We start from the raw sequence: 72,089 nt of genomic DNA, 5'->3' as shown, positions 1-72,089 counted from the left end.
CTAATCTCGGACGTGGGGTAGCTCCTCTCAGCCACCACCACTGACCTTGGGTGAGGGGTAGCTCCTTTCAGCCACGCTTCTGCAATGTCCGTCACAGCCGGTGTGCTGATCACATGGACCACAGCCTTGTCTAACTCAATGAAACTAAGCCATACCGTGTGGGGCCACCCAAGATGGCTGGGTCATGGTGGAGAGGTCTGACAGAATGTGGTCCACTGGAGAAGGGAATGGCAAACCACTTCAGTATTCTTGCCTTGAGAACCCCATGAACAGTATGAAAAGGCAAAATGATAGGATACTGAAAGAGAAACTCCCCAGGTCAGTAGGTGCCCAATATGCTACTGGAAATCAGTGGAGAAATAACTCCAGAAAGAATGAACGGATGGAGCCAAAGCAAAAAGAATACCCAGTTGTGGATGTGACTGGTGATAGAAGCAAGGTCTGATGCTGTAAAGAGCAATATTGCATAGGAACCTGGAATGTCAGGTCCATGAATCAAGGCAAATTGGAAGTGGTCCAAAAGGAGACACAAGAGTGAACGTTGACATTCTAGGAATCAGCGAACTAAAATCGACTGGAATGGGTGAATTTAACCCAGATGACCATTATATCTACTACTGTGAACAGGAATCCCTTAGAAGAAATGGAGTAGCCATCATGATCAACAAAAGAGTCCGAAATGCAGTACTTGGATGCAATCTCAAAAACGACGGAATGATCTCTGTTCATTTCTAAGGCAAACCATTCAATATCATGATAATCCAAGCCTATGCCTCAACCAGTAATGCTGAAGAAGCTGAAGTTGAATGGTTCCATGAAGACCAACAAGACCTTTTCGAACTAAACCCAAAAAAGATGTCCTTTTCATTATAGGGGACTAGAATGCAAAAGTAGGAAGTCAAGAAATACCTGGGGTAACAGGCTAATTTGGCCTTGGAATACGGAATGAAGCAGGGCAAAGACTAATAGAGTTTTGCCAAGAGAATGCACTGGTCATCGCAAACATCGTCTTACAACAACACAAGACAAGACTCTATACATGGACATCACCAGATAGTCAACACCGAAATCAGATTAATTATATTCTTTGCAGCCAAAGATGAGGAAGTTCTATACAATCCACAAAAATAATTCCGGGCGCTTACTGGCTCAGATCATGAACTCCTTATGGCCAAATTCAGACTTAAATTGAAGAAAGTAGGGAAAACCATTAGACCATTCAGGTATGACCTAAATCAAATTCCTTATGATTATACAGTGGAAGTGAAAAATAGATTTAAGGGCCTAGATCTGATAGATAGAGTGCCTGATGAACTATGGATGGAGGTTCATGACACTGTACAGGAGAAAGGAATCAAGACTATCCCAATGGAAAAGAAATGCAAAAAAGCAAAATGGCTGTCTGGGGTGGCCTTACAAATAGCTGTGAAAAGAAGAGAAGTGAAAAGCAAAGGTGAAAAGGAAAGATATAAGCATCTGAATGCAGAGTTCCAAAGAATAGCAAGGAGAGATAAGAAAGCCTTTCTCAGTGATCAATGCAAAGAAATAGAGAACAACAGAATTGGTAAGACTAGAGATTTTTTAAAGAAAATTAGAGATACCAAGGGAACATTTCATGCAAAGATGGGCTCAATAAAGGACAGAAATGATATGGACCTAACAGATGCAGGATATATTAAGAAGAGGTGGAAAGAATACACAGGAAACTGTACAAAAAAGATCTTAATGATCCAGAGATCTTAGAGCCAGACATCCTGGAATGTGAAGTCAAGTGGGCCTTAGACAGCATCACTATGAACAAAGCTAGTGGAGGTGATGGAATTCCAGTGGAGCTGTTTCAAATCCTGAAAGATGATGCTGTGAAAGTGCTGCACTCAATATGCCAACAAATTTGGAAAACTCAGCAGTGGCCACAGGACAGGAAAAGGTCAGTTTGCATTCCAATCCCAAAGAAAGGCAATGCCAAAGAATGCTCAAACTACCACACAATTGCACTCATCTCACATGCTAGTAAAGTAATGCTCAAAATTCTCTAAGCCAGGCTTCACCAATACATGAACCACGAACCTGCAGATGTTCAAGCTGGTTTTAGAAAAGGCAGAGGAACCAGAGATCCAATTGCCAACATCCACTGGATCATGGAAAAATCAAGAGAGTTCCAGAAAATATCTATTTCTGCTTTATTGACCATGCCAAAGCCTTTGACTGAGTGGATCACAATAAACTGTGGCAAATTCTGAAAGAGATGGAATACCAGACCACTTGACCTGCCTCTTGAGAAACGTATATGCAGGTCAGGAAGCAACCGTTAGAACTGAACATGGAACAACAGACTGGTTCCAAATAGGAAAAGGATTACATCAAGGCTGTATATTGTCACCCTGCTTGTTTAACTTCTATGCGGAGTACTTCGTGAGAAACACTGGGCTGGAAGAAGCACAAGCTGGAAACAAGATTTCTGGGAGAAATAACAATAACCTCAGATATGCAGATGACACCCCCCCTTATGGCAGAAAATGAAGAGGAACTAAAAAGACTCCTGATGAACGTGAAAGAGGAGAGTGAAAAAGTTAGCTTAAAACTCAACATTCAGAAAACTAAGATCACAGCATCTCGTCCCATCACTTCATGGGAAATAGATGGGGAAACAGTGTCAGACTTCATTTTTTTTGGCTCCAAAATCACTGCAGATGGTGATTGCAGCCATGAAATTAAAAGACACTTACTCCTTGGAAGGAAAGTTATGACCAACTAAGATAGTATATTAAAAAGCAGATACATTACTTTGCCAACAATGGTCCATCTAATCAAGATTATGGTTTTTCCAGTGGTCATGTATGGATGTGAGAGTTGGACTGTGAAGAAAGCTGAGCACCGAAGAATTGATAGTTTTGAACTGTGATGCTGGGGAAGAGTCTTTAGAGTCCCTTGGACTGCAAGGAGATCCAACCAGTCCATTCTAAAGGAGACCAATCCTGGCTGTTAATTGGAAGGACTGAAGCTGAAGCTGAAACTCCAATACTTTGGCCAACTCATGTAAAGAGTTGACTCTTTGGAAAAGACCCTGATCCTGGGAGGGATTGGGGGCAGGAGGAGAAGGGGATGACAGAGGATGAGATGGCTGGATGGCATCACTGACTCGATGGACATGAGTTTGGATAAACTCTGGGTGTTGGTGATGGACAGAGAGGCCTGGCGTGCTGCGATTCATGGGATCGCAAAGAGTTGGACACGACTGAGCAACTGAACTGACTGACTGAAAACACTGCCAGGCCTGCTCACTGAACAAACGACTGAGCAGAGCTAGACAGCTGTGGACCGGCCCATCCCCCCGGAGACAGGCAGGTGAGGGCAGCCAGAGCCGGAAGGGTTCAATTGCAGCCCCAGAGAGGCATCATCTACCAAAGTGCAAGCAGGCTTTATTGCTAACCAAGACTCCTAGGAGTCTGGAAGGTCGACATCCACCGGGAGGGTTGCAGCCAGAGATAACTCTCCAGAGGAGACACATGGCACACCTGGAAGGTACGTCTGTTGTACACCCAGAAAACTGAGCGACTGGGATGGGTGCGGCAATGTTGTAGCTCACCAAGCACCTGGTCACCTGAGCTGCTTGGACTGGGGAAGGGCACAAAACGCAGGCCCAATCAAGTCTTTGCCTTTGTCGAGTACCCGAGAACCTGAACCTGAGTGGCTTTGACCTGAGTGGCTTTGAATGCACTAAACCCAGGACCAGCCTCAGCCAATTCCTGGTAGAGCAACCTAGAGTCTGAGCAGTGTAGACTGGGAAAGCACACACACCGTGAGCGGGGGCAAACCCAGTGTGGCTAAGACACTGAGAGCACTCCCCACAGATGCCAATGATATTTGTTTGCAGTACAAATATCACCTCCCTCCCCACAGCACGACTGAACAAGTGAGCCTCAAAAAAGTGACCACCACCGCCCCCTTGTGTCAGGGTGGAAATTAGACACTGAAGAGGCCAGCAAACAGAAGCTAAAAGAAACAGAGGGAACTGCTTTGGAAGTGACAGTTGCAGTAGATTAAAACCCTGCAGTTAGCACTGACTGCATAGGAATGGGCCTATAGATCTTGAGATGTGTAAGCCAGATCAAGGAACTATCTGAAAATAAACTGACCCCATACTGTCCACAACAACACCAGAGAAAGTCCTAGATAGATTTTTACTATCATTTTTTAAATTAAAAAAAAAATTAATTTTAAGTCCTCTATTACTCCTTTAATTTTCATTTTTATAACCTACTATTACTTTGCAAAAAAAAGACACTATTTTTAAAGCAAACTTCATATATATATATATATATATATATATATATTATAATTTTTGTGACTTTTTTTTCTCTAATATTGTATTTTTGAGACTCTAACCTCTACTCTAGATTTTTAATCTTTGCTTTTTGGTGTTTGTTATCAGTTTTGTACCTTTAAGAACCCAATCTTCAGTACCTATTTTTACTTGGATTGCTCTCTCCCCCTTTGGACTCTCTTTTTTCAGGTCACCTCATCTCCTCCCTCCCCCTTCTCTACCCAACTCTGTGAATCTCTTTGTGTGTTCTGGGCTGTGGAAAACACTTAGGGAACAGTACTGGCTGGATCTGTCTCTCTCCTTTTGATTCCCCCTCTTCTCCTCCTGGTCACCTCTATCTCCCTCCTTCTTCTTCTCTTCTCCATGTAACTCTGTGTACCTCTCCAGGTGTCCCTCACTGTGGAGAAACTTTACAAGATTAAGCTAGATGTATTATCATAGGTCTGTATAGATGAAGAAGTACTGAGGCTACTGTAAGACTATGACTGAAAACCAGAGGCAGGAGGCTTAAGTCCAAATCCTGAGAACACCAGAGAACTCCTGATTCCAGGGAACATTAATTGATAGGAGCTCATCAAACGCCTCCATACCTACACTGAAACCAAGCACCACCCAAGGGCCAACAAGTTCCAGAGAAAGACATACCATGACAATTCTCCAGCAACACAGGGACATAGCCCTGAGCTTCAATATACAGGCGGCCAAAGTCACACCAAACCCACTGACATCTAAAAACTCATTACTGGACACTTCAATGCACTCCAGAGAGAAGAAATCCAGCTCTATCCACCAGAACACCAACACATGCTTCCCTAACCAGGAAACCTTGAAAGCCACACGTCCAACCCCACCCACAGTGAATAACCTCCACAATAAAGAGGAATCACAAACTGACAGAATGAAGAAAGACCACCCCAAACACAGAAATATAAACAAGATGAAAATGCAGAGAAATACCCAGAAGGTAAAGGAACAGAATAAATGCCCAACAAATCAAACAGAAGAGGAAGAAATAGGGAATCTGCCTCATAAAGAATTCTGAATAATGGTAGTGAAAATGATCCAAAATCTTGAAAACAAAATGGAGTTACAGATAAATAGCCTGGAGACAAAGATGGAGAAGATGTAAGCAATGTTTAACAAGGACCTAGAAGAAATAAAAAAGAGTCAATATATAATGAATAATACAATAAATGAGATCAAAAACACTCTGGAGGGAACAAATAGTAGAATAACGGAGGCAGAAGATAGGATTAGTGAGGTAGAAGATAGAACTGTAGAAATAAATGAAACAGAGAGGAAAAAAGAAAAAAAAATTAAAAGAAATGAGGACAACCTCAGAGACCTCTAGGACAATGTTAAATGCCCCAACATTCGAATCATAGGAGTCTCAGAAGAAAAAGACAAAAAGAAAGGCCATGAGAAAATACTTGAGGAGATAATAGTTGAAAACTTCTCTAAAATGGGTGAAGAAATAGTCACCCAAGTCCAAGAAATCCAGAGAGTCCCAAACAGGATAATGCAATGTGAAACACCCCCAAGACACATATTAATCAAACTAACAAAGATCAAACACAAAGAACAAATATTAAAAGCAGCAAGGGAAAAACTACAAATAGCACACAAGGGGATTACCATAAGGATAACAGCTGACCTTTCAGTAGAAACTCTTCAGGCCAGAAGGGAATGGCAAGACATACTTAAAGTGATGAAAGAAAATAACCTACAGCCCAGATTACTGTACCCAGCAAGGATCTCATTCAAATATGAAGGAGAAATCAATCAAAAGCTTTACAGACAAGCAAAAGCTGAAAGAATTCAGCACCACCAAACCAGCTCTCCAACAAATGCCAAAGGATCTTCTCTAGACAGGAAACACAGAAAGGGTGTATAAACTCGAATCCAAAACAATAAAGTAAATAGAAATGGGATCATACTTATCAATAATTACCATAAATGTAAATGGGTTGAATGCCCCAACCAAAAGACAAAGACTGGCTGAATGGATAAAAAAAAAAGACCCCTATTTATGTTGTCTACAAGAGACCCACCCCCAAAACAAAGGACACATACAGACTGAAAGTGAAGGGGTGGAAAAATATTCCATGTAAATAGAGACGAAAAGAAAGCAGGAGTAGCAATACTCATATCAGATAAAATAGAGTTTAAAACAAAGACTGTGAAAAGAGACAAAGAAGGACACTACACAATGATCAAAGGATCAATCCAAGAAGACATAACAATTATAAATATATATGCACCCTACATAGGAGTACCGCAATATGTAAGACAAATGCTAATAAGTATGAAAGGGGAAATTAATAACACAATAATAGTGGGAGACTTTAATATCCCACTCACATCTATGGATAGATCAACTAAACAGAAAATTAACAAGGAAACACAAACTTTAAATGATACAATAGACCAGTTAGACCTAATTGATATCTATAGGACATTTCACCCCAAAACAATGAATTTCACCTTTTTCTCAAGCGCACATGGAAGCTTCTCCAGGATAGACCACATCCTGGGCCATAAAACTAGCCTTTGTAAATTAAAAAAAAAATGAAATCATTCCAAGCATCTTTTCTGACCACAATGCAGTAAGATTAGATGTCAATTACAAGAGAAAAACTATTAAAAATTCCAACATATGGAGGCTGAACAATACACTGCTGAATAACCAAGAAATCACAGAAAAAAAAAAAAAAAAGAAATCAAAATATGTAGAGAAACAAACAAAAATGAAAACACAACAACCAAAAACCTTTGGGACACTGTGAAAGCAGTGCTAAGGGGAAGGTTCATAGCAATACAGGCTTACCTCAAGAACCAAGAAAAAAGTCAAAGAAATAACCTAACTCTACACCTAAAGCAAGTAGAAGAGTAAGGAATAAAGAACCCCAGGGTAAGTAGAAGGAAAGAAATCTTAAAAATTAGGGCAGAAATAAATGCAAAAGAAACAAGAGACTATAGTAAAAATCAACAAAGCCAAAAGCTGGTTATTTGAGAAGTTAAATAAAATTTAAAAACCATTAGCCAGACTCATCAAGAAACAAAGGGAGAAATATCAAATCAATAAAATTAGAAATGAAAATGAAGAGATCATAACAGACAATACAGAAACACAAAGGATCATAAGATACTACTATCAGCAACTATATGCCAATAAAATGGACAACTTGGAAGAAATGGAAAAATTCTTAGAATAGTCCAACTTGCCAAAACTGAACCAGGAAGAAATAGAAAATCTCAACAGACACATCACAAGCATGGAAATTGAAACTGTAATCAGAAGTCTTCCAGCAAACAAAAGCCCAGGACCAGATGGCTTCAAGCTGAATTCTAACAAAAATTTAGAGAAGAGCTAACACCTATCCTACTCAAACTCTTCCAGAAAATTGAAGAAGAAGGTAAACTTCCAAACTTGTTCTATGAGGCCACCATCACCCTAATATCAAAACCTACAAAGATCCCACAAAAAAAGAAAACTACAGGCCAATATCACTGATGAACATAGATTAAAAAATCCTTAACAAAATTCTAGCAATCAGAATCCAACAACATATTTAAAAGATCATGCATCATGACCAAGTGGGCTTTATCCCAGGGATGCAAGGATTCTTCAATATCCACAAATCAATCAATGTAATACACCACATTAACAAATTAAAAAATAAAAACCATATGATTATCTCAATAGATGCAGAGAAAGCCTTTGACAAAATGCAACATCCATTTATGATAAAGACCCTCCAGAAAGCAGGAATAGAAGGAACATACCTCTACATAATAAAAGCTATATATGAGAAACCCACAGCAAACATTATCCTCAATGGTGAAAAATTGAAAGCATTTCCCCTAAAGTCAGGAACAAGACAAGGGTGCCCACTACATTCAACATAGTTTTGGAAATTTTGGCCACAGCAATCAGAGCAGAAAAAGAAATAAAAGGAATTCAGATTGGAAAAGAAGTAAAACTCTCACTGTTTGCAGATGACATGATCCTCTACGTAGAAAACCCTAAAGATTCCACCAAAAAATTACTAAAGCTAGTGAATGAATATAGTAAAGTTGCAGGATATAAAATCAACACACAGAAATCCCTTGCATTCAGATACACTAACAATGAGAAAACAGAAAGAGAAATTAAGGAAACAATTTAACTCACCATTGCAACTAAAAGAATAAAATACTTAGGAATATATCTATCTAAAAAAACAAAAGACCTATATATAGAAAACTATAAAACACTAGTGAAAGAAATCAAAGAGGACACAAATAGATGGAGAAATATACCGTGTTCATGGATCAGAAGAATCAATATAGTGAAAATAAATATACTACCTGGTCCCATCACTTCATGGCAAATAGATGGGCAAACAGTGGAAACAGTGTCAGACTTTATTTTTTGGGCTCCAAAATCACTGCAGATGGTGATTGCAGCCATGAAATTAAAAGACGCTTACTCCTTGGAAGGAAAGTTATGACCAACCTAGATAGTATATTCAAAAGCAGAGACATTACTCTGCCAACAAAGGTCTGTCTAGTCAAGGCTATGATTTTCCCAGTGGTCATGTATGGATGTAAGAGTTGGACTGTGAAGAAAGCTGAGCGCCAAAGAATTGATGCTTTTGAACTGTGGTGTTGGAGAAGACTCTTGAGTCCCTTGGACTGCAAGGAGATCCAACCAGTCTATTCTAAGGGAGATCAGTCATGGGTGTTCATTGCAAGGACTGATGCTAAAGCTGAAACTCCAATACTTTGGCCACCTCATGCGAAGAGTTGAATCATTTGAAAAGACCCTGATGGTGGGAGGGATTGGGGGCAGGAGGAGAAGGGGACAACAGAGGATAAAATGGCTGGATGGCATCACGGACTCTATGGACATGAGTTTGATTGAACTCCGGGAGTTGGTGATGGACAGGGAGGCCTGGCATACTGAAGTTCATGGGGTCACAAAGAGTCAGACACGACTGAGCGACTGAAGTGATCTGAACTGAACTGAACCCAAAGCATCCATAGATTCAATGCAATCCCTATCATGCTACCAGTGGTATTTTTCACAGAACTAGAACAAATAATTTCACAATTTGTATGGAAATAGGAAAAACCTCGAATAGGCAAAGCAATCTTGAGAAAGAAGAATGGAACTGGAAGAATCAACCTGCCTGACTTCAGGCTCTATTACAAAGCCACAGTCATAAAGACAGTATGATACTGGCATAAAGACAGAAATATAGATCAATGGAACACAATAGAAAGCCCAGAGATAAATCCACACACATATGGTCACCTTATCTTTGACAAAGGAGGCAAGAATATACAATGGAGAAAAGACAATCTCTTTAAAAAGTTGCTAGATGCAACTGGTCAACTACTTGTAAAAAAATGAAACTAGAACACTTTCTAACACCATACACAAAAATAAACTCAAAATGAATCAAAGATCTAAACGTAAGACCAAAAACTATAAAACTCCTAGAGGAAAACATAGGCAAAACACTCTACGACATAAATCACAGCAGGATCCTCTATGACCCACCTCCCAGAATATTGGAAATAAAAGCAAAGTAAAATAAATAAATAAATAAATGGGGCCTAATTAAACTTAAAAGCTTCTGCACAACAAAGGAAACTATAAGCAAGGTGAAAAGACAGCCTTAAGAATGGGAGAAAATAATAGCAAATGAAGCAACTGACAAAGTATTAATCTCAAAAATATACAAGCAACTCCTGCAGCTCAATTCCAGAAAAATAAATGACCCAATCAAAAAATAGGCCAAAGAACTAAACAGACATTTCTCCAAAGAAGACATACAGATGGCTAACAAATACATGAAAAGATGCTCAACGTCACTCATTATCAGAGAAATGCAAATCAAAACCACAATGAGGTACCATTTCACACCAGTCAGAATAACTGCTATCCAAAAGTCTACAAGCAATAAATGCTGGAGAGGGTTTGGAGAAAAGGGAACCCTCTTACACTGTTGGTGGGGATGTAAACTAGTACAGCCACTATGGAGAACGGTGTGGAGATTCCTTGAAAAACTGGAAATAAAACTGCCATATGACCCAGTAATCCCACCGCTGGGCATATATACTGAGAAAACCAGAATTGAAAGAGACATGTGTACCCCAATGTTCATTCCAACACTGTTTATAATAGCCAGGACATGGAAGCAACCTAGATGTCCATCTGCAGACGAATGGATAAGAAAGCAGTGGTACATATACACAGTGGAATATTACTCAGCCATTAAAAAGAATACATTTGAATCAGTTCTAATGAGGTGGATGAACCTGGAGACTATTTTACCGAATGAAGTAAGCCAGAAAGAAAAACACCAATACAGTATACTAACACATATATTTATGGAGTTTAGAAAGATGGTAACGATAATCCTGTATGCAAGACAGCAAAAGAGACACAGGTGTATATAACAGTCTTTTTGGACTCTGTGGAAGAGGGCTAGGGTGGGATGGTTTGTGAGAATGGCATTGAAACATGTATATTATATGTGAAACTAATCACCAGTCCAGGTTCGATGCATGATACAGGGTGCTCAGGGCTGGTGCATTGGGATGACCCAGAGGGATGGGATGGGGAGGGAGGTAGGAGGGGTATTCAGGATGGGGAACACATGTACACCCATGGTGGATTCATATCAATGTATGGCAAAACCAATACAATATTGTAAAGTAATTAGCCTTCAAAAAAAGTAGATTAATTTAAAAAAAAGACAGATAAACTAAAAAAAAAAGGAAAGAACATATAAATTATAAATGCATTAAAATATGAAATTCTATAGATGTTTTCATCATTGTTGTAAAAATAATATTTGTGAAGAATTCCCAAAAAGTGAATGAAAGTGGTGAAGACATAGTTATGAAAGTAGATGCCAGATATTCAAGTGAGAAATTTTAAATTTCTCAGTCTGTGAAGAATTTTATAAAAGACATCTATATCAAACAAAATAGAAGCAATCACAATATTTATAACAGAAAATAGTGTCTGTAAGTAAAAGTAATAATGCTTAATATGTACTATAAAGAGATTTTATACAAAACATGTAAACAACCCATACTTAAATACATCACATCAAAAAACAAACAAATAAACCAAAATAACATCTAGAGTTAGTAACCAGAGAGCAAAATGAATGGATAAAGGTGCATTTAAAAAACCAAAATGAGGATGGATTCAGATTTCTCTATTTAAACTACCTGAAGCATATGCTTTGGAAAAGCCCCTGATGCTGGGAAAGATTGAAGGCAGGAGAAGAGGACAACAGAGGATGAGATGGCTGGATGGCATCACCAACTCGATGGACATGAGTTTGAGCAAGCTTTGAGAGTTGGTGGACAGAGTTGGCGCTTTGGACAGGGAAGCCTGGCCTGCTGCAGTCCATGGGGTCGCAAAGAGTTGACACGACTGAGTGACTAAACTGAAGTGAGGAATATGCAGAAATTTTTGAGTTAAGGGATAACTAAAGAATTATCTACCAAGATATTAATAAAAATAATGATAACAGCAATAACTATGTTACTTTTATGGATAAAGTTGATAATAATACATCAGAAAAATAATTAGTGCAATCTATATTTGCTTATGTGTCTTCTTTATGAATGATATATAATTAAAGCTTCAAAACAATCCCATGAGTTGGATAGATGCTAGTTCGGTTGTTTGTAGATGAAACATTGATTTAAGACAGGTTAACTGACTGCCATTATACTAATAGTAGGATTCACTCTCAGTATTATTGTAATATTAAGTATATATTTAGATGGAAAAGCCATAGAACAATATTATCAAACATGCCTGTGTGAGTGTTCAGTTGCTTCAGCAGTGCCTGGCTATGCCACCCCTTGGACTGTAGCCTGCCAAGCTCCTCGCTGCATGGGTTTTCCTGGCCAGAATACTGGAGTGGGTTGCCATACCCTTCTATAAGGATCTTCCCAACCCAGAGGTCAAACTGCCTCTCCTGCATTGCAGAAAGATTCTTTAGGGCTGAGTCACCAGGGAAGCCATTATCAAATATAAAAGGGTTCACAAGATGTGTTGCCCATTTACCCTTCCTGGCACTATTACCTGAAAAAGTACTACTCTGGGAGGAGGTTAATAAAGTTTGAGAAACTCATGTAGGGGAACATATTTTTTAAAAAATGAATGGAGGATTCAGGGTTTTAAAAACTAGTAAGCTTAACACAGAGTGTTTAAGAGTTCATGGGTCACATTGAATTGATATAAATGTCTGGCTCTGTTAAATAATGGCTTTGGAGACTTGGATGAGTTCTTTAAACTCTGATTCACATAGAGTGGGGGTAATAAAAGCTCTTACTTTGTATCCTGAAAAAATAAAGGGAAAAAAATCATGTAACACTCTTAGAACAGGACCAGGTATGTCATAAGCATAAATTAATATAAACTTGTAGCATTATTACTAAGTCTTGGAAATGGTTAGACAAAGAGAGAAGTCCAGATGTGTTATGTAAACATTACTACAAAATTTAGATTGTTAATGTAAACTGAAAGTATTAAGAGGATATAACTCATAAAACAAATAAAATCATCATGCTAGGGTCATACTTGAAAAATTCCTTTTAAGGAATTTGTTTACAAAATATTGTGTAATTTTTCTCAGATTATTTTTTTCATGTAGCCATTTAGTAAATTGTAGTCATAATTGAATCATTTTATACTGAGGAATTAAATTTTGTAACAAAAAGAGTCAAAAATTTAAATAAAAAGCTCAATTGCTTATAAGATGAATTTTTTAGAGATGATGCAATAATCACTGCAATGCACTTGCTGTTTTAAATACTAGCAGAAAGAATTTAAATATTTAACTGTATGATTATGAGAAAGATGACTAATATGTAAAACTTATTGGCTAGTCACTCAGTGCTAGATGCAACAGTCAACTATATATATATATATGTAATGAATACCCATGAAGAAAAACAAAAACAAAGCAAGACACTTAGCCAAATCAAGAGAACCCCGAGAAACAGTAAAATGTTCTGTTTCTGAAAAATGTCCACTGGGAGCCACTCAGGGACTTTTGAGATAATTTTTTTTTAAATTAGTAATTTAAAAATTATCTGTTGAAATAAAAGCTAAGAGGATCAGGTAATTTCACTAAAATGTTACTAAAATGTAAATTTTACTAAATCTTATAAAAAGATACAGATACATACATAAACACATGCTTGCAAAGCACACATAGATACACATATGCTATAACATTTTGGAAAACTATGTATAACCAAGGGGCGGTATAACCTGTATAACCCAGGTTGCAGTAGTGGTAAGGAACCTGCCTACCAATGCAGGAAATGTAAGATACTTGGGTTTGAAACCTGGATTGGGAAGATCCCCTGGAGGAGGACATAGCAATCCACACTGGTATATATAACCAAAAATTCAGAGAAAGTTATGTACACATTTGGTATCTTGAATTAAGAGAAAGAAGGTAACATGTTATTTCTTAAGACAGAATGTATTAGGAAGTGTCAAAACTAAAATTGGAAATGTTGAACTAAACTAAAACATAAGAAATTTAAAGAACACATAAAAATATGAACAAAAGAATATAATTGTAATTAACCATTCCAAAGAACATTCTAATTAACTAACAATCAAAATATGAAAATTAAAACAATACAAGCTTTACATATTTTAAATATATAATTTAAAATAATATTCAGTTATGGATAAATTATGATGCGAGATCATAAAATATAATCCAAACTTTCATAAATTCAGCTTAAAGCCCAACAAAAATATAATAATAGTTAGAAAGGTATTTGTGTCTTTGCATGGGTCTGTTCTAAACTGAGTCTTCTGTGGCTCCTGCATTATGAAGAGGATTCTTTTACCACTGAGCCACCTGGGAAGACCATTTATCTCTCTGAAAGTGTTAGTTGCTCAGTGGTGTCCAACTCTTTGTGATCCCATGGACGTAGCCTGTGAGGCTCCTCTGTCCATGGAACTCTGCAGGCAAGAATATTGCAGTGCATTGCCATTTCCTTTTCCAGCGTATCTTCTTGACTCAGGGATCAAACTCGGGTCTACAGCATTACAGATAGATTCTTTACAATCTGAGCCATCAGGGAAGCAAATACACGCATACATACATACACACATACATATATGCATACATGTCTCAACCCATACATAAATCTTTCCTTCGAAATTTTTTAAGATTGAAATTAAGGGGTTCGGTTCAGTTCAGTTCAGTTCAGTCACTCAGTCATGTCTGAATCTTTGAAACCCCATGAATCACAGCATGCCAGGGCTCCCTGTCCATCACCAACTCCCGGAATTTACTCAAACTCATGTCCATTGAATCGGTCATGCCATCCAGCCATCTCATCCTCTGTCATCCCCTTCTCCTCCTGCCCCCAATCCCACCCAGCATCAGAGTCTTTTCCAATGAGTCAACTCTTCACCTGAGGTGGCCAAAATATTGGAGTTTCAGCTTCAGCATCAGTCCTTCCAATAAACACCCAGGACTGATCTCCTTTAGGATGGACTGGTTGGATCTCCTTGCAGTCCAAGGGACTCTTAAGAGTCTTCTCCAATACCACAGTTCAAAAGCATCAATTCTTCAGTGATCAGTTTTCTTTATACTCCAACTCTCACATCCATACACGACCACTGGAAAAACCATAGCCTTGACTAGACAGACCTTTGTTGGCAAAGTAACATCTCTGCTTTTTAATATGATATCTAGGTGGTGGCTCAGAGGTTAAAGTGTCTGCCTGCAATGAGAGAGACTCGGGTTTGATCCCAGGGCAGGGAAGATCCCATGGAAAAGAAAATGGCAACCCACTCCAGTATTCTTGCCTGGATAATCCCATGGAGAGAGGAGCCTGATAGGCTACAGTCTATGGGATCACAAAGAGTTGGACACGACTGATCGACTTCACTTTCACTTTCAGGTTGGTCATAACTTTACTTCCAAGGAGTAAGCGTCTTTTAATTTCATGGCTGCAATCACCATCTGCAGTGATTTTGGAGCCTAAAATAATAAAGTCTGACACTGTTTCCACTGTTTCCCCATCTATTTCCCATGAAGTGATGGGACCAGATGCCATGATCTTCGTTTTCTGAATGTTGAGCTTTAAGCTGACTTTTTCACTCTCCTCTTTCACTTTCATCAAGAGGCTTTTTAGTTCCTCTTCACTTTCTGCTGTAAGGGGGTTGTCATCTGCATATCTGAGGTTATTGATATTTCTCCTGGCAATCTTGATTCCAGCTTGTGCTTTTTCCAGCCCAGCATTTCTCATGATATACTCTGCATATAAGTTAAATAAGCAAGGTGACAACATACAGCCTTGACTTACTCCTTTTCCTATTTGAAAAAGGTCTTTTGTTCCATGTCCAGTTCTAACTGTTGCTTCCTGACCTGCATATAGGTTTCTCAAGAAGCAGGTCAGGTGGTCTGGTATTCCCATCTCTTTCAGAATTTTCCACAGTTTATTGTGATCCACACAGTCAAAGGCTTTGGCGTAGTCAATAAAGCAGAAATAGATGTTTTTCTGGAACTCTCTTGCTTTTTCCATGATCCAGCATATGTTGGCCATTTGATCTCTGGTTCCTCTGCCTTTTCTAAAACCAGCTTGAACATCTGGAAGTTGACGGTTCACGATTGCTGAAGCTTGGCTTGGAGAATTTTGAGCATTATTTTACTAGCATGTGAGATGAGGGCAATTGTGCAGTAGTTTGAGCATTCTTTGGCATTGCCTTTCTTTGGGATTGGACACTTTCAATTCAGTTCAGATCAGTTCATCACTCCATCGTGTCCGACTCTTTGCAACCCCATGAATCACAGCAGGCCAGGCCTCCCTGTCCATCACCAACTCCTGGAGTTCACTCAGACTCACGTCCATCAAGTCAGTGATGCCATCCAGCCATCTCATCCTCTGTTATCCCCTTCTCCTCCTGCCCCCAATCCCTCCCAGCATCAGAGTCTTTTCCAATGAGTCAGCTCTTCGCATGAGGTGGCCAAAGTACTGGAGTTTCAGCTTCAGCATCAGTCCTTCCAAAGAAATCCCAGGGCTGATCTCCTTCAGAATGGACTGGTTGGATCTCCTTGCAGTGCAAGTGACTCTCAAGAGTCTTCTCCAACACCACAGTTCAAAAGCATCAATTCCTTGGCACTCAGCTTTCTTCACAGTCCAACTCTCACATCCATATATGACCAAAGAAAAAAACATAGCCTTGACTAGACGGACCTTTGTTGGCAAAGTAATGTCTCTGCTTTTGAATATGCTATCTAGGTTGGTCATAACTTTCCTTCCAAGGAGTGTCTTTTAATTTCATGGCTGCAGTCACCATCTGCAGTGATTTTGGAGCCCCCCCAAAAATAAAGTTCTGACACTGTTTTCCCATCTATTTCCCATGAATGATGGGACCAGATGCCATGATCTTCGTTTTCTGAATGTTGAGCTTTAAGCCAACTTTTTCACTCTCCTCTTTCACCTTCATCAAGAGGCTTTTTAGTTCCTCTTCATTTTCTGCCATAAGGGTGGTGTCATCTGCATATCTGAGGTTATTGATATTTCTCCTGGCAATCTTGATTCCAGCTTGTGCTTCTTCCAGCCCAGAATTTCTCATGATGTACTCTGCATAGAAGTTAAATAAGCAGGGTGACAATATATAGCCTTGACGTCCTCTTTTTCCTATTTGGAACCAGTCTGTTGTTCCATGTCCTGTTCTAACTGTTGCTTCCTGACCTACAAATTTTTCAAGAAGTAGGTCAGTGTCCTCTAATTCTTTTTATATGACCTCGACACACTTGGAATGCATTGGCCAGTTACTTTTTTGAATATTCTTCAGTATGGTTTTACATGATATTTCCTTGTGATTAACCACATTTCCTTCAAGAATAGCACAAGCATGCTATAGGTGCAGTGCATTTAGAAGCATATGACACGTTTCTATGGAGAAACCTGACACAACCCACCTATATTGAGTGGTCCTATCTTTTTAAAGGAGAATTAAGAAGACAATAAGTACAGCTAATATCTTAACTGTATTATTGTATGGATTACAATAAACTGTGGAAAATTCTGAGAGAGATGGGAATACAAGACCACCTGACCTGCCTCTTGAGAAACCTGTATGCAAATCAGGATGTTAACAGTTAGAACTGGACATGAAACAACAGCCTGGTTCCAAATAGGAATAGGAGTACGTCAACGCTGCATATTGTCCCCCTGCTTATTTAACTTATATGCAGAGTACATCATGAGAAACCCTGGGCTAAAGGAAATACAAGCTGGAAATAAGATTGCCAAGAGAAACATCAATAACCTCAGATATGCAGAAGACACCACTTTTATGTCAGAAAGTGAAGAACTAAAGTGCCTCTTGATGAAAGTGAAAAAGGAGAGTGAAAATGTTGGCTTAAAGCTCAGCATTCAGAAAACTAAGATCATGGCATCTGGTCCCATCACTTCATGGCAAATAGATGGGGAAACTGGAGAAACAGTGTTAGGCTTTATTTTTGGGGGCTCCAAAATCACTGCAAATGGTGAATGCAGCCATAAAATTAAAAGACACTTACACCTTGGAAGGAAAGTTATGACCAACAGACAGCATATTGCAAAGCAGAGACATTACTTTGTCAACAACAGGTCCATCTAATCAAGGCTGTGGTTTTTCCAGTAGTCATGTACGGATGTGAGAGTTGGACTATAAAGAAAGCTGAGCAACAAAGAATTGTTGCTTTTGAACTGTGGTGTTGGGTAAGACTCTTGAGAGTCCCTTGGACTGCAAGGAGATCCAACCAGTCCATCCTTAAGGTAATCAGTCCTGGGTGTTCATTGGAAGGACTGATGCTGAAGCTGAAACTCCAATACATTGGCCACCTGATGTGGAGAGATGACTCATTTGAAAAGACCCTGTTGCTGGGAAAGATTGAGGGCAGGAAGAGAAGGGGATGACAGAGGATGAGATGGTTGGATGGCATCACCGACTCAATGGACATGATTTTGGGTAAACTCTGGGAATTGGTGATGGACAGGGAGGCCTGGCGTGCTGTGGTTTATCGGGTCACAAAGGGTCAGACATGACTTAGCGACTGAGCTGAACTGAACTGCATATCTTAACTATACTTCCTGAAATTATAAGTGTTTAACTGTTTTTATCTGCAGGTTTCCATTGGCCTTTAAAACAAAACAAAATAAAAATGTGACAGACAGCTTAATTTGCTATCATGTACACCAAGCATTAATCTTACTTTGTAGTTCTACTTAGAGTCTTATGTCAGAAATCACATAGATACCATATAATTTGTACTTAATGAGTCCTAACTTTCCAGTATGTATACTGGTATTTTGCAAGCTCCTGAAGATATACAGTGTATATTTTACAACTTTTGGAAATTTGCTTGAAGATGATTTGTACACAGTGTATACTGATTAATTCTGAATGCCAAATGGCTACCTGACTAATGAGTTAAAAATGGAAATACCCAGCTTTAGAATCTGGCAAAAATATTTTGCTTTTCTAGAGAGCCCACAAAAATATCTCTATAGGCTTCCAAAGCAAGCAACAAGAACTGTATAAGCCACAGTTCTCAATTGTTTTTCTTATGTAATTTAGAAAGTAAATGGACTTGTATTTTAACTACACTTTTGTATGGCTACTTACATTTTTTATACCAGTTATTTCCTAAAATTCATTAGGCAAAAATTCTTAAAGAATTACCATAGAAAGAGAGAATAGAAATATATGCAACCTAGTCAAATCAGCAAGATACAGTATTTTGGTGTCTTTATATTATCACACTTATTTTAGTTCAACATCTGTTCAATGACATCTCAGGCTATATTTTGGGATGTGTGACAATTTTTTTTCACAAATTCTCTACTCACAACTCAGGATGTTCCCATTAATTGTGATTTGTAAAGGAAGCATTTAAGTTAGGGCAGATGCTGAGCAGTGTGTGTATAGAACTATGGCAGGTACAAAATGCCATATGAAATTCACAAGTGGGCATGAATGGCCAGATGGTATTGGCATCTGAGAGATTTATTACACCAACTTGGCAATAAAACATGTGTGATCACTAATTTAACATACCAAACTGGTCCAGGAAAATGTTTATGTTAAACAAATTTCCTCTCTAAATATCAGGTGCAACATATTTTATACATAGTTTCATTACTCTGTTGAGAGAATCAAATATAGAAATTTGAATCCCTCCTTTCCAATAAGAGTTCCATTCATTTAGGGCAAGTCATGCATAAATAAGAAAATGGAAGTTAAATAGATACATAATTATCAAGGCCAGTGAAATCAGAGGGTAGGTAAATATGGATATGATTTTGCTTGATTTCTCCAATTGTCTTGGACTTATACTTGACCTTGTTTAGATACAACCTGTGTTTTCATGTATCACATTAGCTAAAATGTTTGAAATTCCATATGAGGATAGCTCAGCTGGTAAAGAATCTGCCTGCATTGTGGGAGACCTGGGTTCGATCCCTGGGTTGGGAAGATACCCTGGAGAAGGGAAAGGCTACCCACTCCAGTATTCTGGCCTGGAGAATTCCACGGACTGTACAGTCCACAGGGTCACAAAGAGTTGGACACGACAGAGCAATGATCACTTTCACTTTCACACAAACTTGGATTTAGATTACCAGAAGATTCTTTGTGTTGTTTACTAAATCTTTTCTTAGGAAACTAGAGTAACATATATCAGTTTAGTTTAGTTCAGTTCAGTCACTCAGTGGTATCCAAATATTTGAGAACCCATGGACTGCAGCATGCCAGGCTTCCCTGCCCATCACTAACTCCTGGAGCTTAATCAAACTCATGTCCATTGAGTCAGTGATACCATGCAACCATCTCATCCTCTGTTGTCCCCTTCTCCTCCTGCCTTCAACTTTTCCCAACAACAGGGTCTTTTCTAATGAGTCAGTTCTTCACATCAGGTATTGGAGCTTCAGCATCAGTCCTTCCAATGAATATTCAGGACTGACTTTCTTTAGGATTGACTGGTTTGATCTCCTTGCAGTCCAAGGAACTCTCAAGATTCTTCTTTAACACCACATTTCAAAAGCATCAATTCTTTGGCACTCAGCTTTCTTGATGGTCCAACTCTCACATCCATACATGACTACTGGAAAAATCATAGCTTTGACCAGACACAACTTTGTCAGAAAAGTAATGTTTCTGCTTTTTAATATGCTTTCTAGGTTGGTCATAGCTTTTCTTCCAAAGAGTAAGCTCTTTTAATTTCATGACTGCAGTCACTATCTGCTGTGATTTTGGAGCCCCCAAAAATAAAGTCTTTCACCATTTCCATTGTTTCCCTATCTGTTTACCATGAAGTGATGGGACCAGATGCCATGGTTTTCATTTTTTGATTGTTGAGTTTTAAGCCAGATTTTCACTCTCTTTCACTTTCATCAAGAGGCTCTTCAGTTCCTCTTAGCTTTCTGCCATAAGGGTTGTGTCATCTGCATATCTGAGGCGATTGACATTACTCCCTGCAATCTTGATTCCAGCTTGTGCTTCATCCAGCCCAGCATTTCACATATAAATTAGATAAACAAGGTGACAATCTACAGCCTTGATGTACTCCTTTCCCTTGGAACCAGTCTGTTGTTCCATGTTCAGTTCTAACTGTTGACCTGCATACAAATTTCTCGGCAGACATGAGAAGTGGTCTGGTATAACAATTCTCAAAACTTAAGGAGTAAGCAGGAATTTTCCTGGAATACCTTTTCTGGTTTTTTAGTCCTAGCTAGTTACAGTGCTTTTATTAAATATCATCACAAATGTTATAACAAAAATGAAGACTTCCTAATTTCCTTCACCATGGTTGGATGCTCCCATCTCAGAGTTCCCTGGCACCTGAATGATACTTCTGTTATTGGTCTCCTCTCAATTTTCCAAAAGAGAGCTAACCTGATAGCATTTGGTGTCAGATGTAACCAATTTCTAAGGTATACAACTGTGGAAAGATATTGTGTTGTTTCCTTATTTTCATTCTTTACTTAGTAAAATAAGAATAATAATACCAACTCCAAAAGGAGTTTAATTTGTGAAATTAGCTATATACATAAAGATCTAGTGAAATCTATGGGGCTTCCCTGATACCTCAGATGGTAAAGAATCTGCCTGCAACATAGGAGACCCAGGTTCAGTCCCTGGGTTGGGAAGAACCCCTGGAGGAGGGAATGTCAACCCACTCCAGTACTCTTGCCTGGGTAATCCCATAAATAGAGGAATTGGTGGGCTACAGTCCATGGGGCTGCAAAGAGTCAGATACAGCTGAAATGTTTAGAATATATATATATATATATTTTATTGTTGCTGCTGTTTTTGTTAATATACACTAACACTAGATTCTAAACATTTTTAATGGCAGAGACTTTAAATTCATCTTCATATCACTGAACATGCTACACCCTATTTGGAATACACAATATGTACACACACATTTGTTAGCAGTATGTGTGTGTTTGTGTGAAAGACAGAGAGGAGTCGTGTGTATTTGGGCTGAGTTAAAAATCAGAAAAACAGAGAACAAGAAATTTCAGGTGACATATGAAAGAGATTCATAATTCATGCACTGAAGTTTCTCTTCAAATCAGCATTTATCAAACAACAGAACTTGTAGGATCATGGCTATAGAACATATTACCAAATATATACTTCACATTGATCTCTGGAGTTAAATAAAAAGATTAGAACTAGGTTTATCTTCAAACTTCCCTAAGGCAAACACAGAAAGATCTTGATCAGCAGTCAGACAGCAACTGACAGTAAAATGAGTACATGCAATTATCTGTATAAATTATAATTGGTCCATTTTAAAAATAGACTTTTACTTCATTGAATTTTTGTAATGTCAGATAAGGTTGTGGTTAATTATATTATACAACTGTGTGCATGTCTGCTCACTGGTTTTAGTTGGTTTGACTCTTTGCAACTCTATGAACTATAGCCTGACAGGCTCCTCAGTTCATGGGATTCTCCAGGCAAGAATACTGGAGAGGGTTGCCATTTCCTCCTCCAGGGGAACTTCTCAACCCAGGGATCCGAACCCGTGTCTCCTGTGACTTCTGCATCAGGCAGATTATTTATGGAAGAGCCACTGGGGAAGACCTATACAACTGCAGTCTGACCATAAAACTATAAAAGCATAGTTTGTATGGTCCAAAAAGCCTATTACAGATCAGTGCATTTCATTTTTTGGTAATACGGAATGCTAAGGTGATTTTTGCAGTGGTGAAAAAGATGAAATAAATAATTCACTATCACTGATTCTGCGGAGAAGGCAATGGCAACCCACTCCAGTACTTTTACCTGGAAAATGGAGGAGCCTGGTGGGCTATAGTCCATGTGGTCCCTAAGAGTTGGACATGACTGAGCAATTTCACCGTCACTTTTCACTTTCATGCATTGGAGAAGGAAATGGAAACCCACTCCAGTGTTCTTGCCTGGAGAATCCCAGGGACGGGGGAGCCTGGTGGGCTGCCGTCTATGGGGTCACGCAGAGTCAGACATGAATGAAGCGACTTAGCAGCAGCAGCAGCAGCATCACTGATTCTGATTACTATATTTTTTCACCAAGTGTCTATGTAAAAATGTAAATTTTTAAGCTACAATAAAAGTGTTCTTTCAGTACACAATTTGGGTGTTCTGAAATGTCTGCAGTGTTTCTGTCTTTATCCCAAAGATTCTTAACTTTTAAAAATAGATTTTATGTTTCTTTATACCGGTAAAATACTTATTTGTGAAATTTAAATTTTAATGGCTATAAATGGAGAGTATTTCAGGAAGAATGGAAGCTTTATTCTATTTCTGATAAGATATATACATACATATATATATATATATATATCTTTAAATGTATTACCACCTCTGGAAAATTCTCACGGCAGATGAAAAAAACTGTTATTATATAAAATGAGTAATTCACAGTATAAAATAATGAATCACACAATCAGCACAAAATTTAAAAAATGTGCCAAAATTGCCAATATCTATTAATCGTGTACACAATTCCAGACTCTGTCTGAATACCTTACATGCATAGTTTTGTTTAATTTTCAAAAATATACCTATGGTATAAATATTCTTATCACAATTTTACAGATGAGTAACCCAAGTCATGGAGTTGCTATACATCTTGCCCAATGTTGTGCAGCTGGATCTAAGATTAAAATCCAATTTTTGACTACAAAGCCCATTGGCTTTGCCATTGCAACACAAGATCTTGAAAAAAAAAAAAAAAATTGGGAAATTCTACCAAAATTTTAGAGTTACCTTTCAGCCAATGTTCTTATGTAAAAATAATTTAGCAAATTTTCTGAACTGGATATTAATTACTTTCACCATAAAAATAAACTTTATTGTAATAACACCATTCATGCAATTAAAAAATTAAGTATATTGTCAGAATTACCAGTAGAACCTATCTTTATAAATTGCTTATACAGAAGATATGGGAAATTATGGAGATTTATAGGCATATTAAATATAAAGTATAATGCTTTATTCCCTTTGCTATACTGATATGTGTTCTGATTCTAAATGATTAAAGGTAACTCATGACTTTGCAAAACTTTATTTTGTTCTTCTGATTCTGTATCTAAAGCAAGGCTGATCATATTTGATCAACAAAATGAATAAAATAGATTGAGTAATATCCAATGAATTATTTTGTGCTCATATAAATGAATATGACACCATTAACACATATTGTAATAGTATACATGCTCTTCATCACCTTAAATTCATTTTGTGTCTCCAGGAGACACCAATCAGTTCATACTAGTTACTAACTACTATTGTTATGACTGATTAAATCACTGATAAGCTGCTTTAAAGTAGACAGTTCAGTTCAGTTGCTCAGTCATGTCCGACTCTTTGTGAACCCATGAATTGCAGCACACCAGGATCCCTGTCCATCACCAACTCCCGGAGTTCACTCAGACTCACGTCCATCGAGTCAGTCATGCCATCCAGCCATCTCATATCCTGTTGTCCCCTTCTCCTGTCCCCAATCCCTCCCAGCATCAGAGTCTTTCCCAGTGAGTCAACTCTTCACATGAGGTGGCCAAAGTACTGGAGTTTCAGCTTTAGCATCATTCCTTCCAAAGAAATCCCAGGGCTGATCTATTTCATAAAGGACTGGTTGGATCTCCTTGCAGTCCAAGGGACTCTCGAGAGTCTTCTCCAACACCACAGCTCATAACAGTCAATTCTTCGGCACTCAGCCTTCTTCACAGTCCAACTCTCAAATCCACACATGACCACAGGAAAAACCATAGCCTTGACTAGACGAACCTTTGTTGGCAAAGTAATGTCTCTGCTTTTTAATGTGCTGTGTAGGTTGGTCATAACTTTCCTTCCAAGGAGTAAGCATCTTTTAATTTCATGGCTGCAGTCACCATCTGCAGTGATTTTGGAGCCCCCAAAAAATAAAGTCTGACACTGTTTCCCTTTCTATTTCTGATGAAGTGATGGGACCAGATGCCATGATCTTCGTTTTTTGAATGTTGAGCTTTAAGCCAACTTTTGCACTCTCCTCTTTCACTTTCATCAAGAGGCTTTTTAGTTCCTCTTCACTTTCTGCCATAAGGATGTGTCATCTGCATATCTGAGGTTATTGATATTTCTCCTGGCAATCTTGATTCCAGCTTGTGTTTCTTCCAGTCCAGCGTTTCTCATGATGTACTCTGCATAGAAGTTAAATAAGCAGGGTGACAATACACAGCCTTGACGTACTCCTTTTCCTATTTGGAACCAGTTTTTTGTTCCATGTCCAATTGTAACTGTTGCTTCCTGACCTGCATACAGATTTCTCAAGAGGCAAGTCAGGTGGTCTGGAATTCCCATCTCTTTCAGAATTTTCCACAGTTTATTGTGATCCACACAGTCAAAGGCTTTGGCATAGTCAATAAATCAGAAGTAGATGGTTTTCTGGAACTCTTTTTCTTTTTCCATGATCCAGCAAATGTTGGCAATTTGATCTCTGGTTCCTCTGCCTTTTCTAAAACCAGCTTGAATATCTAGAAGTTCACGGTTCACGTATTGCTGACCTGGCTTGGAGAATTTTGAGCATTACTTTACTAGCATGTAAGATGAGTGCAATTGTGTGGTAGTTTGAGCATTCTTTGACATTGCCTTTCTTTAGGGTTGGAATGAAAACTGACCTTTTCCAGTCCTGTGGCCACTGTTGAGTTTTCCAAATTTGCTAGCATATTGAGTGCAGCACTTTCACAGCATCATTTTTCAGGATTTGAAAGAGCTCAACTGGAATTCCATCACCTCCACTAGCTTTGTTCATAGTGATGCTTTCTAAGGCCCACTTGACTTCAAATTCCAGGATGTCTGGCTCTAGGTCAGTGATCACATCATCGTGATTATCTGGATCATGAAGATCTTTTTTGTACAGTTCTTCTGTGTATTCTTGCCACCTCTTCTTAATATCTTCTGCTTCTGTTAGGTCCATACCATTTCTGTCCTTTATTGCGCCCATCTTTGCATGAAATATTCCCTTGGTATCTCTAATTTTCTTGAAGAGATCTCTAGTCTTTCCCATTCTGTTGTTTTCCTCTATTTCTTTGCATTGATCACTGAGGAAGGCTTTCTTATCTCTTCTTGCTATTCTTTGGAACTCTGCATTCAGATGTTTATATCTTTCCTTTTCTCCTTTGCTTTTCACTCCTCTTCTTTTCACAACTATTTGTAAGGCCTCCCCAGACAGCCATTTTGCTTTTTTGCATTTCTTTTCCATGGGGATGGTCTTGATCCCTGTCTCCTGTACAATGTCACGAACCTCATTCCATAGTTCATCAGGCACTCTATCTATCAGATCTAGGCCCTTAAATCTATTTCTCACTTCCACTGTATATTCATAAGGGATTTGATTTAGGTCATACCTGAATGGGCTAATGGTTTTCCCTACTTCAATTTAAGTCTGAATTTGGTAAGAAGATGTTCATGATCTGAGCCACAGTCATCTCCCGGTCTTGTTTTTGTTGACTGTATAGAGCTTCTCCATCTTTGGCTGCAAAGAACATAATCAATCTGATTTCAGTGTTGACCATCTGGTGATGTCCATGTGTAGAGTCTTCTGTTGTCTTATTGGAAGAGGGTGTTTGCTATGACCAGTGCATTTCCTTGTCAAAACTCTATTAGTCTTTGCCCTGCTTCATTCCATATTCCAAGGCCAAATTTGCCTTTTACTCCAGGTGTTTCTTGACTTCCTATTTTTGCATTCCAGTCCCTATAATGAAAAGGACATCTTTTCTGGGTATTAGTTCTAAAAGGTCTTGTAGGTCTTCATAGAACCGTTCAACATCAGCCTCTTCAGTGTTACTGGTTGGGGCATAGACTTGGATTACTGTGATATTGAATGGTTTGCCTTGGAAACGAACAGAGATCATTCTGTCATTTTTGAGATTGTATCCAAGTACTGCATTTTGGACTCTTTTGTTGACCATGATGGCTACTCCATTTCTTCTGAGGGATTCCTGCCTGTAGTAGTAGATAAAATGGTCATCCGAGTTAAATTCACCCATTCCAGTCCATTTGAGTTTGCTGATTCCTAGAATGTCGACATTCATTCTTGCCTTCTTGTTTGACCACTTCCAATTTGCCTTGATTCATGGACCTGACATTCCAGGTTCCTATGCAGTATTGCTCTTTACAGCATTGGACCTTGCTTCTATCACCAGTCACATCCACAGCTGGGTATTCTTTTTTCTTTGGCTCCATCCATTCATTCTTTCGGAGTTATTTCTCCACTGATCTCCAGTAGCATATTGGGCACCTACTGACCTGGGGAGTTTCTCTTTCAGTATCCTATCATTTTGCCTTTTCATACTGTTCATGGGGTTCCCAAGGCAAGAATACTGAAGTGGTTTGCCATTCCCTTCTCCAGTGGACCACATTCTGTCAGACCTCTCCACCATGACCCAGCCAAGATGGTGGCCCCACGGGCATGGCTTAGTTTCATTGAGTTAGACAAGGCTGTGGTCGTAGTGTGATTAGATTGACTAGTTTTCTGTGAGTATGTTTTTGGTGTGTTTGCCCTCCGATGCCCTCTTGCAACACCTACCGTCTTACTTGGGTTTCTCTTACCTTGGGCGTGGGGTATCTCTTCACGGCTGCTCCAGCAAAGTGCAGCCACTGCTCCTTACCTTGGACGAGGGGTATCTCCTCACTGCAGCCCTTCCTGACCTTCAACATGGGATAGCTCCTCTAGGCCCTCCTGTGCCCGAGCAGCCACTGCTCCTTTGACGTGGGGTTGGTCCTCCCAGCCACCGCCCCTGACTTCGGCCATGGGGTAGCTCCTCTCAGCCACTGCCCTTGATCTCTGATGTGGGGTAGCTCCTCTCAGCTGCCGCCCTTGACCTCGACTTGGGTAGCTCTTCTCGCCGTTCCTGCGCCGTCGCAGCCTGGCACTCTCAGCTGCTGCCCCTGACCTCGGACGTGGGTAAGTCCTCTTGACCGCTGCCCTTCGCGCATTGGGTCCTCCCGGGTTCTGCCCCTGACCTCGGACATGGCGTAGCTACTCTTGGCCACGCTTAAGTGCGCCGGTCGCAGCCGCCCATGCTTAGGTGCGCAGGTCGCAGCCGCCCGTGCTTAAGTTCTCTGGTCGCAGCCACCCATGCTTAACAGGACATGTGAAAATGGTGTTTGAGTTAATGTTGAATATGCCCAAGGTACTCAGGTTAGGTTTCTCAGAGGAAGTAGCATCTGAAACTAAATTTGAGGGAGAGTTTACCTGTTCAACACTCTAGCAAAGAACTTCTAGGCAAAAGTAAGTATAAATGTGAAAGCTTGGGAAACAAGAAAGCATACCTTGTTCAAAAAAATATAATTACTAGTCAACTGTACAGAATTATAGAGCAATGGAGATGAGTCTGGGTTAGTATTCACAAGGAAGGTGAAGAATCCTGCTACATTACATGCAGAAGCTTAAAATGTGTTCTGAAGATTATGGGAGTAAGTGAAGAATATCAATGATGGTGGTGACAAATGAGATACATAATGAAGAGAGATCACTCTTATGTAGACTGAGGACTCTAAAGAATTAGGTTGGTCTAGATATGAGAAAAGTATTACCTGTATCCAAAGAGAGTAGTGGATTATTTGACTTAACCAATGTCAGTAGTGATGGGCAAGAGAAAGCAGAATTTTTTTGTATAATTCTGAAGCTGTAATTGCAAGATTTAGAGATTAACTCAAAGTGAATGAAAAGTGAGTTTGGAGAATCTGGTAGGGTTTTATTGCCTAATGAATATTGATGAAGAAATATGATATAACTATGATAAATCCAAATATTTTTAGCAGGGAATAAGGAAGATATTTGTATAAATAAGAAAAAAAATTATGTAGATATATAAGTAAAATAATGAGTTCAATGTTGTACCTTGTAAGCTAGCGGGACTCTTGGAATATCTAAGTAGAAAGTGCTGGCAAATATTTAAATGTAGAGATCTGGAGGCAGGTTTAACTTAGTGATGCAGGCCATTTCTACATAAGAAAAAAAAAGCCATTTCTACAAAAATGAGAGTAGAAATGTTGCGTCTCAATAAAAACATGCCACATAGAACACATAAAGTGGGAAGAAATATGGAATGAAGATAAATAGCGCTGGAAATATCTACTTTTATGAAATGGACAAGGAGAATCCAGCAGAAAAATAGCAAAAACAACTGAGAGGCAGAAAGAAAAGGAGATGATAGCATCCCAAACATTAAGAACAAAGGAAGTTTCAGGGAAGTGTTAGATGTTGAAGAGGGAAATGAGAACCACTGAAATAATTCCATGTTATTTATGATGAATGGCAGGAGCAGTTTCATGAAGTGGTAGCATTGGAAACTAAACTTCAGTATGTTGGAAAATGAAAGGGAGATATTAGGTTATAATTAACTATATAATTCATGTAGAACTTGAAAAGAAGTGAAAGTGAAAGGTAAGTTAGTAACTAGAAATACATGTAAGGCCAAGAGAAGGTCTTCTGCATTTGTCATAATTTCCACACTTATTTCTGACCAGACTGGCTGTGCTTAATAAATAGAAAATTGAACCAATGTAGTTATCATCTTAAGTCAAAATTCTAAGACCCCAGTTAGCCACATAATGTTTTTTCACCATGTTGAAATCAGAACCCAATAAATGCCACATCTTTTAAATATCTTTAAACTAGAACAGTTTACCAGCTTGATTTATTTGTTTATTCCATTTCTTTCATAACATTGCTATATTTTTTTTGAAGTTCCACATCAGTTGTTTTACAGAACACCCTTAAATTAGGTTTGCTTGATTATTTCCTTTTGATTAGATTCAGGTTCTTAATTTTGTTTTTACAAGAATATCTTATAGGTGATGTTGTGTTATTCTCAGGGTATCACACCCTGAGGCATGCGATGTTAATTTGTTTCATTGTTGGTGATGTTAAGTTTCATCACTTAACTAAAGTGGTATCTGCCTTATTGTTATATAAAAATATACAATTTCCCTTTGCAATGAATGAATAATCTGTGAGATGATAATGTGAAGGTATGTAAATATTCTGTTCAGTAATCTTCAGTTCAATGTTTAATATCAATTCATGATTCAGTCATCAACCAATGTTTTCTATAGGTTTTGTGAAATGGTGATTTTACAAATTGCATATCTTCTATATTTACTAGTTCATATTTCATGTGAGAGAAATGAGCAGGAGTTAATCTAACAAACTAACAGTATTGCCAAAATTGCGGAAAACACATATCCATTTAAAAAAACTCAGTCATAACAGTAGTAATTTATATAAATTTCAAAATACAATCCATCCTAGTTTTAGAAAGAGTACTGTTTCTAAGTTTAAACTTAAGGCATACATTTTCTTCTCTATCACTACTTTAGTCAATAGTTCATTAAATTATACACATATACAGTAGAGAAAAATAAAGCAAATGTGATTTTTGAAATACAGGAAATGCACCAGAGATGGTGTAAAAACAAATTCATTTATTTTAGTGAAGAGTATTAAAAATGAGATAGGACAGAATAGCTAAGAACTATTCCTATTATTTTTAGGCTGAAGACCAAAATTGGAAAAGACTATGTTCTACTCCTACATACTTCCCTAGCCAATCAAAATATTTTCCCTATCTCCATGGTAACAAAGACAAGGATCAAGTAGAATCCAATAATCAAAATCTGATACCTTCACCAGACTAATGATATATTGAAAAACACTCCTGTCTCCTATAAAAACAAATGATTTGTTATCACTCATTAGCTACAAAAGGCTGCATGAGACCACCTAGAGAACTCTCAAAATAAACTTTAAAGTAAATTCATAAGATTAGACTAAATTAAACAACTTGAAGATGTAATTGGAGTCCTAGGAAGAAAAATTAAACATAGTAACAGCAGATAAATTCTTTTGTTGCTGCTGTGCAGAGTAACATCTGGAGAACATTTTTCTCTTCCCCCATATGTTGGAATACAACTTTTCTTGAACAAGTTGACCTAAGCAAATATTTTCAGAATAATTACAGTTCATAAAAGTTTAAATGGAAAGATGATTTCAAAGTTAACAATGTCTCATTTTCAGAGCCATAGTGCTAATTCTGTCTTTTACTTCTCTTCACCTAACTTAGATTCTTACTTCAAATTCAATTTTTATTTTTTCCTCAATTTATACCACTTGCAGGCTAATATTTTTGGAATTATAACTCTCTCCAATCACTCTTTGCCACTTAAAAAAAGATAATTCCTAAATGTTCTATAATCTGACTACATTTTATCTTTTGCTTGAATTAAATTCATATCAGTAAAATCTATTAAAATCATTATTACAGCTATATATTTTACCAGTGTTTTAGATCTTGATCTCAGAGAACTTATGAGTAAAAGTTTTATATGTTTAATAAGGGTTGTAATATACAATAAACGTATGCATGTGATTAATTATATCATGTGGGTTATGTGAAGATAGAATGCTTATTTTCTTTGTGGAGATAAGTAATAAGCCAAATAGGAGGCCACCTTTATGAATTGTATGTTGAAAATTTTAAATATCCTTACCAAGCGAATGTGAAAGGAGGTAGGGACTGAAAATGGCCTTTCAGCTAAAGGTGTATGTGGTGGGCTTGGGCTGGGGGTCGGAGAGAGCACACTGTGATAGTAGGTTAAACAGAATAGAATTTTCTTGCTGGTTTGGCTGACTACTGTCTTTGCTAGTTCAAACTGCTATAACAAAGTATCATAGACTCGGTGGCTTATAAATAATAGAAATTTATTTCTCCCAGCTCTGGGGCTGGGTACCAGCTTGGGGTTCTGGAGTGGACCCTCCTTTGGGTTGCAAAGTGCTTGTTATCCTCACTTGGTGAAAAGAGAACAAGGAAATCATTTGGAATCCTGTTTATAAGGGCCCTAATCCCATTCATGAAGGCTCCACCAAAATCTAATTACCTCCCCAAAGCCCCACCTCCTAAGACCTTCATATTGGGATTAGAGTTTCAACGTTTGAATTTGGAGGAGAGACACAGATACTCAGTCCAGAACAAATACAGTAGATATATTCTATTGAAAGGGTTTATGAAGTTGCAGAAGAAACAATGTAAGATGTTACAAAAGTAGGCAGTTCAACAGTCATGACAGATATTTCTTCTAGAGAATACTTTTCAATAATTCTCAGACCAAGTCCAAAGCTGATTGCTTTCAGATACTCACATATAGAAGAACGTGTGTGTATATACTACCGTGTGAGTGTTGTTTGCAGGGGTCTGGTGTGCTTAGGATTTGTTAAATTTGAAAAGAAAGATATATCTGGATGCTAGGATTTCTACTTAAGTTATCCAATACAAACTCCAGTGTATCATTAGACAAAGATGATGCATTTTTGAAACTTGATCTTTTTCTATTTTTTTAACACATATGCTGCAATATATTTAGAGGGAGGGAGTAATTTGGGGCCCAGCTGAATATCTGAGACATGCTAGTCTGTTAATTAGTGGTTTCAAAAAAATGGTTGGGGAAAATTAATCACATATAAATGGTAATTTTTCTTGAAGTGACATTTATTGCTTGTGATTTCTGCTACCCTTTGTCAGCACCCTATGGTTGGATAGCATCATTGATTCAGTGGACATGAGTTTCAGCAAACTCCAGGAGACAGTGAAGGACTAAGGAAGCTTGGTGTACTGCAGTCTATGGGGTCACAAAGAGTTGGACATAACTGAGTGACCGAACAACAACACATTTATTCTGGGAGAGATATCTTCCTCATATCTGTTGTCACTGTCAAGGTGCTGAACTCTTGTACACAAAATAATATCCCCCCCAAAGATGTCCTTGTCCACAACACCAGGACCCAAACATATGTCACTTTGCTTAGCAATGGTACCTGATAGATATGATTAAGAATCTGGTGATGGGGAAATCATCATTTATTTAAATCAGCCAATGTAATCATGTATGAACTTAAAAGGGTCAGAATCAGAAAAGGTGATATCATGATGGAAGCAGAAGTTACAGAGACATGCTTTGAATGTGAAAGTGGGGTTCATGAACACAGTTGGTCTCTAGAAACTAGAAAAGGCTAAGAAATAACTCTCTTCTGGAATCTACAGAAGGAATGCAGCCTTGTTCTCACCTTGATTTTAATTCTGCAAACCTCATTTCCAACTTCTGACCTCCAAAAGTATAAGGCAATAAACATGGCTTGTTTTAAGCCACTAGATTATGGTAATTTGTTACAGCAGCAATGAGAAAGTAATACAGTCCTCTGCCAGTCAGTCAGTAGACCCATGCATCAAGCTAAAGCAAAATAACACCCCTTGGACAATTAGGATGGTGGCTCAAGGATGACAATAGTTGAATTTGTGATAATATTCTGAAGAACACACCTAACTTCTAGAGACATTGTCAGCACTTTCCTATTTCCTGTTATCTTAATTTGGGGCTCCTCCAAAAGCAGAGCTTGAAATGAGAATTTGAATGAATGCGTATGGCAGGGATGAAAAAGTAAGATTGATCTATGTCTCTGAACTACGCATAGGAGTGGATGCTAGGGAAGTATGGAGGATACCTTAGACACAGGTATGTCTGAAGGCTTGGATGGTCACCCTCTGCAATGATTCCCTTTTGTATAAGGGCTGCCCTGAAGATCATTTATTTCCCTGCCCACTTAGGCTACACCTGCAGGCAGAACAGGCTCCAGAGGCTTCAGAGAAAGCCTTGAGGCAGAAAAAACAAGACACTTTTGGAGTACTAGCTTCAGGTGGGACACTGGCATGCACAGCTGTGACACATTCACAGACTAGCCCAGGGGATGTAATGCGGGCCACCCAAAGCATATACTCTCCTGTCCTTTATAAATCTGTCTTTTGAGCTCTGTGTTCTGTAAACTGCCTCAATCCTCTTTTTTGCTTAGGTAAGTTGAAGTTGGTTTTTTGGAGCTTGCATATAAATACCCTGGTTGGTAAGTTTCTTAAGTGATTCTTCTGTGGCTCAGTCGTTCTTTTTCTAAAGTATTTTAGGCTTAATCATGTTAGGGATCATTTACCCCAAAATTATAACCATCATTTCTTGCATATTTAGCATGAGTTTTCAATACATTTCCCCTCTGTTTATTTGATTCATGCATGCAAACCTTACACACATGAAAGACGTCAAAAAAACAATTTAAAATATATTTAAAACACAAAGTCATAAACAAGTATGATATATTTGGCAAAACATACAATATTGTAAAGTTTAAAAATAAAATAAAATTAAAAAAAACAAGTAGGATATTGCTTTATAAAATTTTTGTCATATATCATACTGAATTTTAAAAAGAATCATGCTGTGTTTTCAATGACAGATTGTGGTAAAGTAGAAACTCTGAAGATGTTAGAAAATACATGGCTTTAGAGAAATTTTTGTCATATAGATTCTTTTAATTTTGTTCCATTTTAAACTCTTATTGATGCTAATGAAAAAGAACATTAAGCTTTAAGCCACATGAACCATTTCACAAAGTTATAAAAGCCTGATTTGTGGAAATCCCTCACAATCAATTCTCAATGGTCTCCCTCTCTCAGCCTAGTGCAGTGTCGCTCTGCCACATCCTGGCATAAACAGTGTCAATTAAGCTGTCCTAGGCTGGCTGTGCAATATGATGCCAGGAGTGGGAAGCTGTCAACTGAATGATCCTTTCCCACAGTGTGCCTGTCCTGGCATCATACACATGCTGAGCACTTTTCTTCTGTTTCTTACTGCTTACAGTTCAGATAATTCCACCTCAGAAAATTATTTCTGTAAAGTATTGAATAATAATTAACCCTCTTTATCCTCCCTCTGTCTTTTATTTCAACTTTTGCCTAATAACCTATGGGAAACATCTCTTCTATTTCCTTCATACTCCCCAGGGCTTACTCATCTACCTTCACCATGTTTCTTTCTCTTCTCTTCCTTCCTTCTTCTTTAGTTCCCCTTTCTTTTAATTATCTTTATAATAATTATTTTTTACCTCATCCTCTATTTGTCCACCTTTTCCTTTTTCCTTTCCCTCTCTATTAACTTTCCAGCTAAATACCTATTTCTACTGAAACTCTTAATCCTTAGAGAAACAATATGATGAATTTCTTCAAGGAAAACCAAGCCATAAGTTTAGAAATTATCCCATAAACAATTGCTTCCATTAAACTCTAAAGAGCATTAACATGTTCAACTCTTCAGCTCAGTTCAGTTCAGTCGCTCAGTCATGTCCAACTCTGCTACCCCTCCCAGCAAGCCAGACATTCCTGTCCATAACCAACTCCCAGAGTTCACTAAAACACCCGTCCATCGAGTCGGTGATGCCATCCAGCTATCTCATCCTCTGTCATCCCCTTCTCCTCTTGCCCCCAGTCATTCCCAGAATCAGAGTCTTTTCCAATGAGTCAACTCTTGCATTAGGTGGCCATAGTACTGGAGTTTCAGCCTTAGCATCATTCCTTCCAAAGAACACCCAGGACTGATCTCCTTTAGAATGGACTGGTTGGATCTCCTTGAAGTCCAAGGGACTCTCAAGAGTCTTCTCCAACACCACAGTTCAAAAGCATCAATTCTTTGGCGCTCAGCCTTCTTCACAGTCCAACTCTCACATCCATACATGACTACTGGTTAAACCATAGCCTTTACTAGACCGAGCTTTGTTGGCAAAGTAATGTCTCTGCTTTTGAACATGTTATCTAGGTTGGTCATAACTTTCCTTCCAAGGAGTAAGCGTCTTTTAATTTCATGGCTTCAATCACCATCTGCAATGATTTTGGAGCCCCCCAAAATAAATTCTGACAGTTTCCCCATCTATTTCCCATGAAGTGTTCAACTCTTATACTTCCCTTATGAAAGTGGTACCAAATCCACACCTAGATAAAAGTATTTTCTGAGTTCTCACTTTAGAAGCCAGAACAAATTTTTGGAAGGCATTTAATCCCTCACATACAAAAGCAGTAACATTTTATACTTAAAAAAATAATGGAATTATATGAAGCTTGCATAGGTTATTTCCTTTGCAATATGGATATTTCCATATTGCCATTGTCTACAGACTTTGATCTGTATGAGAATCAAGAACTTCCAGGTGTTCAAGATGGATTTAGAAAAGCCAGTAGAATCAGAGATCAAATTGCCAACATCCATTGGGTCATAGAAAAAGCAAGAGAATTCCAGAAAAAATATCTATTTCTGCTTCACTGACTATGCCAAAGCCTTTGACTGTGTGAATCACAAACAAATGTGGAAAATTCTTACAGAGATGGGAATACCAGACCACCTTACCTGCCTCCTTAGAAATCTGTATGCAGGTCAAGAAGCAACAGACATGGAACAATGGACTGGTTCCAAATTGGGAAAGGAGTATATCAAGGCTGTATATTGTCACCCTGCTTATTTAACTTATACACAGAGTACATCACACAAAATGCTGGCTGGGTGAAGCACAAGCTGAAATAAAAATTGCCAGGAGAAATTTAAATAACCTCAGATTATGCAGATGATACCACCGTTATGGCAGAAAGTGAAGAACTAAAGAACCTCTTGATGAAAGTGAAAAAGCTGGCTTAAAACTCAACATTCAGAAAACAAAGATCATGGCATCTGGTCCCATCTCTTCTTGGGAAATAGATGGGGAAACCGTGGAAACAGTGTCAGACTTTATTTTTGGGGGGCTCCAAAATCACTGCAGATGGTGACTGCAGCCATGAAATTAAAAGACGCTTACTCCTTGGAAGGAACGTTATGACCAACCTAGATAGCATATTGAAAAGCAGAGACATTACTTTGCCAACAAAGGTCCGTCTAGTCAAAGCTATGTTTTTTCCAGTAGTCATGTATGGATATGAGAGTTGGACCATCAAGAAAGCTGAGCGCTGAAGAATTGATGGTTTTGAACTGTGGTGGTAGAGAAGACCCTTGAGCATTCCTTGGACAGCAAGGAGATCAAACCAGTCAATCCTAAAGGAAATTAGTTCTGAATATTCATTTGAAGGACTGATGCTGAAGGTGAAGCTTCAATATTTTGGCCACCTGATGCAAAGAACTGACTCATTGGAAAAGACCCTGATGCTGAGAAAGATTGAAAGCAGGAGGAGAAGGGGATGACAGAGGATGAGATGGTTGAATGGCATCACCGACTCTATGGACATGAGTGTGAGTAATCTCTGGGAGTTGGTAATGGACAGGGAGGCCTGCTGTGCTGCAGTCCATGGAATCACAAAGAGTCATACATAATTGAGCAACTGCACTGAACTGAACTGACTGACTTGGATCATTCTGCCTCATTCCTTGAAGTTTTTGCTTCTGATTCAATGTCTCATTCTCGAATATTAAACCTGTCATTATTCTTGGTAATTCTTGGTGATTGTATTACCCACATAGATGACTTCACAATTGCCCTGGCCATTCCCTAACTTGTCATCTCCCTCCTATGATTCTGCCTCTACTCTATATCTCTCCCAAATTTCTATAGTCATGTCTTAGTCTTTTACACTCATAGTAACTGGAATACATTCACAATTTAATATTTAGCATTAGGATCTTAAGCCAGCACATCAAAACTTTCAGTTTGATATTTCCAGAATCATAAATTCTACAATTATTTTATTCACCTGTACTGATAGTACCCCTTTATCAATCAAAGCCTTGCTGTGACAAAGGGGTTTTCATAACTCAATGAAGCTATAAGCCATGCCACACTGGGCCACCCGAGACTCATTGGTCATAGTGAAGTGTTCTGACAAAATATGATCCATTGGAGAGGGAAATGGCAAACCACTCCAGTATTCTTGCTCTTAGAACCCCAGGAACAGTATGAAAAAGCAAAAAGATATGACACCCCAAGATGAGAACCTCAGGTCAGAAGAGGGCAGTTACACTCCAGAAAAAATGAAGCTCCTAGGCCAAAGTGAAAATGATGCTTAATTGTGGATGTATCTGGTGGTGAAAATAAAGTCTGATGCTGTAAAGGACAATATTGCATTGGAATCTGGAATGTCAAGTCCATGAATCAACATAAATTGGATGTATTCAAGCAAGAGATGACAGGATTGAACATGGGCATTTTCTCAGACTCCAAAATCACTATGAAGGGAGATTACAGCAATGAAATTAAAAGACACTTGTTTCTTGGAAGGAAAGCTATGACAAACCTAGACAGTATATTGAAAAGCGGAGACATCGCTTTGCCAAAGGTTCATATCGTTAAAGCTATGATTTTTCTAAGAGTCATGTACAATTTACATTGGACCATAAAGAAGGCTGAGCACTAAGTAACTGATGCTCTTGAATTGTGGTTGTGAAGAAGACTCTTGAGAGTCCCTTGGACTACAAGGAGAACAAACCAGTCAGTCCTAAAGGAAATCAACTCTGAATATTCACTGAAAGGACTGATGCTGAAGTTGAAGCTCCCAGAGTTTGGCCTCTTGATACAATAAGCTGATTCATTGGAAGAGACTGTATTGCTGTGAAAGATTGAGGGCAGGAGGAGAAGGCAGTGACAAAGGATGAGATGGTTAAGTATCATCAATGGACATCAGTTTGAGCAAACTTTGGGGGATAGTGGAAGACAGAGGAGCCTGGCATGCTGCAGTCCATGTAGTCAGGAAAAGTAGGACACAACTTAGTGACTGAACAACAATTTACAGTATATGTATACTGTTTTATTTTCTCTATCACTCAGCCTATAATGCCCTTGCTTTCTTGTACACTCAGTTTAAAAGACTTCATGACTTATTAAATTCAGTAATTTTAATGTATTTCCAGCTCCCTTGTACCTTTCTCCCATCATTTACCTCACCTGAAAAAAAAAAACATTCTGGTAAAATTGAGATCTTTGCTTACTCTGTTCCTGTAGAGCAGAATTTGAGTTTGCAGGGCAGATTCACAAGCTTGCTTCCTGGCCCTATGTGGCATTCGTGATTTCAAATGCCAAACTCTCCTTTGTGTTTCCCAAGTCAACTGCATGCTCCTAATCCATATACTCATCTGTCCCTCTCAATTAGAATATTGTTTTCTATTTTACTCAAAAAAGGGAAGCATTCAGGAGAACATTTCCATGTGATCTCATTAATTCTATCAACCCACTTTCTTTTGTATCCATAAATTCTCCTTCTCTCTCATACCCTGAAAGACTGTGTTCACCTCCTCAAAGCACACCCTTCATTTGAGCATCATGTGGCATATGTAGGGAGTGTCCCTGATCTCTTGCCATGACAGTAGGATCAAGTCTGGGATTGAGATCTTCCAATAATTTCACATCTAAATCAGAAAAAGGTAAAATGCCCCAATAGTCCCAAGAAATGCTGACAGATCTCATCCTCAGATGGCAAATGTTTTTGTCTCCCCTGTAGCCATACTGGGTTTTTGCCATTCTTCAAATGCACCAAATATTTCCCAAATCCCTGGCACTCATAGTTGCTCTTCTATACAGTATATTGTGATTTCCCTCCATCTGCACTTACCATCCTTTCTCAAATATCTTCTTATAAAGATGCTCTTTACTGAATAACCATAACATGTTAAGTCCACCATCCAAATTCACATACTTTGCTTTAATATTATATAAAGTATAAACATCTAGCATTTTATTTATTGTTTCTGTCCTCCCCCAACTGCCATTACATATAACATACAACAGTGTAAGCCATTCAAGAGCTGATATCTGCCTAAGACATTAACCACCATATCCCCAATGCTTAGAATTATACAAGGATTTTAAAAGTTTGTTGAATGACTGAATAAATGAATGGATTCAGTGATCTGTCATAAAAATTAAGTGATGTTTCTCAAAAAGTGTTACTAGACTAGTTATTTCAAATTATTCAAGGTACTTAATTTAAATGCATATTTCTGCTCATAATTGTAATTAAATCTTAATCACCAGAGTTGAGATTCAATGACTTTTTATTAAAAAAAAATTGTTTTACAGTTGTTGAAGATTTATGGCCAATTACATTTTAAGAAGCATTGGTCAACGGGATTAAATCCAAATTTCATAGTCTAATGAACTCTTCCTCCTGATCTAACCCTTGCTAATCCCTTTGCCAACCTTATCTCCAGTGATTTACAATTACATGTTATGTTCTTTAAGCACTCTGATCTGTCAGGTTGAAGATCCAATTGACTTTTTTATTTGTGATGGTTTTCATTCAACTTTCTTACCTGTACAATCCCTATTATGTACTTGACTCTTCCCTCAATGATACCACAAAGTAAATGATACAAATGGGGATGCCTTTATGTATCACTATCACATGTTATATCATACAAGAATTAGTATGAAGAGAGCCAGATAAGAACTTTTGAATGGGATTAAGCATTTGTATAAACTCTGTGTGTGAGATCTATGCTACAAGTCAATCAATTGCATATTAAGCACTTTGTATCAGCAGTCACACTGTGAGAGTGACATCAGTCAGATTATTATGTTCAAGTATTTATCTTTGATCATTAAAAAAACTATTTTTAGAAGGATTTATAGTAGTTTAGAACATTAATAGAACTGGTAGAAAACCAGAGTGGGGAAATTGAGTAGAGGTAGAACATGACTAGGAAGGTAATCCTCCAGCACAAATCAGCCCAGGGAGAACCATCTGCTGAGAATCACCATTGTCACTGCTGGGCACCACATATCACAGCTTACACTGTAGATGCTGCCAGTACTTCACAGCACCATTTTGCAAGGAACTCTTGATAACTTAATTTTAATATCACTTCCACAGCTACCACTACAATGAATTGTCCAACATCTTTGTTCTTGTATCATTAGCTATTAAATAAACAGGTTGAGTGGCAGTGTCTGATCGGCTCAGTCATTTCATGTGCTTGCATAAAAGGTGAAGACTTGGCTGAGGGAGCTACTATCATGACATATGACTTCTGCTCCTCCAAAAGTGGGGGAAATTTACAAAAAAAGTGAAGGTATTATTTATTGGGTTTGTACAAAGGTAATTGCAGTTTCAGACCATGAATTTTAAATCTTCATAACTAGGCTCAAATATATCTTATTAATCAAAATAGGAATCATTACAATCAACACATATTTGCCAATGAGAAGTAAGTTTGTTATTCCTGTAGCATAAAAATCCATGCTTCAAGATTAGATGAACTCTTGGAAAGAATTTTCTGCATCCTTCTGGTCATAGAAGACTTTTCCCTGCAAAAAGTTGATGCTTGTACAAGTGTTAGTCTGTTAGCAAGAGTTCAGGTGAATATGGCAGATGAGGCAAAACTTCCTGGACCAATTCATTCAACTTTTTAAGTGTTACTTGTACTGCATGCAGTCAAGCATAGTCATGGGGAAAAATTGGGCCCTTTCTGTTAACCAATGCTGGCTGCAGGTATTGTAGTTTTCAGTTAATTGCATCGATTTGCTGCACACACTTATTCGATATAATGGTTTCACTGGGATTTGTAAAGCTGTAGTGAATCAAATGGGCAGCAGACCACCAAGCAGTGACTATGTCCTTTTTCTGGTGCAAGCTTAGTTTCAGGAAGTACTTTGGAGTTTCTGGGTCCAACCATTGAGCTGGTCATTGTCAGTTGACCTATAAAATCTACTTTTCATCACAAGTCACGATTCAACTGAGAAATTGCTCCTGGTTGTTGCATAGAATAAGAGAAGATGACAATTCAAAATGATGTTCTGTTTTGTTTTGTTTGATTTTTGGTCAGCTCATGAGGCATCCACTTATCAAGTTTTATCACCTTTCAATTTGCTTCAAATGCCGAATGCCTATAGAGTGGTTGACATTGAGTTCTTGGGCAAATTCTCATGTGGTACTAGAGGATAAGCTTTGATGATGGCTCTCAATTGATGTTGTCACTTTCTGATGGCCAACCACTATGCTCTTCATCTTCAAGACCCTTGTCTCCTTTGCAAAACTTCTTGAACCATGACTGTACATTCATTAACTGTTCCTGGGTCAAATGCATTGTTGATGTTGAACGTTGTCTCTGCTGCTCTACAACCCATTTTGAACTTGAATAAGAAAATCGCTCAAATTTGCTTTTTGTCTAACATAATTTCCATAGTCTAAAATAAATAGCAATAAGTTATTAGCAAAAACATAAGTAGAAACGTGTATTAAAATGGTTTATAACATAACCACATTTATTTAAAATGCATTCCAGTATCAAAGGACAAATTTCAATAATGGAAAAACCACAACTGGGTGGCCAACCATATGACAATTTTCTAACTCCAGAACAATTAATAAAATTATTTCCAATTACAATCTTCTTTTAAGGACTGAAATGTGGCAAACGTGCTAGTATCTGGTTATGACAAATTTGAGACCTCATTGGCTCCTCTCTGAGCTTTATCAAGAAGGTAGTATTTTAGTTCTGGTGAGCCTCTAACATTAACAACATGGATAGTATTCTGTAACATAGATAGTTATCTGCCACAATGTGCCTTTTTCCTTGCTGGCCCCTCTATCCTCCATTGTTCTTGGGATATATCTGGCATTAACTTTTCATTCCTTCTTCTAATACCACTTTAGACTTTATGTCCTTTCCAAAGTCATTGTTAATGCTTAGAAACCAACTAGCTGCACTGTCTAGAAGTGCATCTACCCCTAGAGTACCCACAACTTGAAAACAGTCATGTCTATCTCCTTTTTATTTGTATTCTTAGCACTTCACACTAAATCTGAAACAGGAGGCACACCTCTCTAAATTCTCATCACATAATTGACTAGAATTTGAAGGGAATTGTATTCCACTGCATTGTTGTTCTTGGTCTACATTTGGTACTGACTAATAAAACACAATTATCAGAAGTGGGGGTGGCTATCCTAAACAAAATAATTGACAAGTTAATATTTTCATGGGAAGTAGGTCAAGTATATTTCAAATTCTCCATTCCCTGATGAAGCTGAATTGCTCTGTTCTTCCCCCCACCCCCCACCCCAGATGCATAAACTGAACTAAAATACCAGAGGGAAAATATCAATGGAAATAATTCAAATATAATTATTTGTCAGTAACTGTCTTCTTCAAAATTATTTTCCTATTGATCTATTGTATGTTGTACCTCAGAAGAGAAAGTTTACCATGAGACAGTACATTACACTGGTTATTGATCTGCTGTGATGTACTGCTTCATTCACTCATAACACTCATTTATGAAAAGTGCATTTCTACCATCAGGGACACTTTTGTGCTAAATTCATGAATCTCCTAAAAATCTCTTCCTCCAATGAACATATATTATGACTACACAGATGTGACTCTTGATGGAATTTCCAGAAGCTGCACATCAGAAATACAGCTAGTACTCAAAAAATAAGCACATAAAAATTTGGAATGGAGTTGAAGAATAATGAATTTTGAAGGCTATTTATTTTCTTTATGGGACTCAGACCATGCTTGATCATCCTTTTGAAACTAGTAAGAATATCTCTTCATAAAATTAGTCTGCATTTTGATAATAATTAACATATGTTCAGAGCTGTACATTTTACACATTTTCATTAAATAGAAATAATGTGGTATCTACATTGTACTCTACAATTAATAGGTGATTATAAATATTGTTTTCTTAAAATTTAAGTTAAATAGTAAGTCAAAAAGCAAGCAGATTTTACAAAAGACATATTTTCTCCTTCACTTTTAAATTAACAATATAAGCAAATGTAAATTAGAAATATTTGGATAAAAAGAACTGTTCAGAGAAAACCATATTCGGAGAAAGCTGTTTGGAGAAGTTAGTGTATACTTGCCTATTAAACATTTTGATATGGTACACTACATTAATTTATTACTAATCTATTCTAGCATATATAGTAAAACACTTTTTATCTTTTCATTTTAAGTTCTTAAAGTATACATTTTCATAGAGCACTAAATATTATGTTCTTATCCACATGCTTTCTACAAACAAGCTTTCCAAATAAATCACTTTTTTTTTTTTTAATCTCAAGATTCCTTTCTTTGAAAGAGTATAGAAAATCTTATCATAAAGCCTTCTCCTAACTGTGGCATATATGATTTCCACAACCCAAGTATCCAGGGCATGCAAGACGGATAAACCAGCCTTTTCTGAATTTATTTTTCTAATTCATTAAAATTTAATTTACTTCAGTCACAAAAGCATAAATTCATTACTTCATCATTTTCCCAAAAACTTATGTATGCTTTTCATACTATAAAGAAGATAGACTTGACTATAATAAATTTTCCAAGATTAGGGTTCCATATAGTATGTTATAGTGTATAAAATTAGAGTGGAAAATGGCAACCCAGTCCAGTATTCTTGCCTAGATAATTCCATGGATAGAGGAGCCTGGGGTTACCTGAGTTGGACACAACTGAGTGACTTTCACATACACAGTGTATAAAACAGTGGGGAGGGAAGGCTGCAACAGAACGTATGAATCATGATATTAAGCAGATAACATTATCAGCTAAATTTAAACCTAAATTACCCAACTGAAAGTCAGTTGCTGCTGCTGCTGCTGCTAAGTCGCTTCAGTCGTGTCCGACTCTGTGCGACCCCATAGACGGCAGCCCACCAGGCTCCCCTGTCCCTGGGATTCTCCAGGCAAGAACACTGGAGTGGGTTACAATTTCCTTCTCCAATGCATTAAAGCGAAAAAATAAAGTGAAGTCGCTCAGTCGTGTCCAACTCCTAGTGACCCCATGGACTGCAGCCCACCAGGCCCCTCTGTCTATGGGATTTTCCAGGCAAGAGTACTGGAGTGGGTTGCCATTGCTTTCTCCGAAAGTCAGCTAGTGACACCAAAACTATTGGATGCATGTATGCTATCAGTTCAGTTCAGTCACCCAGTAGTGTCCAGCTCTTTGCGACCCCATAGACGGCAGCACGCCAGGCATCCCTGTCCATCACCAATTCCCAGAGTTTACCCAAACTCATGTCCATTGAATCGGTGATGCCATCAAACCATTTCATCCTCTGTCGTCCCCTTCTCCTTAGCATCAGGGTCTTTTTAAATAAGTGAGCTTCAACATCAGTCCTTCCAGTGAACACTCAGGACTGATCTCCTTTAGGATGGACTAGTTTTTTCACTAGAAGGCATGGCTAATAAAATACACAGAGTTATTAAGGGTAATTGAATCTGCTGGGAGAAATATCAATAACCTCAGATATGAAGATGACACCACCCTTATGGCAGAAAGTTAAGAACTAAAGAGCTTCTTGATGAAAGTGAAAGAGGAGAGTGAAAAAGTTGGCTTAAAGCCAAACATTCAGAAAACTAAGATCATGGTATCCGATCCTATCACTTCATGGCAAATAGATGGGGAAATAGTGGAAATAGTGGCTGACTTTATTTTTCTGGGCTCCAAAACCAATGCAGATGGTGACTGCAGCCATGAAATGAAAAGACACTTACTCCTTGGAAGGAAAGTTATGACCAACCGAGACAGCATACTAAAAAGCAGAGACATTACTTTACCAACAAAGGTTTGTCTAGTCAAGGCTATGGCTTTTCCAGTAGTCATGTATGGATGTGAGAGTTGGACTGTAAAGAAAGCTGAGCGTCCAAAAATTTATATTTTTGAACTGTGGTATTGGATAAGACTCTTGAGTCCCTTGGACTGCAAGGAGATCCAACCAGTCCATCCTAAAGGAGATCAGTCCTGGGTGTTGGAAGGACTGATGTTGAAGCTGAAACTCCAATACTTTGGCCACCTGATGCGAAGAGCTGACTCATTTGAAAAGACCCTGATGCTGGGAAAGATTCAGGGCGGGAGGAGAAGGGGATGACAGAGGATGAGATGGTTGGATAACATCACTGACTCAATGGACATGAGTTTGGGTAAACTCCGGGAGTTGGTGATGGACAGGGAGGCCCGGTGTACTCCGGTTCATGGGGTCGTAAAGAGTTGGACACTACTAAGTGGCTGAACTGAACTGAACTGAATCTGTTAGCATGAGTCATTTTATATAAAGAGGTATATATCTTTATTTGAACACAGGGAATTTAATGGCTAACTAATATTTTGCTTGTTGTTTAGTCACTAAGCCATGTCTACCTCTTTGTGTAGCCTGCCAGGCTTGTACATGGGATTTCCCAAGCAATAATACTGGAGTGGAGTGGATTGCTATTTCCTTCTCAAGCAGATCTTAGAACCTGTGGTTCCTGTATTGGCAAGCAGATTCTTGACCACTGAGCCACCAGAGAAACTCTAATTAACATACAGATTGTTAAAATATTGGAAGATTTGATCTTATTTTCTAAATTGAATTAGTGATTTGTGGAAAAATTAGAGAACATAAACTTTGGTAAATATTTTAGAATTCAATGTTAACTTTTGAATGCCATAAACCAAAATATGCTGTAAAATCTTTAAAATTAATATAAAAAGCTGATATCATTAAATAATATTTTAATATCAATATTGGTAAGGTCACAGAAGTTGTTTAAATTTGAATAAATGTTTTGCAGTTTAAGAATACCCAGATCTCCTCCCCAATTCATCACTGTTGGAGAATTGCTCCGCTCATGATCCTGGAGATAGGTGGAAACTAATTCAAATGAAAGAAATAGGACCAAAATGTAGCTCATTAGGCTGTACTCAGACTTCCAAACCAATATTTTCCTGATGTTATCTCAAAACAGACAATTTCACAAAAACTGTCATTAAGTTTCTGAAGAATCTTTAATATATTACATCTAAGAAAGAATAATAATATATACATCTTTCAGAGAATTAAGAAAAAGACTATATAACTAAGATTATAGCACAACTGAAAAATAATTCAGCAGATAAGTGAGAAGATACAACTGAGGGAAGACTAACTGAAAATAGAGCACAAATGGAAAAGAAGTACAAAATATAACATAAAATACTATTTAAAACAAAGTTTAGAGGATTAGCTCTGAATATTAGGAATATACCCAAAGCAAACCATATTATGAAATTTAAGAATACTGATGACCAAAAGAACGTCTTTAGAGTTTCAGAGTAAGGAAAAACAAAAGGAAGCAAGACAAGAACCAAGTCTCAGAATGGCATCTGCATACTAAGCAGTAACAATGAAATGAGAAAAGACAGTATCTTCATTCATTAACACTTGCAGTCTCACTCGGTGACTAGTAAAAATCAAGTGATTGGCATCCTATACATGTTAAATATATTTCTCTAACCTCATACTTTTTGAGTAGATAACTTTTGATAATGCTGATAATTTCTTTCTTGCAATTCATATTTCTTACTTACCTCTTCCTGAGTATGTATCTCAGTTAGGACAGGCTGAGTTATGTCCCAGTAATAAAAAGTCTAATATCTCACTGTGTTACAACACAAATTTGTTTCTACTTTGCTATATATCCGTCTGGTTCAGTTTTAGATCTGTTTGATTTGAATCTTATTCAGTAACTAGACAGAGAAGGCAATGGCACCCCACTCCAGTACTCGTGCCTGAAAAATCCCATGGACGGAGGAGCCCGGAAGGCTGCAGTCCATGGGGTCGCTGAGGGTCGGACACGACTGAAAGACTTCACTTTCACTTTTCACTTTCATGCATTGGAGAAGTAAATGGCAACCCACTCCAGTGTTCTTGCCTGGAGAATCCCAGGGACGGCGGAGCCTGGTGGGCTGCCGTCTATGGCGTCACACAGAGTCGGACACGACTGAAGCGACTTAGCAGCAGCAGCAGCAGTAGCTAGAGTTGGTCGAACATCCTTCATCTGGAATAGGGAATGTGGAAAAGTGTATGCTGATTCTTGAAGCATACACTTAAGGGCATTACATGTCACGTCTACACAAAGTCTATAGCTTCCCTGGTGGACCAGATGGTAAAGAATCTACCTGCAACTCAGGAGATCTCTGAGTTTGGAAGATCCTCTAGAGAAGAGAATGACTATGCCCTGCAATATTCTTACCTGGAGAATTCCATGGACAGAGGAGCCTCATAGGCTACAGTCTTATGGGATCGCAGAGTCAGACACGACTGAGCAACTAACGTTTTCATTTTCTACACAAAGTCCACAGCCTAAAAGACATCATGCCTGTATTCAACAAGGCTAGGATGTATAAATCTTTTCTGGAGGATCTGTGAATTCTTATGAGAGGTGATAATGTCTACCAGATCCATATTTCTGGTTAAAAGCTCTATACCTATACAAATATGTCATCTCAAACTTAGCATATCAAAAATTTAATGTTTGAATTCCATATTTAAAACAAGGTCCATTTCTGTCTTCATTATTGTTAATGGCATATTCTTCCAATCACTCACACAGCCTTGAAACCCTTTTTTATTAACTCTTATAAATTTTTAACAAAAATGTTACTTTGTTTTCTTCTACTCCTAAGATCAGCCTTACCTTCTTTATCATAATTATTAAAACAAGAACAAAATCTTTTTTAAAAAAAAATGAAGGAAAGCTTTGTCTTTTATTTTCTGTGTAATAGGTATTCAACTTCTTAAACATTCTCTAAAAATATCTTATATCATTGTAAAAACTAAAGTAGATACTATTATAATTCCCTTGTTACAAAGGGTGAACCAATTCATTTCTCCCTCACTTATGATCCAAACACAAAGTTGAGTTCATCTTCCAGACTTCTTTTCAGGACTTTAGATAGCTGCCTGACAGCTCTCATACTTCTTAGGTGAACAAATGAATTCTAAAAACCACTGCCACATTAAATTTCCAAAATTATATTTATTTAATATTTAATATTAAATATAATTAATATAATTAAATATATTTAAATATATTTAATATTTAAAATATATTTAAATATAATTTAATAATAAATATATTTAATATACATATATTTATATAATTTAATAAATATATTTAATATTTAAATATAATTAAATATAATTTAAGATAATATAATTAAATATTTAATTTAATTATAATCCACTTAAAATGTTTCACTTTCTCTCCATTTCCACATATATCATACATAAGATTTTCCAAAATATGGCCCTAATTTCCTTTCTATTCATATATTACCACACCTCAATTTGCACAAGTTAGCCTAACTTCTTTTCTAAACACATTTTTGGCATTCTAAATATTTGTTACAAGTTTATTTCACTTAGAACAACTTTTCTTCCCTATTTCTGAAGTTTACACTCACTGGAAATGGCCAAAACTAAAAGTTATGATGAACAAAATCAGAAAAAAATAGTATATTATGTATCACCCCATATTTATTCTTCCAGGCCAGAATACTGGAGTGGGTATTCTTCCCTTTCTCCAGGGGATCTTCCCAACCCAGGAATCTAACCTGGGTTTCCCGTATTGCAAGTGGATTCCTTACCAGCTGAGCCACAGTGAAGCCCATTTTATTTCTTTATTTACAGTGTGTCTTTTTTTACACCAGAATGTCAATACCATAATGACATGTTTCTTATATTTTAGGAAACAATAACACATAATCGAAATGCTATTTATTTTTCAAATTCTCCTGTAATAATCACATTCCAGACTTCTCAGTTCACTGTGATACTTGTAAGAGAATAAGATCTTTCCTTTTTTCTGTTATTTAAATTATTTTTTTCAAATTTCAGAGTAGAGATCTCAAAAGACTTGAGATAATGGGGTGTCTTGCCTTTCTATATAAGCTTTTTCTGTTCCATAACATAAGGTCTTCTATAAAGAAGTCAGTCAAAATGCTTTTCGGAATATGTGGTGTGATGTTGTATTAGTCACTCATTTGTGTCCAACTCTTTGCAATCCCATGGATGTAGCCCGCCAGGCTCTTCTGTCCATGAAATTCCCAGGCAAAAATCCTGGTGAGTTGCCGTTTCCTTTTCCAGGGGATCTTCCTAACCCAGGGACTGAACCCAGGTCTCCTGCATTGCAGGCAGATTCTTTACTGTCTGAGCCACCAAAGAAGCCCTCCAAAAAATAATCGAACAAAATACAAGCAATCTGTGTATAGGAAATAAGAAGAAGATTAATTTTAAGGACAAAACAAATAAGTAGTTCTTTTTATAAAGGAATTTTGATTAGAATGGAGGATAATAAGGAATAAAGTCAAAACTGACACAGTATTATATATTCAAACAAGAAAGAGAATTAAAAGTGAAAATTAGTCAAAAGTTAAAATTATTTTAATAGAGATAGAAATTATTTAAATGAAATTAGGACATTCTTTTAAAACCACTTCAAATAAATGATATATCCCATGTGTCAGTATTTTTAATGTGAACTTTTCCCTATAATTGAGAAAGATTTGTTCATTTGAAGGAAATAAAAAAAGAACAATAAGCAGAGTTGAAAGATTTTACAAACCATCATGAAATAAATGTCAGAAACAGTGATTCACATACACTCTCCATATGCTAATTTACATATGAGTAGTATGTGTTGCATATATCCAATTTTGTGACATTTATTTCAGGAAATATTGTAAAAATTTCAATTCTGCTTACAGCATTCACTTTGAATTTTATTTCAATGATGGTGTCACTGCTGAATGGAGAACTAGCAGAGAAATTGCAGCATATATTTTCTGTCCCTACCACATTATGATTGCATGAAGTTGTATATTTTTGCATAGTGGCATTATCCCTTGTCAGTTGCATATCAAATATGATGACATTAAAACAAATGAAACATAAATATGTGTAATGTTTTTTGCTACTTCATCAAATCTCAAGGTACGTCTGCAACAACAACAACAAAAATTAAATTATTGATGAGTGAAAGTTCTCTCTGGACTGTAGTATATTAAGTGAGGGAAAGAAAAATCTGCATTTAAGCCATATTCTGAATAGCTTCTATCAAAATTATTTTACAATTTAAATATTTTATATATTTATATGTGCTAAAATATAAGAATTTCCTAGTGAATTTCATAAAACCATTAAAGTTTTATTTTTTGCATTGTTTCAAGAAAAATATATCCAAGTTTTTTATAAGACAAATTCCACAAAGCAATAAATCTTTTGTAACATAAAATGGCCAAAAATTAGTCCCCTACCTGCCACAAAAAGAGTAGAAATTAATCAAACATTTTTTATTAGTTAAGTTTTTCATGAAAATTTTCATCTTAGTTGAAAATAAAAGTAGTTTTCAGGTTACATGCCATAAGAAAATCAAAGTTTATAATGAAAATCCTACAGCAGTTCTAACTTCTATTATGGTGACATGACCAGAAATCTATAATTACACAAACGCTTTATATTTATGCCATCCAAGTTACTTGTTCATTTTTGCTTTCTTCAAGCAAAATACAGTATCCTGATTCAAAAGAAAAGATATTTGTTGCTATTCAGGGATTAGTAGTGGTTTAAATGTTAATACTCTGCAACAGTATTTCTTCTGAAGAATTCTCATTTAAATTCTTATAGGGGCCCTCAGAGTACATGCTGTACTTAATAAGGGCATTTGTGGGGAACATAAATACTATCTTGGGATTGCAAAATGCAACACATGACAATAATCTTTAAATATTATAGTACTCTGCCTTTTAAAGTGTTTTGAATACAATATACTCAGTAAATATAGCTTAATGGATATACCTTACTTAAGCAATTATTTACCAGAAAGCAAAACATGATTTTATTTCTTCCTGAATTATCTATATGGAAAAAATAAAATGTAATTTTAGTATTGGTAAAAGGAGAAATACACTTTTTCACATTAATATACCAGGTAAGAAATTTATTTTAAGCAGATGGACACTGCTCTCTTTCTCTCACCTTCTCTCCTTGCTTGCCACCATCCCTCCTTCCCTTCTTCCCTCTCTCCATTAGTCCCCCCTCCTTCTTTCCTTCCATCCTTCCTTCCTCCTCTTCTCCCTTCCTTTTCTTCCATTCTGTTTGATTTCCATGCTTGGTTATTATAAACAGAAGTATAGGACCTTAATTCAACAGAATCACTGTCTATAAGATAGAAGTTTATTGTAGATGGATTTTTTTAAGGAAGATAACCATATGATGCTTTAATTTTCACTTAACTCTTGTGTATAGTTCTCTGAAAAAGAATTATACATTTATATTTCTTCTGTGTGCCTTAGAAAGTGAAAATTCCAAGAGAAAATAAATTCTCAACTGTCTCATAGATCATTTCAGAACCTGCATTTTGCTCTATTCTGAAACTAATACAGTCTCTAAAGAGCACACCAGGCAATAGGAAGTTTGAGGACAACTCTGGGAGTCCAGTGATTCCAGGATGAGAGATTGAAACCTTAGGATGGTTGTCTTTGCCTTTAATTATATGCCAAATAGTGTGCACCAATTCAATTACAGGTAACCCATGGGACTACAGGAGCTCGTATGTTTCTCTAAACCTTAAATTATGCTACCTTGGTTGGTTTGTCAATTCCAGTTCAGCTTATAACAGACATACCATGTAATTTTAGATTTAAAAATTATATTTTTTTGCAATTTCTTTATAAATAAGGACACTGAAGTCCAGTGTGGTTAAAATATATAACCAAGGTCACAAATCTGGTCAAAGTTTAGGTTAACATAAAATTTCTTGACTCTTAATCCAGTGCATTTTCTTATCTGTACTCAAAATCTTTCCAGTTTTTACATTAGATGTAGAAATGAAGGATGGTTCATGTAGGCCAGTAACTCTCAATATTATACTGAAAACATCCTAGAAAAGCATGTATTTTAATAACCCATGGGACAATGTCTTTGAGAGAAACCCAAGAGACAATGTCTGTGTGTGACTGCTGACCCACCATAGACAGCAGAGCCAGGCTCAGCAGACCCGTGAACTGTCAAAGTAATCACTACTTTGGCCATCTTTAATGGCAGTAAAAGTTATGAACTGATGTTTAGGAGAAATCAATGTGTGCCAATTTACTATTAACAATAGAATCTGATGTGTATCCTTTACTGATATAAAAATTAGTTTTTATTTTCTTCTACATTTTTTCTCTGCATATCACTCTCAAAGATAAGTACATTATATCTTTAATCAGTATGCAATCTTCCTGTTCTAATATTGTTGAGGTTCATGTTCCTATTGGGTCTAAAAATATGCCTTTCACATTATCAGAGGAGAGATATACCTTTTCTCCTTGTATATGCTGCCTAAGACAAAATCTTAATTGAATATTTTGAATGAAAATGTAGGTTCAGTCCCTGGGTGGGGAAGATCCCCTGGAGAAGGGCATGGCAACCCCCAGCTCCAGTATTCTTGCTTGTATGTCTTTACAGGCCAAAGAAAGAAAACTCTGTCTCTTTGGGTTTCCTAGGTGGCGCTAGGGGTAAATAACCCACCTGTCAATGCAGGAGATACAAGAGACAGGCCTTCAATCACTGGGTTGGGAAGATCCCCTAGAGGAGGGCATGACAGCCCACTTCATTATTCTTGCCTGGATAGTCCCATGGACAGAAGGAGCCTGGCGGGCTGCAGTTCCTAGCATTGCAAAGAGCTGGACACCACTGAACTGACTTAGCATGTATGCACGTGGTTACTGAACAGACTTGGCCAAAATATGAAACACAGAAATAAAGTTTTTCTGCTAAGACAACTGAAATCCTAAAAATAAATAATTTGAGCTACCCTTGAATCCCCTGACCCAAACTGGAGTAATGACAATGCTACCAATAGCATAAAAATTACTAGCAACAGATGAAAAAGAGCAAAGTAAACCAAGGTTAACTCATAAAAGAACTCTTTGCCTTTTCTAACCTTTTAAGCTTCTTGACACCCTATGAAAAAGTAGTCAACAAACTATGGCACTGGCTCCAGTCTCAGGAGGTGAGACAGTTTCACTTTTAGAGTAATGCCCAGTGAACCAACAATGTTCCAAAGGTCAGTGTAACAGTGAAATATGACTGTTGTCACCAAAGAGCATGAAGACAATGAAGTTGACATTGATGAAGAGCAAATGTTATATGTCACTGAAACCTTGGCCAGATATTGTCTAACTGAAATACATGACCAATTTAAGCTACTTTTTTTTATTTTTCTATTGGAGTGCTTCTCACCTACATTCATAAATCAAACCTCAGAGCATAAGAGAGTAATTATCTAGAATATTATAATAATAATGAATCTGACTCTCCCAAATCAAGGTAAATTGCTGTGAATTTCTGTGTGTTCTTAAACTTACAACACCTGATGTTAGGTTTTAAAAAATTTTCAGTGTAGTGTTTTACATGTAACAGGGATTCAAAACTGTAAAAATTTAGAGAACAAACAAATACTGATGCTGAACTTGTGCTCTGACCAAATAACCCCAAATTTATCTACAATTCTATATTAACAATCCACTTGTGAATAGGTTGTCTGTTGATACTTTCCCAAACCTTTTATTTTTCTCACCTTTATAATTCAGTTCTCTTCAGAGTATGCAATTCTCTTCTACATCCTGCCTACCACAATCATATTTTTTTTTTCAAAATTCAGCTCACTGAAATTATCCACTAAGCTTTCCCTGTCTTTTAAAACCAAATTGCCAGAATGTGTGTGTGCTCAGTTGCTTAGTCATGTCCAACTCTTTGCAGCCCCATGGATGATAGCCCACCAGGCTCCCTTGTCCATGGAACTTTTCAAGCAAGAATACTGGAACAGGTTGCCATTTCCTCCTCCAGGGCATCTTCCCCACTCAGGGATAGAACCGCTTCTCTTACATCTCCTGTAATGGCAGGAGAATTCTCTTTACCACTAGTGGCACCTGGGAAGCCCCAAGATGCCAGAATAGTGCTTCTCAATCAACTTATCCTGTAAGGAATTCATGAAACATGCACCTTTAAGATGTGCCTCACAGTTTATATTATTTGTGTCCCTCAATGATTTCTCTTTTATTGGTATGACAACATATATAATATGTCCACAGTGAGCTTTATAACTAAATACTAACCATTCTTTGGACACCTAGGCTTTGGAATTCTTTGTGCTTGGGGGACATGCAAGGGAAAGACAGGACCATTGCAGAGACTGTGTGTGGTAACCTAAGAAGCTATACCTTGTTTGAGATAATGTCCTATTTGGTATTCTGATCATGAGACCTTGATAAGTAGATCAGCTATAAGAATCTTAGAGTCATGAGTTCTTAGTTCAATAAAAATAATACAAATTAGAAAAAAAGAGAAACATAGTTACCAGTGCTTAAAGTTATAAGTATCTAGTACCCTCTGTCACAATTTCTTTGCTATTTTATCACATTCTGTTAGTGATGTCGCCTTTGTTACTTTTGAGATCATCTCACAGATTTAGACCCAGGTTTGATCCCTGGGTAGGGAAGATCCCCTGGAGAAGGAAATGGCAACCCACTTCAGTACCCTTGCCTGGAGAATTCCATGGACAGAAGAACTGGGCAGGCTATAGTCCATGGGATCGCAAAGAGTCAGACACAGCTGTGCGACTAACTTTCACTTTCACAGATTTTTAGAAGAAAGTTTGGAAGAAAACTGAGAAACAATCTTAATTTATCTTCTTTCCCAGTATTTCCAACTTATACAATAGAACATCAGTGATTCATAATCTAGTAATCCAAAAATACACTATAACGACAACTAAGTTTAAAAATAGTGCACACTCCATTCCATTGTTGGAGATTGATAGCATGTATGTGGATATCAATGGTTCTGAGATGTATTTTTATTTTACAAAGACATATAGAGCCTGATATGTGTCTGATCTAGACACTCTCCCTTTAGCAGATTAATCCATTTAAACTTAGAACAAAGCTATGGGAGCTACTATTATTATCCCATTGTATATAAGAGGGAATGAGAAATTAAAACATTTTTTTCAAGATCACAAATCTAGGATGAGGTAGAACTAAGGTTTGCACCCAGGCTGTCCGCTCCTGAGTCTATTCCCTTACTCACTGTGCATGCTATGGCTCTATACTAAGCTGAAAGTAATGTTAACTCTTTTTTTTTTTTTTAACTTTACAATATTGTACTGGTTTTGCCATATATCAACATGAATCTGCCACAGGTATACACGTGTTCCCCATCCTGCAGTATACTAATGTTAACTCTTTATACAGATTTTACAGCTGAAGAGTTGGTATCTTTTATAAACCAGTCTTTCCAAAATTGGAAGCCAAGATTTTCTTCAAGCTAATTTTAATAGTATTATTTTTTATTAAATTGTGTTAACTATAAAGTGAAAAAAAATCATACAAATAAAGATGACTACAGTAATGAGCTGCAGATGAGAGCTGGCTTTACTATGGCTGTGTCATTTAAAAACTCAGGGTTTGAGTGTATGGTTACCGAAGGGGAAAGGTGAGAGGGAGGGAAAAAACAGGAATTTGGGGTAACATATACACACCACTATAAAATAGATAGGACTTGCTCAATAGCACAGGGAACTATACTCAGTACTTTGTAATAACATATATCGTGAAAGAATCTGAAGAAGAATACGTATAGATGTATAACTGAATCACTTTGCTGTACACGTGAAACTAATACAACATTGTAAATCAACTATAACTTATATCCTTCTCCAAAGAAAAAAAAATTAATTAAAAAATACTCAGTATTTGTTAGTATTGGTACTGCTCTATAGGGTGATCCAAGTTTGGAATTTTTTTTCCATAGTACTTTTATATCTTTTATCTGTTGTGCACCCATTTTTATGTATATATAAATATCTGTATGCATGCACAGAGACACAAACACTTAGTATGCAATGTTTTAAAATTATCAGTAAAACTTTACATATTAGGAAATGTGTATATCTTACAATCTTCATGCCAGATTATTCCTGTGGGTTACTAGTGGAATGCTTCTATTTTATATTTTCTATCCATCATCAACTCTCTCTTCAAAGCCTTCCTTGATCAACTCAGTATAGAATGAACTCTATAAGGTTAACGGAATTAATTTTATGTTGTTTCTTTCAATTGCATGTATGTATTTTTTTCTGCAAATAGATTATGTGTTTTAGAAAGGCAAAAAGCATTACTTACAGTATCGCCATTATACCCTTAGCAGAAAATATAGTGCTCAATTAAGTTAATTAAATAATTTTTTATTCCTTTAAAATTCACCTGTCATAAATTATGCTAGGAAATGTTTAACTATATTGTAAAAAGTACTCCCATTTTTCTTTTGGTTAATCAATTTATTCCACCACTGTAAAATCCTGAGTAGCTTCTTGTAAATATATATGTAAATGAATCTGTTGTTATAACAAAGTCACCTCTAGTGAGCATGGCTTTGCATGCACACCCCAGATAGAAACATTAAAGTATAGCACATTTATGTATGTTATCAGTTTTGATATTATTCATCCTTTATTTAAGTTAGCTAGCTTATAATAAATTATGTTAACATTGATTTTAATCATGTGCTCTCAGATAACTTTCTTTAAAATATATAAATGTCATAGCTAGATAAAACTGACTTGAAATTACCTTTCTTCTGAGCTCAATTATATTTTACCCCTCAAAAATAATGAGAGAGAGAGAAAAAGAGATGGGAAAGAATAAGACTTAATTCAGCACAGGATAGCCTACTGCTGCCATGAATGACAGACTCCTGGTGCCATGAGACTCTGGGAATTATAACCGTATCAAGCTCTGGGTTGCAGAACATCAAATAAAATGGTCCTTTAAGGTGAATCACTCAGCAAGTCAATGGGTAAGTTTTGGCATTCCAAGACTTTGCTCAAGAAAATCCAGCATCATGTAATTGCCTGCCACCATCTGTGACTATTTTGGAGAAACAGAAAACTCTCAGATTTAAGGAGGGGCATGTGGAGATAAATAGCACTGTGCTACTCACAAAACAAAGACAAAATAGATATCTCTTGTTTGTAATCAGCAAACATCCCTTCATTATCATGCATTCAATAGATTATTGCTATTTTTAAAGTCAAATACAATCAGAGGAAGAAAAAGGAATTGCTTCTGAAAATAAATGCACCAGTCTCCTGTGTTTTTAAACCAATTTATCTCTTCAGATTTTAAGTGTCTGTCTAAAACAACATGGAAAAAATTGACACATTTATGTCATCAGCAAGGTTATATTTTACTGACTTATTGATTTATCAAACATGTGTGTGATGGGGAAGAGTTTTCTGGTTTCACTGGCAGCTCTGGCAAGATAATTCAAAATGAGTTAGACAGCCAACACATTTCCTACTAAGTCAATTAGCATATAATTAATTGAAAAATGGTAGCTAGGGCAAACTTGCCTTTATTTTCAGCTTGGAGGCAGAGGTCTGTTGAGGAAAAGAGAGTCCATATTTGATCCTAGTTGCTTCTTTATGTTACCAATCATTGAAGTAATTGACCATTTATTGCACCTGCTCAAAAATTCAGGATACAGGGTATAATAAAATGAGCATCTCTGTAATTACATTAGCTCCAAGACTCTTTTACTTAGAGACAACTACCATCCATCACATCATTCTCTAATTCCTTGGTGTTTGTTTGGATGATGGAATATCCCAAAGCTAATGTGAGGTGTTTCTTTTAAAAATTATATCTTGGGGTATTTGAAATGAAAAATGTGATGATCAACATTTTTCACATTATAGAAGAAGGATGAGTAGGGGAAATTTTTTTAAATTCCACTAAATGACAGTGACTCTGAAGTGTTACTAGGAGCAAAGCAAGAAAATAACATCATTTTTTCTTACAACTCTGTTTAACAGATGAATGTCTCTATAAGTCTAATGAATGAAAGTCAACACAGGAAGTTATAATTAAACCTAATTTTCTCTTCTGTGGCTAATTCCTAACCTAAACCATAAAGTAGCAAAATGTGCCTTATTAAGAGACTTCTCCTTGAATCTTAGGGATCTAAAACAAGAAGAGAGAAATTCCATTATTATCACTAGCTAGCTGTATTACTTTCGGCTTATTTAAGCATTTTGAGTTTCAGCTTCTTTCCAGATGCATTGTGTGGATATTATATTTCATATTATAAGGCATATAAGTATGTATGCTAAAAATTACAAAAGGTTTGGGGAAATTATAATATATATAACATTTTCTTTATGATATTTTGTGTTATGAATTACTTCCCACCTCTCTGTCAAGAATAGATGGTAACATGTTAGTGACAGGGAATGGGTATTTTTAATAGATGGAACAATTATTACTCCAGTTTAAAAAATAAAGTTGACTTTTTATTTATTTTTCATGTATAAAGTTTTACTCAATGAAGCAGAGAAGACAAATATCATATGAACTCACTTATATGTGAAATCTTTAAAAAAATATATAAAACAGATAGGTGATTGCCAGAGGTGGTGATGAGAGGCTGGATGAAAGAGGTTAAGGTGGTCAAATGCATAAACTTCCAGTTATGAAATAAATAAGTCCTGGAGCTGTATATACAGCATGGTGATTATAGTTGATAGCAATATATTATATATTTGAAAATTACTAAGAGAGTAAGTCTTAAAAGTTCTCATCACAAGAGAAAAAAACTTGTAACTGTGATGTGTGGTGATGGATGTTAACTTAGACTTATTGTGATAATTTCAAAATATATACATATCTTGATTTATGTTATACAACTGAAATTAATACAATGTTATATGTTTCAATGAAATAGCTCCATAAATAAAACAACAACAACAAAACTTTATACTTCTTCTAAGTCTATCCATCCATCCATCCATTTATTCCACAAATAATTTTAAGTAACTTCCTCGTATTAGGAATTCTGAAAGTATGTCTGTTGGGTCTTCACATGTCTAGATGAAATTAGAATTGCAAGAGATGTATTGAGGGAAAATGCCTGTGAAGGACAGGAGAGGGACAGTAATAGGAAGGAAAAGCTTTTAGCATGGTGCAATATGACATCTGTGCAAAGAGAGGAGGAATAAAGAGCCTCACCCTGTGAAGCTACTCTGAGAGATTCTCAACAATTCCAATAAGAGCTTTAATAAAAAGATTTCCGATAGAGTCATGGAGGACAGAAATGAACTTATCCTGGTGTCCCCATTGTGCTGTCTTTGCCTGAAGGCTGCCTGAGAAAGTGTAGATGGCCTTAGCTTAAGTACTTGAGTGGGTCTTAAAAACTAGAAATTGTATGCTGTTGTTCAGTGGCTAAGTCATATCTGTCATATCTGACTCTTTGCAACCTGATGGACTGCAGAATCCAGGCTCCTCTGTCCTTCACTATCTCCCAGAGTTTGCTCAGATTCATGTCCACTGAGTCAGGGATGCTATCTAACTGTCTCGTATTCTGTCTCCCCCTTCACTTTTTGCCTTCATTTTTTTCGCAGCTTCAGAGTCTTTTTCAATGAATCAGTTCTTCACATCAAGTGGCAAAAGTAATGGAGCTTCAGCGTCAGGTCTTCCAATGAGTAATGAGGGTTGATTTCCTTTAGGATTGATTGGTTTGATCTCCTTGCAGTCCAAGGGATTTCAAGTCTTCTCCGGCACCACAATTTGAAAGTATCAGTTCTTTGGTGTTCAGTATCCTTTGTGTTCGGAGAAGGCAATGGCACCCCACTCCAGTGTTCTTGCCTGGAGAATCCCAGGGACGGGGGAGCCTGGTGAGCTGCTGTCTATGGGGTTGCACAGAGTCGGACACGACTGCAGTGACTTAGTAGTAGTAGTAGTAGTAGTATCCTTTGTGTTCCAACTTTCATATTCATACATGACTACTGGAAAAACCACAGATTTGACTGTCTGGACCTTGGTCAGCGAAGTGATGTCTCTGCTTTTTAATATAGCATCTAACTTTGTAATAGCTTTTCTTCCAAGGAGTTAGCATACTTTAATTTCATGGCTACCATCATCATCAGCAGTGCTTTTGGAGCCCAAGAAACTAAAACTTTATGGTGCCCGCTAACTGAACTTCTTACTGCTGAAAGGCAAGTTCTTTTCTGAAATGAGATTGAGCTGCACAACTTCATAACTACTGCAGAGAGGAACTGGAGACAAAACATATCTAGATCTAATAAGGTATAGTGAAGTGAAGGTCGCTCAGTCGTGTCCCACTCTGCGACCCCATGGACTGAATAGTCCATGGCATTCTCCAGATCAGAATACTGGAGTGAGTAGCCTTTTCCTTCTCCAGGGGATCTTCCTAACCTAGGGATCGAACCTAGGTCTCCTGCATTGCAGGCAGATTCTTTACCAGCTGAGCCACAAAGGAAGCCTAAGAATACTGGAGTGGGCAGCCTATCCCTCCTCCAGTGGCTCTTCCTGACCCAGGAATCAAACTGGGGTCTCCTGCATTGCAGGTGGATTCTTTACCAACTGAGCTATCAGGGAAGCCCTAGCTGTTAAACAAGTGATTATTAAATACTAAATTCGATCCAGCCCTGAGTGCCTTGAGTGTCATTCTGAAGTTATATCTAAGTTTTTTCTCATCTTTTCATACTCTGCTCTCTGTCACTTCTCTGATTTTCATAATTTAATAATAACCTAACTTTTACAGTGTTATAAATTTAGACCTGGGTTATATCCTTGGGTTGGGAAGATTCCCTGAAGAAGGGAAAGGCTACCCACTCCAGTATTCTGGCCTGGAGAATTCCATGGACTATTCAGTCCATGGGGTCGCAAAGAGTCGGCCAAGACTGAGCGACTTTCACTTCACTACACCTTATTAGATCTAGATCTGTTTTGTCTCCGATTTCTCTCTGTGTAATCATGAAGTTGTGCAGCTTAATCTCCTTTCAGAAAAGACCTTGCTTTTCAGCAGTAAGGAATTCAGTTAGCTGTCACCATACAGGTTTATTTTCTTGGACTCCAAAATCACTGCTAATAAGGTACAAGAGAGGACCATTTCTCTGTTGAGGAAGTGGCAATTGTAAATAAGCTGAGTTTGCATGAGATGAACATTAATACAAAAATGATACTGAAATGGACCCAAGTGTCCAACTGTGCTTAGGAGAATGAACTATCACGGCATTCTGTCAAAGCCCGTGAATACATTTAATACGAATGAAGCATGAGAAAGAATTGTTATGAACTGACCAAGTAAAACGGGTAACACAACAATCATCTATTGATTCACGAGAAAAATAAATTCAAAGGTCTATGTTTAGTTGTGTTATGATCACTGTTTAAGTGATCCCCAGTTCCTTTCTCATTTGATTTTTGTTCTTCTCTTTATCATGAACATAGTACATAGAATTCAAGAATTTCTTCATTCATTATACCTATAAAATATATTTTCCAGCTATGCTGAGACTCCTGAAAATTTCTAATGAGGCAAATGATGACAATTGTATTTTACTCTATTTTACTCTATGATTACCTCTGATTTTTCCAAATGCTTGGTCAAATTGTCCCATAGAGAAAAATAGAAAGAAAAAAAAAAAAAAGAAACTTCCTCTACAGTCATTTGAGCAAATTCGTGGGTTATTTTTCAGTCTCAATCTATTTGGAAATGTATATGGCTCCTTTATATCCAATCTTGAGCGTTTATATGTCATTCCCTTCCCCAGACTTGGTAGATTCTCTAGACCCTTTGAACATTATATTAAATCAAACCTAATTTTGTACTCCTTTTACGAAATAAGCTGTAATTCCTTATCTCATTCAAAATTCCATTTGAATAAATTTCTTCTAAAATAATCTTTCTAATGGTGCTCATTCTCTGAAGCTAAATGTAAATAGAAATCCTTCAGGGCACAGCTCAAATGCTCCTCCACAGAGACTTTACTTTTCATTTTTGATGGGAAAGTGTTTGCCATTCTGACAATTTCTTCATTTCATTTTTACTACATCTCTTTTAAAATGTGCCTTACATTCTAATGTAATAATTCATGTTAAAAACAATAATAGCTCTTAAGTACACAGAATACCTACATTGTATATATATGCACATTCTATAACAACTCCATGAAGAGGGGAGTATTACACTGATTTTATTAGTTCTAGATCAGAGGATTTGTCAATTTGCTTAGATCCCAAAATTGGTAAGTAGAAAAACCAATAATCAAACTCTGATCTTTTAGCAGCAAATTAACTTTCTATAATTATTTCATGAAAACTCTTCAAGAGTAAACTGTTTCTGTGGACTACTCAAACTTTCATTCTTCCAACTTTCAAACCTGCATTCAATAAAAATTAAATGAGTAAAGAAATGAATAAGATCCAACCTACACATGTCATTTGAATACATTTCTCACAGATAGCAGATAGTTGGATTTATTTCCTTCTTTTACCATACTCTGCTTGGCATTTGTCCATTATTTGCTTCTGTAAGTAGTCCTAAGGTTATCTATGTATGTGTATTTTTTACCTGTAAATTCTTTGTATCAAAGGCAAGAAGGAGCTTTTCATTATTGTTTATTAGGTAGTTTTGGCGTCTATTCTGTTATTTCACAAAACAAGAGTGAAAGTATATGTATATCACTATTCTCCCTTGGGGAAATAGAAGAATGGCCCTTGAAAGCTGAAAAACTAAGTATGTGTTCTGGAGGAAATTTACAACCAGAACTATAGTTCTGTCATTATAAATTTCCAAAATGTTTGTTAAATTTTCTAAAAAGAAACACCTTTATAACATCGAGGACTATTACTGGTTACATATTAAATTAATTTTTAATAAAATGCTTCTTTATCTTAAAATAAGAAATGCATTGTGAATTTTCATGAATGATTCTTTATTGTTTGCTGATGAGAATCCTAGTGTTTGCAAATCTACTTAATAAATATATTCTTAGTAAAACACTTTTTAAATTAACTACATAAAATATCAGGAAAACTTATTTAACTATACATATAGCATATGTATATGGGCTTCGCTTGTAGCTCAGTTGGTAAAGAATCTGCCTGCCATGCAGGAGACTTGGGTTTGATCCCTGGGTTGGGAAGATCTCCTGGAGAAGTAAATGGCAACCACTCCAGTATCCTTGCCTGCAAAATTTCATAGACAGAGGAGGCTGGTGGGCTGCAGTCGATGGGGTTGCAAAGAGTCGGGCATGACTCAGTGACTAACACTTACTTACTTATACATATAACAAGAGTCACTGCTTATAATTTACATATGTGTGTGTGTGCATGCTAAGTCACCTCAGTCGTGTCCAGCTCTCTGTGACCCTATGGACAACAACCTGACAGGCTGCTCTGTCCATAGAATTCTCCAGGCAAGAAGACTGAAAGGGGTTGCCACGCCCTCCTCCAGGGGATCTTCCTAACCCAGGGATCAAACCTGTGTCTCCTGTAGCTCTTGTGTTGCAGGCAGATTCTTTACCACTGAACCACAAGGAAAGCTCTAAATTTATGTAAATAAATTAATATACTTTATTTTATAACAATTTTGTTAGTTTGATTTGAGATGTAGCCAATGAAAGCAAAATATGTTAATTTGTATTCTTTATATAGGTCAAGGAAAGATTTGTAAAAGTGAAAAAAGGTGGTTTTACATTTTATTCCAATAAAAGTATATTCTGACCATTTTTGAACAGTGAATCTTACAGAAAATTTCCAGATCTTTAAGTGACACACACCTAGAGTTTTGTTCACTTCCTAAATAAAAGCCCTTTTTTGTCCCCAAGTTGTTTAAAAGGTTTTAGATGGGAAGGTACCAGATGTCAGCTGTCTCAAAATTATTATTTTTTTTTTTTAGTGCAACTATAGTGGAGCACAGTTTAGTGATTACTGCTAAGTGGAATTTAACCTTCAGGTCACTGATTCAATCCTGTAGTGTTGCTGGCCTTTTGATAATAAGAGATCCACTCTTGTGTACACACACAACACACACAGACACACACATCAGTTCCACAAGAGACAAGCAGTCAAGGCAATGCATTAATAGAATGCAAAAAATAATTTTCTTGAAATGAGTTGCAAAGGATAAAAGTGAATGATAATCACTCTTCATATAAAAAACTTAATGGGTGCAATAATGTTAAGTTTAATATATTAAAAATACTTTAAGTGATCTTATGCAGAATAATATTCCTGATTTTGAATTTCGTTAATACTCTTCTATTAGGATTTAAGGGAGCTTGTTTCCAATGAGTCAGTGCTAACTCACCTTTGTTGTGGTCCAAAGCCAGAAAATAGTAGAGGAAATGTGGAGATAAAGTAAGTACTGTTCTTTCTTGGGTAGGATAAACTATGATTACTTTAAAGAAATTTTTGAATGTGAATGGAATGGGATTTATGGCAACAAGAAGCCAGGCTACATATTCACACATGGTATATCAAGTGTTGTAGCAATTAAAGAGACTGTCAGTTGCAGAGTAAATTGCAAGACCCACAGTAATAATACTTTAGCCTAGAAGATCTAATCAGAAAGACCTTTGCTTATGTTTCAAAAAATAGTATCAGCTATTACTCTTGCCTGGAAAATCCCATGGATGGAGGGGCCTGGTAGGCTGCAGTCCATGGGGTCGCTAGGAGTTGGACACGACTGAGCGACTTCACTTTCACTTTTCACTTTCATGCATTGGAGAAGGAAATGGCAACCCACTCCAGTGTTCTTGCCTGGAGAATCCCAGGGATGGGGGAGCCTGGTGGGCTGCCATCTATGGGGTCGCACAGAGTCGGACATGACTGAAATGACTTAGCAGCAGCAGTGGAAAAAAAGAAGCAATAAAGACAAAAACAACAACGAGCAATAAGCATGATGAAGCAATGTATTGACCACTTAATTTGTACTAACAGCACCTCTTCTTAAAAAGTTATTATTTAAAATAGGTTTCAAGTCAAGGACATATATATTGTGCTTGTTTTGGACAATATGTCCAAAAGTCCTCCATTTTGGATAGAAACAGAGGCTTCCAGCGGTCAAATAATTGCTAAAGACGGGCATAAGACCAGGAAATGGAAGAGTCCAAGGTGAGGTCCAGTCCAGGTGCATCTGACACATACTCTTCATCGCACCGCTATACGGAGACATTCATTAAAGATAAGCTAAGGAAATGTGACTGCCAGACTGTTTGGCATGTATCTGATGAGGATGCTGCAATGTTTTAGAAACGTCAATTTTGTAAAGAAAGAAAAAGAAAGGCTATGTTTCCAGGTAGAGTCCTCTTAACCTGAATGAGCTAGTCAATCAGATATAAGCAACATTCAGCCTTTAATTTATCACTCAGTTTTTCATAGCATTGCTTGTAGGTCAATAATTTATATTCATGTTATGCTGGGAGTAGACACTACTGCTTCCTTGATCAGGCATAACTCTAGGATAGTCTCTCAGTAATTTACATATGTATACCTTGTGTCTCTTACTCCATTTTACAGATTCTATGATTGTTTCTTTTTTTCCTCTCTCTCTCTCTCTCCTTTTCCTTGTATATGTATGATATAAGTAATAAGTGGGAAAAAAAATCCTAAATGAACCGTTGTGTCAGTCAGTCAGTTCAGTTGCTCAGTTGTGTCTGACTCTTTGCAACCCTATGGACTACAGCATACCAGGCTTCCCTGTCCATAAGCAACTTCTGGAGCTTACTCAAACACATGTCCATTGAGTCAGTGAAGTCGTCCAACCATCTTTTCCTCTGTCATCCCCTTCTCCTGCCTTCAATCTTTCCCATCATCAGGGTCTTTTCCAAAGAGTCAATTCTTCGCATCAGGGGGCCAAAGTATTAGAGTTTCAGCTTCAGTCAATCCTTCCAATTAATATTCAGGACTGATTTTTTTTAGGATTGACTGGTTGGATCTCCTTGAAGTACAAGGGACTCTCAAGAGTCTTCAACACCACAGTTCAAAAGCATCAGTTCTTCAGCTCTCTATCTATATATTAATAATTTACATGTTGATTCTGATAGCACTCAAGTAAAACTGTTGCCATAGTTTGTGATTCAAAGTACAATCTTTGGGGGTAGATTTCAGTTCTTAGTAAATAAAATAAAGTAACCTTGTGTTTTTTTGCCTCAAAAATTCCAAAAACTTCTCCACTGTATTAATATTTGGGACAATCCAGTGAGATACTCTGAGTCTTTTTTCATTCGTATAAATAAATGATAGAGTAACTTTGTTAAATCTCAGAGAAACTTTTTTGCGTTTACTGCATGATTCATTGCATAACTTTGAATCTTTTGCTTCATCTGAGTCAAGAATGGAGTCATATTTCAAACTGATATAGGAACAACTACAGAAGTTCAGGCAATGTTCACAAAAACAAACACAAAAATGATATAGAGCTATTAAGTCCTAGGGTTTTGGCCATGTACCAGATTGAGTAATATGTTGCTCTTAAAGTTTTAGCCAGCTGGAATGTCAAGTTGCCTTTAATTTATTTACAGTATTTTATCAATTGATGTTGGATTACTTTCTTTTCTGCTAAACAAGCTACAGATTTTATTCCACAATAAGAGAAGTGGGCTGTGCTTAGTAGGTGGGTCATGTCCAACTTTTTGTGACCCAATGGACTGTAGTCCACCGGGCTCCTCTGTCCATGGGTATTCTCCAGGCAAGAATACTGGAGTGGGTTGCCATACCTTCCTCAATGGAAGAGAAGTGTATACAAGGATAAAAAAAGGATGCATGCTGGGTATTATGTTCAAAATTTTAGGATTTTTATGGTCCATTTTCTATTCCCCATATTTTAAAATTATTGATATAGAACTTACTATTAAATTTTCTTTGTAAAGGATTTTAAAGTTACAATATTTTTACAAGATTCTTAAAATACCGTAGAGGACAAATTCTGGAAATTTTTGACATGTGACCACTAATGATAATTGTCACAAAATCTGTTAAGGTACTATATAAAACCCATGAGATGCTAGTCTCCTACTATACATCACAACATATTGCAGCTTGAAATTCAGTATAACAGAAATCCATCTTAGATATGAAAATGAGAAGGAATTTATAACTTATCCTATAAAGTAAATTTTCTCATTTAGTACTGCCCTTTAGCATGGATCAATAATATATAAAAATATCAAGTTTTTTTAAAGCACAGACTTGATTATTCCTTATTATTTTTATACATATTTTTCCTTATAAAGAATTTGTGACATTATCTAGTTTAACAATTAAGTTAAAATAAGTTTGCCATCTATTATGTGCCAAGCTCTGTGGTGATTTTGGAGACACAAAGATAAGTAAGGCATGATTTTAAAATATCAATATTTTACTCTTGTTAAAATATAGATCATTTTTTAAAAGTTATGATAGAAGTTACACTAAACTTTTGGGTACATTAGTAAACCTTATAAAAATTCTGAATAATCATTCATTATTCAGCAGGATAGTACTATAGCTAGTAGCCAACCGTACAAGGATCATTGAATATATTTTGTTACATTATGGCTCAATGATGCATATCACAGGGGGAATAAATTGTTGACCATTACTGATTAAAAACAGAGAGAATGGTTCACATGCTAAAGCATGGGGTGTATCCCTTACAACAGTCATATTGCCTAATATTGGTCAACATTAAACATGTTTATTTTGTAAGTGTATAAAATTTATTTCTGTAAAAAGTATCCCAATATCCATAATACTTCCTTGTTGTGAGAATATTTGGTTTAGTTTTGTTAATAATGAAATTAAACTTCATAAATATTACCCAGATCAAATAAATTAAAGGAGTCTGACTGCTATTTTCATGTATATAAATATGTATGTGTATATATATGTATATACACACACACACACACACACACACACACACACACACATATTTACTGTAGTTTGGCTCCACATCTCATCTCCAAGATGTGTTATTTACCTAGAAATTTTAAGAAGCAGAATTCTTTCTATACTTTTCAAATAAACATAGAAATTCTATCACAATTCTTTCACATAGTTAGAATGTGAATCTTAACTCATACTAGGTTAAAATTTCTCAAGATTTCTGTCTATTTCTTCTGTGCAATTAAAAATAAAAGATCACAGAATCTCATAAGAAAATTACAAGAAAGGATAACTGGAAAATAGTTGTACTGCAATAGCATTGCTTTTTACAAATATTTATGTTTTCTGCTCTAAATTAGTAGCTGTATTTGTGTGTGTTAGTCGCTTAGTTGGAGAAGGCAATGGCACCCCACTCCAGTACTCTTGCCTGGAAAATCCTATGGACGGAGGAGCCTGGTAGGCTGCAGTCCATGGGGTCGCGAAGAGTCGGACATGACTGATTGACTTCACTTTCACTTTTTGCTTTCATGCACTGGAGAAGGAAATGGCAACCCACTCCAGTGTTCTTGCCTGGAGAATCCCAGGGACGGGGGAGCCTGGTGGGCTGCCGTCTATGGGGTGGCACAGAGTCGGACACGACTGAAGTGACTTAGCAGCAGCAGTCGCTTAGTTGTGTCTGACTCTTTGTAAGTTGTGTCTGACTCATGGACTATAGCCCACCAGTCTCCTCTGTCTATGGGATTTCCTAAAAGAAATAGTATTGGAGTGAGCTGTCATTCCCTTCTCCACGAGATCTTCCTGACCCAGGGACTGAACCCAGGTCTCCTGCATTGTGGGCAGACTCTACCATCTGAGCCACTAAGGGAGCAAAACATAGTGGCTATAAGCCCTCAAATATTGTTAATGCAGCATCACTGACAAACATGAAAATTTAAGATTTCTAAGTAGAAATGAGTCATCATTTCTAAGGCACATCAGAAATATTCACTGTATTATTGCTTTGCTATATGGCTTATATAACTTTGACTTCTTAGAAGAGCCATTCATGATGATAAAAGATGCTGTTCAAAAATTTGAAACTTCAAAAATATAAACTGTTAGCACTAAATAACTACACAAGAAAGACATTAAATTGATCGTAAAGAAAAGGATAATTTCCACTATTATTTATTTACTAAATTTTTTCTTGGTTTCTGTTGCTTAGTCAGTAAAACAAGGATTTCATGTAGATATATTCAAGTGAATTCACTTCTAATATCCTATTTGGACAGAGTCAAGTATTCCTTAGATAATGGATTAAGCTTCAACCATCAATTAATACTACCAATATTCCAAACAGTCTGCTAAATGTAAGTTTTGAAGAAGGAAATGACAACCCACTTCAGTATTCTTGCCTGGAGAATCCTATGGAGAGAGGAGCCTGGCAGGCTACTGCCCAGGGGGTTGCAAGAGTCAGACACCACTTAGCGACTAAACCACCACCAAATATAAGTTCAGTAGTTTAGTAAATGACAAGTTAAGACTAAAAATTTTCACAGACGATTGGGTGTCACTCTGAAAATGGAATTGAAAAAAATCACTAGTTCCTAGGAGATAAAATTGTGGAAATATTCAATTATTTATTAAAAGTCTTGAACAGAAGTCAAGAAATTTTGGACAGACTTCAGTTATATAACTATTCCAGATTTCCTCTCCAAATGCTCTAAACTGAAGTTTAAATAAAAAAAAAAAAAATAAATCCCTCCTTTCTGCTAATATTATATAATTGCATTAATATAAATCTGTAACTACTATTACAAACTACTATTTGTAACTAATAGCAGGTGTACCATATAATGTACTATTTTATTTACTTAAAGTTGTATATATTTTGACTTTCAGCTCAGTTAATGTGATTAAAAAAAATCTGTTGTAGAATTTCAATAGTCACACACCAGCTTTATATCGATCAGTGCTCTCACCATGTAGTATATGAAATATTTATGATCCATTAAGTTGGTAACTGATATCATAAAATATATTTTTGAAAATCTAACACTGCATGATTGGAAAATGTGATGAAAACCCTTAAAATGTGAGTAAACACCACATGGTCAGGTTGAGGTAAGCTTTCATTTTGATTGTTTTCCCTGGAGACTCAACTGGTAAAGAATCTTCCTTCCAATGCAGGAGGATGGAAGAGACATGGGTTCAAACCCTGGGTCAGGAACATATCCTGGAGTAGGAAATGGCAACCCACTCCAGTATTCCCACCTGGAAAATTCCATGGACAGAGGAGCCTGGCTGGCTATAGTTCATGTGGTCGCAAAAAGTTGGACATGACTAAGCACACAGCCTTTCATCTTGATTAAAGAATGTATCACAGAATCTAGGTGAAGATAATGAGATAGAAAGAGATGTATACAGAATGCATTCATAACATAAAGCATAATGATAAGCTTATTTTTTAATATTTAAAAATGTTTTAAATATATTTTAGATATTTTAAACTACTTTTAGAATATCACTATAGATATGTGATTTCTATATAATATTATTAGCCATTTTTTCTGATACAGTCAATAAAATATTTCAAATCAAATCTATGCTTTTTGATATATGGAAAATAAACTGAACACTATATTTTACTGTGCAGCAGAATAACTGAAGAAGAAATGGGATGGACATGAGTTTACAAGTTTCCTAGAGTTTTGTATAAACCATTGTTGCCAGTATAAAAAGAACTCTAGGCTTAAATGGTGAACCAATAGCAAAGAAGGAAAGAAAAAGAGGAAAATGAGCTTAGCATTATGCCCAACCTTGATGCATTAACATTTTTCTTAATCCTCACAAGAGCTGAAGGGCCAGAAGTTAATACTTTTCTTTGATCATGTACTTCTACAGTGTTTGCCACTACACAAATTTTTATACTCTGTAAAGCAGAACTCAAGGGCAATGACTAAAGAAGACTGTTAGTAAGAAACATATATATTTATACAGTCCATGGAGTGGCAAAGAGTTAGACACAACTGAGCGACTGAGCAAACATGCATATTTGTATGTATACATATATATATGCCACCCCATGGGCTGTAGTCAACAAAGATCATCTGTCCATGCAGTTTTCCAAGCAAGAATACTGGAATAGGTTGCCATTTCCTCCTCCAGGGCACCTTCCAGACCCAAGGAAACAATCTGTGTCTCCTGCATCTCCGGCATGTATATATCACTTTTATTAAACTGGGATTATTGAATAGAACGACAGCATATGTTGTTAGTTATTTACCCATATGTATTTATATTATAGCGTGTCAGGTGGTGTTTCATTGTTTTGTTTTTCTTCCCAACATGCAGACCGTTTCACTTTGCAGTGAGGATCTAGGCAGCTCTTGAGTCTTGTTTTCCAAAAAGATCTTACGTCATGGAATTTAACAATCTTCTTTCTAAATGTCCGTGACATTTTATGAATGAAAATGTTTTATCATGTGTAGCTGCAGAATGAAGACCATAATATGATATTCGTTACACTGACACTATCTTACTGAAGAAACCATGCTTTAAAATTTCAAGCCTTTGGTGCAATCAGACTCTGACATTCAGCATTACATTCTCAAATTATTTAAATTTATCCAATCTGACCTACACAGAGATACTCCTTCCTATCTCAGTATTCATTTTGGACTAGCATGAATTGGATGGAATTCAGGTGAACGAGAAACATTATATAAGAAATTTCCATTGATAATATTGGTTGGAGAAACTCTGTTCGTTGCTCAGTCGTGTTTGAATCTGCAACTCCGTGGACTGTAGCCTGCCAGGCTCATTTGTCTGAATATTGGAGTCAGTAGCTATTCTTTTCTCCAGAGGATCTTCCCAACCTCCCACATA

This window comes from Bos indicus x Bos taurus, chromosome 6 (genome assembly GCF_003369695.1).
Source record: "Bos indicus x Bos taurus breed Angus x Brahman F1 hybrid chromosome 6, Bos_hybrid_MaternalHap_v2.0, whole genome shotgun sequence".
Taxonomy (NCBI): Eukaryota; Metazoa; Chordata; class Mammalia; order Artiodactyla; family Bovidae; genus Bos; species Bos indicus x Bos taurus.
This window is presented reverse-complemented; position numbering follows the sequence as displayed.